The sequence below is a fragment of the Somniosus microcephalus genome, chromosome 26, assembly GCF_052327205.1.
Source record: "Somniosus microcephalus isolate GS21.2 chromosome 26, FLI_Smic_1.0, whole genome shotgun sequence".
In the NCBI taxonomy this organism is placed as follows: Eukaryota; Metazoa; Chordata; class Chondrichthyes; order Squaliformes; family Somniosidae; genus Somniosus; species Somniosus microcephalus.
In genome coordinates this window covers 22,199,523-22,266,465 of record NC_141012.1, presented here as the reverse complement: position 1 = coordinate 22,266,465, position 66,943 = coordinate 22,199,523, and the positions used below count along the sequence as shown (strand labels likewise).

Genomic DNA, 66,943 nt, shown 5'->3' with positions numbered 1-66,943 from the left:
AGAGATTAGATTGTTCCCCATGGGGGAAACACAAAGAAAGACTTTCCAGTATCTTGCGGAGCACTATTGGCAGAATTCTGGAACAGTTTTCCAGCTCATCCTATTGCCTGTGGAAGATTTATGGTGTGGGGAGACTGCAAAAAAATGTTTAAAGAAACAACAAATTGTGCAATCTTGACGCACAATGGTGTATTGGTTTGAAACATCAACTTGTTACACTGCAAGTTGTTGCACATTCTTCCTCATCATTTTCCAAAAGTGCAAACAAAGGTCAGATTTGTTCCCCACAGTTAAGGAGGAAAATCATCCTAGGTCACTCTCATGCATTGGTTTTAAAGAAAAAATGGTGGAAGTCTGGAAGCAGGACTGCCTTCTAGTCTGGAGATTGGTGTGTGAAGAGAGCAGGAAAAAGAAAGAGAACAACTGAAACAAAAATATAAAGCTTGCTTTTGCTTTAATAGCCATATTGCATCGCAATGCAAATAAAAAGCCATTCCACACATAATTATCTGAAATACTAGATAGGTAATAGCATTAGGACAGCCAGTCAGATAGTATGTTCCAAATGGGAACTTTAATGCACTTAGATTTGGCACATATACTGTGGGAAATCTTGACCATGAACTTATGATCTAGCACATACATGACAAAAATGATAAAATATAAGAATAGGCTTACGCACTAACCGACATGTTACAGAAAAAGCGACAGTTTCAAACTAGATGACTCATCACTATATTAAAGAACTTGCACTTCATCCTATGGGAGGAAACCTAAAGAAATCTTCGACAGAGTGAATTGAAGCTCCCCTTACCTTCCCCCATCTCGACTCCTGTACGGACAGAGTGAACAAACCATGGCATAGTTGGTGATGACACAGCATAAACAAAACAAGGTAAACAAATGGGTCAAACTTTCTTCCTCTTTTTCTATTCCTGATACTGGACTTGAGTCAAAGACCAGTTATGCTAAATGCAACTTTATCTCCTAGGATCATCACACAAGTTTCTAGCCAAAAAGATTCAGACATAGAAGATTAGATCATTCCATTTCATGAAGATACATCATCGCTTCACAGCCACAAACAGGTGGCCATCCAGACCTCAAGCCAAAAGGGAATACAACATTTCTGATAACAGCTCCAGAACACAGCACTTAACATTAATAGTGACCTCGCTCTGGAGTGCTGTTTGAAATCCCTCATCACTATATTTCAAAATGGATGAATCTTCGAACTGCTTTACATGAGATGAAATTAAGTGCTTTGCAATCCTCACCCTCATCAATGTAGCAAGTATTCCTTGGAGATTATCGGGCTTAACCTAATCAATATTCCATGTGGTCATTGCATTGAGCATGTTGCACATCAGTGTGCTAAGAAACAAATTCCTTTAAATTAATTAAGCAGTTTATCTTGCTCTGTGAGTAACATTAACGAAAAATGATTTGACACATTCGCATAATATATTCTGCCTACTATTTTAGTGGCAGTAATAGTGTATCAAAATGCTGCTTCAGTCCAGTCAGGGAGAGCATCAGCTAATCAATATTTGCTGATTTAGCAATGCCAAATCTGTAAAAGACGAAATGAGTCTACCTTAGGAAGTGTACATTTCTGTTGGACGTGTGTAAGAGAATAATTTCTGTACTACTAATAAATCACCATTCCTCCATCTCTCCACCTCGTTAGTATTATATTTAGACATCTTCTATTCCACATGTTATTCCACACCCATATTATTAAATTTAGTGTATTTTAATCATTATTTGCTGTTATCTAGGTAAAAGCAGGGGAAATATTTAAAGATTGCATGGATGAACTACAGAATTTGTTCATCCCTGTTTGGCATAAAAATAAAACAAAAAAGGTGACTCAACCATGACTAACAAGGGAAATGAGGGATAGCATAAGATCCAAGGAGAGGACATATAAATTGGCCAGAAAAAGCAGCAAACCTGAGGATTGGGAGCAGTTTAGGATTCAGCAAAGGAGGACAAAGGGATTAATTAAGAGGGGGAAAATAGAGTATGAGAGTAAGCTGGCAGGGAACATAAAAACTGATGTAAAAGCTTCTATAGATATGTGAAGAGCAAAAGATTGGTGAAGTCAAGCGTAGGTCCCTTGCAGTCAGAATCAGGGGAATTTATAATGGGGAACAAGGAAATGGCAGACCAATTAAATACAAACTTTGGTTCTGCCGATAAATCCCCAGGGCCTGATAATCTACATCCTAGGGTACTTAAGGAAGTGGCCCTAGAAATAGTAGATGTATTGCTGGTCATCTTCCAAAATTCTATAGACTCTGGAACAGTTCCCATGGATTGGAGGGTAGCTAATGGAACACCACTATTCAAAAAAGGTGGTAGAGAGAAAACGGGGAATTATAGACTGGTAAGCCTGACATCGGTAGTGGGGAAAATGCTAGAGTCCATTATAAAAGATGTAATAGCAGAGCACTTGGAAAACAGTGACAGGATCGGACAAAGTCAACATGGATTTACAAAATGTAAATCAAGCTTGACTAATCTACTGGAATTTTTTGAGGATGTAACTGGTAGAATAGATGAGGGAGAACCAGTGGATGTGGTGTATTTGGACTTTCAGAAGGCTTTCGATAAGGTCCCGCATAAGAGATTAGCATGTAAAATTAAGGCACATGGGATTGGGGGCAAGGTATTGATTTGGATAGAGAACTGGCTGGCAGACAGGAAGCAAAGAGTTGGAATAAACGGCTCTTTTTCTGAGTGGCAGGCAGTGACTAGTGGGGTACCGCAGGTATCGGTGCTAGGACCCCAGCTATTCACAATATATATTAATGATCTAGATGAGGGAACTAGACATAATATCTCCAAGTTTGCAGACGACACAAAGCTGGGTGGGCGTGTGTGCTGTGAGGCGGATGCCAAGAAACTCCAGTATGATTTGGACAGGTTGGGTGATTGGGCAGATGTATGGCAGATGCAGTATAATGTGGATAAATGCAAGGTTATCCACTTTGATGGTAAAAACAGGAAGGCAGATTATTATCTGAATGGCAATAGATTGGGAAAAGGGGAAGTGCAACGAGACCTGGATGTCCTTGTGCACCAGTCGCTGAAGGTAAGCATGCAGGTGCAGCAGGCGGTTAAGAAGGCAAATGGTATGTTGGCCTTCGTAGCGAGAGGATTCGAGTACAGGAACAAGGATGTCTTGCTGCAGTTTTACAGGGCCTTGGTGAGACCACACCTTGAGTATTGTGTGCAGTTTTGGTCACCTTATCTGAGGAAGGATGTTCTTGCCATGGAGGGAGTGCAGCGAAGATTCACCAGACTGATACCTGGGATGGCAGGAATGACATATGAGGAGAGATTGGGTCGATTGGGCTTATACTCGCTGGAGAAGAATGAGAGGGGATCTCATTGAAACTTATAAAATTCTAACAGGACTAGACAGACTAGATGCAGGAAGGATTATCCCGATGGCGGGGGAGTCCAGAACCAGGGTCACAGTCTAAAGATAAGGGGTTAGCCATTTAGGACAGAGATGAGGAGGAATTTCTTCACCCAGAGAGTTTGGATGATCAGCCATGATCTCATTGAATGGCGGAGCAGGCTCGGGGGGCCAAATGGCCTACTCCTGCTCCTATCTTCTGTGTTTCTGTTTCTATGTAAGGTATAAGCTAGGAGTACATAGCTGAAGATGCTAGTTCAATGAGCAACATGCACAATATACCTGTACTTGAATTATTTTAAACAGAAGCACCAATTGTTTTCTTTATTCACTACAGATCCGACCTTGGACTTTACCTTCTTACTAATTAAGCATGTAGTGTATACAACAGGTCCTGGTTGTATTTATGCTTTACAGTGTTTTCTTTTATTGGAGCAACCTTCTTTTTATCTTCTGATTGTATCATTGTATACTATTGGACATTTGTATATATGATTTTCTGTTTAATTTCCTAGTTGCTTTGCTGTCGGGGTAAAAATAGTCTCAGACTCCATGTGTTATCCTCTGATAGAGATGAAGATAGTGAAACAATCATTGTATGAATCATAAAACATATCTAAACACTAGTTGTATAACTAAAAATACTTTTATACTCTGACCCATATGTAATTGAAATAGGTCAGGCAGCATCTGTGAAGAGAGAAACAGAGTTAACGTTTCAGGTCAATGACCTTTTGTCAGAACTGGAAAAAAGCAGGAAATGGAACAGATTTTTAAGCAAGTGCAGGGGCTGGGAAAGGGGGGAGGGGATGATAGAACAAAAGGGAAGGTCTGTGATAGGATAGAAGGCAGGAGAGGTTAAGAGACATTAAGAAATTACTATCTTACGATCTTATTATCAGAGAATCTTACTTTTAAATCTTAACTTCACTACAATATTACAGTTCTTAAAGTTCTTATACAGGATATCCACCAATATCAAATACCTTTGATCCCCGAGGTACAAAGAGTTGGAGACTACAGAGCTGTCTCTGAAGCTGAGAATCACTTTGCCCGATTGAAGCGAGTCTGTTATCCCATTTGAGAGTTCAATATTTATATCTTTTTCCAGTGGTATTTCCTTTAAGGTTTTGTGCTGATGCAAGCTAATTATCTCTAGTCATTTTTCTGCCAACCTCTGCAACTCTTACTGCCACCTCAGCCAGACTCGTGTCTCATCTCTAGGTGTTCTAAGTTTACCATATAAAAACGGTGTGACGGCAGGTTTTCCTTACTTTATGTCATCTTTACAAGGGCAGATGTTCCTTATATTATGTGCTTCTTTACGAAGAGTAAATTAGAACACCTTATCCAGGGTGAACCATTGTTTCGTTCCCAAAAGTTTAGCATGTCGGAGCCCTTCACCTTCTGTTTCAATAAAGTTATTGATTCAGTGTCAACAACTTATCTTATCTCAATAGCCAGAATGCTTTCATAGCTATTTCATAGTTAGGTTTCTAAATTTCCAAACCCAGTTTGTCATGTTTCAATAAGACCAGAATACTTTCATAAGATTGTGTATTTTTCTGAATAGGTTATATGGCTTATTCCTTCACAAGCACTGATTGACATGGAAATTATGTTGGGGGTCCTTAGATTATCAAATGACCCCTGTTTGAATATTTGAATTAGGCTCCTGCCTGTTTCTGGTGGGAGTGCTGGGGGCCTAAAAACCAGAACTAGTGGACCTCCAGCAGTAAGTTGGCACTTTTTTTGTTGGAACTGTTGTGCTGGTCAGCATAAAATATAAAACTCTGGAGCTCTTTTTCAGCTGGAAAGCTTAAGACTCACTTTCTGGTAGCACAGGCTTCCCACAGAAATCTAATCCCAAATCCTTTGGCGTTAGACAGAAACAAAAGGCATGGATAACTACAAATTCTACTCCCTCCCCTCCACTGCCAACATGCCAGGAAACCACCCTTGAAGCCCTAGGAATTTCTGGGCCCCAATCATTCAAACATTGCTATTGTGTGATCGACTTGGCAGCGCCAATACAGGCTCACAATGCACAGGCTCAGGTACCTGTTCAATGGTGTGGGACACCTCTCTTCCCATGCACGTAACGGTTTCCCAATGCTTGCAAGACTTCAAAACTATCTGCATTTTCTGTCACTTAGGATTTACATTTGTTGTCTAGCAACCGCATGCGTAAATCCTCTGGAACAACTCCCAGAATTTGGTCAATTGACATAAGCTCATGTATCTCTTGTGGCGGTACTGCACTCTCCCCCTCTAACCCTGTTTTTTTACGCATTGTGCATCTCAAGAGCCAATCCTTTGTATTACAGTTAGGCTCTTTGCATGCCGCCTTAAACTTTCCCCTTAAAGCTTCTGAGATTGTAAAAATTAAGAATTATACGTTTCACAAAATTATAGTCTGTACAGAATTCAGGTTCCACACGCAAAAATGCAGTTAAATCTTTCCTACTGAGTGATGGCACCAGTCTGTCTGCCCATGTACTACAGTCGCATTTGTGCTGTCCTGCTAACAATTCAAATGCCTGTAAAAATCCATTTATGTTGTTCCATTCATTAATGTTGGAATCAGATTAGATTTACTAAGTCTACCATGTATCAGAATATGGGTGCGATTAACTCTACCTTCCCTCGCTTGGATTGGGTTTTTGCAAAATGTCCAGTCATTGCGACCTCATAATTTTGATGCTTCGCTTTTTCTTCTACCTGGTACATTAAACCTTCCCCTTATGGCTTCTAGTACTTGGATAAAGCCATTACGTGATATTGCTTCTCCTTTTCTCTGCCTTGCACTTGTGATGACACTCCTTTTCATCCACTTCCTTAAGTTAGTGGCATTCTATTTCCTCAAGCTTGTATTCAGCCTCCTTTTCATCCTTCCTGCCCTCCAGTCTCAGCACTCCTAATTGGTAAACCCAAACTGCACCTCTTGTACTCATTCTAACCACTGCTTTTTAAGAATAATTACCCTAAATTGAAGAGTTTTAATTGTTTTAGGTCTGTTGGTACAATTCTAATCATAACAGATGTAGAAAGGCATTCTTGGATAAAATTAGTATTGCACTTTTATTGCTACTGGTAAACCATTACTTACTTGTTTTTAATTTAGTTTTAATTTTAGAACCATAATCTTCCAACAACTTTAAAAATACCTATAATTCTTCCTTGCTATTTCTCTACTCCATCCTATCCCATTCTTTATCTCTGCAACACATAGGAGTTTCATTACATTTTGGATGATAAGGAAGTATTTATAATTATCTTTGAGGGCTGGGTGCTCATTGACATTTTTTCTATGCAAAAAGCCAGTCTGACTGCATACACAATAGCAGCAGGAGACTCAAAGACAAACTGCCTGTTATATGAGCCAGGAAGGCAAATGCCAATGCTTTAACTGCAACGTTTATTTGCTTGCTTTGTTTTGCATATTCCACTGAGCAGGGGGTTGACAAGTAAGTAACCAATGCAGTTGTTTCTAGCAGCTATTGGGTGAGCTACAGCCTGTTTTGGGTTTTTGAATAGGTGCTTTTGGAGATATTTCCTGTTAGTTGTATGCATTATTATTAGTCCATCTGGGAGATCACTGGTTTGTCATCTGGAAGACCTCTTCTGGGAAGAAGAGCCCTATTATTTTCCAAACTTTTGGTGCATATGATCTGGGTATGACACCTCATTGGTGTTCAGCATCCAAAGAATGAATTTGAAAGGGTCCCAGGGGAATATTCAGGGCGCATGCTCCCAATCCAGCAGATCTAAACCCATTGAGACAGGGGCTATAGACTCCATGGCCTCGATATTAACTCCCTAATTAACAATGGGCAGGAGAGGGTTGAGGGGTGTTAAAAAGTGAAATGTGCAGAATGTGACCCCAACCCGCCATGCATGTGTCCGCTGCCATTTTTACGCTGGCGGATATCGAGGCGTGAAAAGACGGGACACTTATTATCATATTTAAATTGGGCTCCTACAGAGCAATTTGGAGCCCAATTTGAAATTAACTGCTGCTGCACAGGTTTCCCAGGGGTCGGGAAACTCAGCAGTGTAACGGAAGCAGGAGTTGCCGGCTCCTCAAGGTAAGGGGCTGCTTCAGCACTCCTTGTGCACCAGGAGGAGCAGGAGTGCTACCCCCAGGCCTTTCAAGGAAGCCTTTGGCCTTCCCAAGCTCCGATTGCCAGCCTCGCCCCCTCCAGCCCCGATCTCCAGCCGCCTCCCAGTCACGCCAATCACAGGCCTTTCCTCCCGATCACAGGTCTCTCCCTCCATTCCCCTGATTGCTGGCCTCCCGATTACTGATCCTCCCCCTGCCCCGATTGCTGACCATCCCACCTACCGATTGTCAGGAGCGGTCCCCAAGGGTCCCCAGCTGTGACCTCCTGCTGCTGGTGTTTTCTCTCACCCGCTGGCCAGGCTATCCATTTGGCCGGCTGCCGGGATGGAGATGGATTTAGATGTTAATGAGGTCCTGCCACTAAAATCGGCAGGACCTTTGCATTCCCAGCCTTGGGGGGGTGGGGTTCTTCGGCTGTTTTCAGTCTCACCCGCATCCTCCCTGCCTCCCTGTAAATATCGGGGCCTATGAGTCCAACAAAATACTACATATGTTGCTCCTGCACGCTGGTGCATGTCTGATATTGCTGAGGAATTAGAAAGAGTCATGTCATTTGATATTATTCAGATCAAGAAGGTGCAAGTAAAGTTCTGTAAGCTATGTAATCTCCTCTATGATCTATTGCTTCTGCTTATCTTTTTTTAATAACCCTCTACTATAGTTTTCAGCCTAGGCTGTGGCCTGATAAAGTATTTATTTTACTGTTTACAAAGTCTAGGAGTTCATAAAGGGGGTTGTGATATATCCAAAAAGCTAAATATAATAATAGGGTATCTGTCTACTTCCCTATCACATTACATTGTATGTGTAAGGTCACACTTCAGTTCATATAGAGCAAGGGCTGGCTTAAGACATGGTCCTTGACAATGAACATGACATAAATATCTGAGTAAAACCCAAAAGCTGAACATCTGGAGGGTTGAGCTCACCCAACTATAATGTGTGTGTCTTCTGCGGCAAAGCATCTTCTGTAATCTGTTGGCCTTGAGTATGTAACAATTTGCCATTAATAAACAGCAAGTGTTTGACTCCGTGACCAAGAATTCATCCTTGGCATATATGCAGAGGACTGCAGCCATTATTATTACAAAATTCACATTCCTAACATTACCATATAGTTGTCAGCTTTGGCTAATTGGTAGCACTCTAACCTCCAATTCAGAAGATTGTGGATTCAAGGCCCATTCCAAAGACTTGAGCACGTAATTTAGGGTGACATTACAGGATGGCACTGAGGAAGTGCTGTATTGACAGAGGTGCTATCTTTCAGATAAAATATTAAACTGTGGTTCCATTTACCCCCTCCGGTGGACATAAAAGTAGAGGAGGGGAGTTTTCCTGGCCAACATTTATCCCACAACAACACCACTAAAACAGATTGCTTGGTCATTCATCTCATTGCTATTTGTGGGACCTTGTTATGTGCAAATTGGCTGTCGTATTTCCCTAGATTACAACAGTTGGCTATGAAGCACTTTGGGACATCGTCAGGATATAAAAGATGTTATATAAATACAAGTTTTGCTTTCTTTCAATGGTGCACATTACCTCTGCCATTATGCAAACAAAGAACATTCGGGAAAATGTTGCACAAAATGTCCTTCAACTCATTAGTCCAGCTTCTTCCACAGACAAATGTACATGTACAATCTACTCTATCATGGGCTCTACCTAATCAAAATATACATTTTCCAGAAAGCAAGACTCCAGAATATTCATTCATCCCCACTATTCAACCCTTGATTTCTCCTCTCCCCAACTCCAGGAATCAATGTGCCACGTGAAGTATTTGATCATCTCAGTGTACCTATCCCTATAACCTTTAATTCCATTCCCAATCTGAAATTCATCCAGAAACCGTTTGTCAGTACTACAGTAGCAAAAGGGCAATCAGAGAAGAGGTTAGAACTATAAAAGATGCAAAGTGGCTCAAAACACTTTTTGATGAGCACAAGACAGTGAATATTCTGAATAATTATTTCCTTCAAGTATTTAGTAGAGGAGACATGAGCAACATGCTCTCCCTGAACAGAGGTAACCTAAGTCAAATCAATCACTTCATAATGAATGAGATAGAAGTCCCACACAGACTAAAAGGGCTCAAAATAAATAAATCCCAGAGATATAAAGTATTTACCTCAGACTGTTGAGGAAGACTATAGAGGAGATTTGTGAAGTTTTGCAATCATTATGAGGGAATCACTGGATATCCCAATAGATTGGATGCAGGCTATTGTGGTACCCATATTCAAAAGGGTGACAAAACAGAGTCAGGCCACTACAAACCCATTGGACTTACTTCAATGCAATGAAAATAATGGAATTAGAAACATAGGGTGAAAAATTTGATTGCTTTGCGCCTCCCGTTAGTGCCCTAAGAGGGTGATAATGGGGCGCAACACAACTAGTGTCCGGGTGTGGTGATGTTTGCGCAGCTCGGGAAATTGACCAGAGTTTTTGCGGTGGCGCTAAACACTACAACCACGATCTCCTGCGCCGGCAGATCGTGACATCAGTCGAGCGTGCAACACCCCAGTAGTGCCCAGGACCGGATATTGAGTCGCGCCCCCTTCCTTTCCGCCTGCCGCTAGCATAGACAGGTTGAGGGGAACGGTTTGCAGTCGGTAAGGGGCTGGGGGACGCGCTATTTAAAGGCGCCCTCTTCCTGCTTTTTTTTTGTGGGAGACATTTTTGCACCACGCATTCTGAGAGAGAGAGAGAGAGATTCTGAGAGAATGAGAGAGACTTCTGGAGAGATTCAACGCTGTGTGAAGGGGTTTTGGCTACTGAGCAGCACTTTGCAGGTTCTTTTTGATTTGACCTTTCTTGCATCGATTGTCAAGAGACTGTGGGGGCTGCACTGATTCGGGGTGTCATCCTGCACCTTCAGACTCGGAGGTATCAGAGACGTAGAGGCAAACATGGCCAGAGGGAGGAGGGCCAACAGGCCTCTGCACAGGAAACCTTACCCTCCCAGGGTATTCCAGGAACAATTCTCCTACAATCATTTGTCTGAGGAGCAGTGTTTGCGCAGGCTGCGCTTCAGCAGGGAGGTGGTTACTGAGCTCTGCCACCTGCTGCAACCAGATCTGCAGCCTTAACTGAGGACCAGGACATCTCTGTCAGTGGCAGTGAAGGTGACAGTGGCTCTCAATTTTTATGCCACCGGCTCCTTTCAAGCAGCTACTGGGGACATCACCGACCATTGCTATATCCGGCAGGTGACAAATGCCCTCTATAAAAAGAGAGGCAAGTACATCTCTTTTCCCATGACCCGATCCAAACAGAATGAACACATGTGGATTCGCAAGGATAGCGGGCTTCCCCGTGGTGCAGGGCGCCATTGACTGTGCGCATGTGACATTGAGGGCACCGTAGGAAAATCCAGAGCTATTCCGAAACCGCAAGGGCTTCCACTCCTTAAAAGTCCAGTTGGTCTGTGACCACAGACAGCTGATACTCGCCGTCAATGCCCGCTATCCTGGCAGCAGCCACAATGCTTTCATCCTGCGCCAGACTGGTGTGCCAGACCTTTGCCAGGCACCGCATCAGCCAAGTGGTTGGCTCCTCAGGGACAAGGGTTATCCACTCTGCACCTGGCTGATGACACCGCTCCGTAACCCCAACACCCCTGCCGAGCTGCGGTATAATGAGAGCCATATCGCCACCTGGAACATAACTGGGCAGACGATCGGCGTGCTCAAGCAATGGTTCCGCTGTCTGGACCACTCAGGAGTAGCCCTGCAGTATTCTCCTGAGCGAGTCTGCCTCTTCATACAAAAAGAAAGTACTGCAGATGCTGGAAATCTGAAATAAAAACAGAGAATGCTGGAGATACTCAGCAGGTCAGGCAGCATCTGTGAAGAGAGAAACTGAGTTAACGTTTCAGGTCGATGATCTTTCATCAGAACTGGAAAAAAGCAGGAAATGGAACAGATTTTTAAGCAAGTGTAGGAGCTGGGAAATGGGGGAGGGGATGAAAGAACAAAAGGGAAGGTCTGTGATAGGATAGAAGGCGGGAGAGGTTAAGAGACATTAAGAGATATTCATGGCAAAAGGAGATGGTAATTGGGCAGGTTAAGAAACAAAATATGGCTCTAGATGAAGTGTAAATTGTGCTGGCAGAATGAAAGACAGCTGCCATGTGGGAGAGAAGAAAAGAAGACACAAACAAAAAGTGTGGAAAAATATATATATGATAGGGGCCGAGGTTTGATCTGAAATTGTTGAACTCTGTTGAGTCCAGAAGGCTCTTCATAGTTGTATGCTGGATGCTGCACAACTTGGCAATCCTCAGCACCCAGCCAATGCCAAAAGGGATTGGTGTACCACCGGAGGAGGAGGAGGAAGAGGAGGAGGAGGAAGAGGAGGAGGATGATCAACAGCAGGAGGGAGGCGGGAGGGAGGCCCACAATGTTGACACTGAAAGGGCTGTCCGTCAACGGCTGATAAACAGCCGTTTCTAGGCCCCTACTCACAAGATGGCTTCTGGCATGGAGAACAACATGATGGAAAGCAACCCGCAACCCCTATAGCCGGCCAAAGCTGCAATGATACAAAGGTCAAACATGTATTTTTGAATACAGCAACTTTTTTATTCAACAAACTGTGTGTGTGTCATTTATTAATGACAAACTAATAGAAACAAACACCACAAATCATTAATTAACATATCTGGTTCTCACAAGCTGGAGATAAAGGCCACAAAAATCTAAACAAAAGTTATCAGACGAACCTCGCCCTTTAATAAAAACATTCCCCCAATTTCTTTACACCTCCTACGTTTTGCCATTCGAGGGTGATCTCCATCCCTTGCGCACTTCCCCATTTCCCACCCTCCTGCTCCTCCGTAATGGGGCCCCAGTGGCTGCAGCAAGGCTGGTGGAAGGCTGCTGAATGTCAGATGCTGAGACTACAGATGCTCTTGAAGGACGCCCTCGACCAGCTCTGGGCCTGGAGGGCCCGGCTGCAGACTGCACCAACTCTGCATGGGCGGCAGCAGTCTGGGCTGGCTGTGTTGCAGGCGGTGTCAAGTGCAATGGGGAATTGCCAGTGGTGGGAGCAGGACTGCTGTCATCCTGAGAGAGGAGAGCACCTCCCTGCTCGACTGACACACTGGCACTTCCACGGGGCAGCACCTCATCCGGAGCAATCTGCTGGAGCACAGATTGCTGGCCTGCTGCGGCGCCGTGAGAGCCCCGGGGCAATGTGGCTGAACCAGCGACGATGGCAGCAGTCAGTGCTTGCATCACCTCCATCTGAGACTGCATGAGAGCAGTCTGAGATTGGATCGAAGCAGCCAGTGACTGAATTGCAGCACTAAGCTGTCGCGTAGCGTCGGCCTGTGCAGCAGTTGGGTGCTCCGCACTCCTTGCCAGTCCATCAAAGCTTTCAGGCACCCTTGCCGTTGCACGCATGAGCTCCTTGTGCATGTTCACTCCCTGGGTGTTCATTTCCGCGATGAGCCACTCCTAATCTGAGTCCAGTGCAGCAGGACTCGCTGGCCTATTCTCCCTCCGGGGAGATGGCCCCCGAGCTTCCCTACCCCCATGGCGTTGCTGCAGCCCGCTGGGACCTGGAGCTTCACCCTCATCAGACCCTTCCCCCCCTGCTCCCCTCCAGGGAAGACGTGGTCCCAGTGTGGGCATGGGCTCCCTCGGGAGACGCTGGCGCTGAGGCTCCGGCTTCCTCTTCCTCCTCGCCTGCGGCGTCGCTCCCACTGGTTGGTTGAGAGCCTGGCTCCTCAGCTGGTGGTTCACCATCTAAAAGTAGTAGGGTACAAGAGTGGCTTTAGCGTGAGGACAGGGGGCAGTAAGGGAGCAAGGACTGGAGACAGTAAGGTGAATTGAAAGTGTAAAAGGCTGGTGTTGTGAGGGACAAGTGGAATGAGAGAGGAGAGAAAGCTGATGAACTTACATAGAAACATAGAACATAGAAAAATAGGAGCAGGAGTAGGCCATTCGGCCCTTCGAGCCTGCTCCGCCATTCAATATGATCATGGCTGATCCTGTATCTCAATACCATATTCCCGCTCTCTCCCCCTACCCCTTGATGCCTTTTGTGTCTAGAAATCTATCTATCTCCTTCTTAAATATACTCAGTGACGTCCTCCACAGCCTTCTGTGGTAGAGAATTCCACAGGTTCACCACCCTCTGAGTGAAGACATTTCTCCTCATCTCAGTCCTAAATGTCCTACCCCGTATCCTGAGACTGTGACCCCTCGTTCTAGATCCCCCAGCCAGGGGAAACATCCTCCCTGCATCCAGTCTGTCTAGCCCTGTCAGAATTTTATACGTTTCAATGAGATCCCCTCTCATTCTTCTAACCTCTAGTGAATACAGGCCTAGTCGACCCAATCTCTCCTCATACAACAGTCCTGCCATTCCAGGAATCAGTCTGATGAACCTTCGCTGCACTTTGAATTGATTATCAGGAGTAAACTTGAGGATTATCTGTAGAAGAATAATCTAGTACACAACAATCAAAGTGGCTCCAGAAGAGGAAGATCCTTCAGAACCAACCTTCTTGATTTCTTTGAGAAAGTTACAATCTAGTGGACTTTAGCAAAGCCTGCAGTTTGGTAATACCCAGGCTTCCAAAAGGTATTTGTTAAAGTTCCACATGAAAGGCTATTAGTTAAGCTCAAAGCTGTGGGAATTCAGTGTAAATTTAGGGAAAGGATAAGGATTTGGCTGAAGGGTAGAAAAAAATGGGTACTTATTAGTGCAGTTAAGTAGTGAGTGGGGGTTCCCCAGTGCTCAGTGTTGGGACCACTAATCAGTCAAACTCAATGCAAGTTAGTTAAATTTGCAGATGATACCAAAGCAACAGGAGCAGTAGAATCAAAGGAAGCAGATCAGAAATTACAGAGTTATGAGTTTTCAATTGTTTTATGATTTGTTACTTTTTTGTGAATGTGCAATTTGAGCCAATTAGCATACTTCACATCTTGTGGACAGGTTGGACAATTTCCTAAGCCCGATAGATGCTTTGGATATGTTTCAGCTGAAAAAAATGCTAATTATATATGGTTATTAACAAGCCATTCTAAATATAGAACATATTGGGTACAGGTATGTATATGTTTCAGAAAAGCAGGGATCAAAAGTTAAAGCATTGTTTTCTTAATTTCACTTTTGGATGTGAATATCTATAATTAGATCTGCAGGTTAGAACCTCTCCTCCCTCTTAATACTAACATGAAGTTTAGAACTAAAACTGATGTGATGTAAATAAAAAAATGTATCATACATACCAGTCTGTTTTGTTACCATTCTGTTGATAACATAACCATTACAGTAATGGATTCAATTCCTGATATTGTGCATTTTCATGAGTTTGAAGAAGAAATTCTGCTGCCTATCCCTGTTTAATCACACTACAACATTACCTTCGTACCACTATTTAAGAGAGAAAACGGGGAACTATAGACCAGTTAGCCTGACATCAGTAGTAGGGAAAATGCTAGAATCTATTATTAAGGACATGGTAACAGGGCACTTAGAAAGTAATAATAGGATTGGGCAGAGTCAACGCGGATTTATGAAAGGGAAATCGTGTTTGACAAATCTGTTTTTTGAGGTTGTAGCTAGCAGGATAGATGAGTGGGAACCATTGGATGTAGTGTATTTGGATTTTCAGAAGGCATTCGATAAGGCGCCATACAAGAGGTTATTAAACAAAATTAGGGCTCATGGGATTGGGGTTATATACAAGCATGGATTAAGGATTGGTTAACGGACAGAAAACAGAGAGTAGGAATAAACGGGTCATTTTCTGGTTGTCAGGCTGTAACTAGTGAGGTAACATAGAAACATAGAAACATAGAAGATAGGAGCAGGAGTAGGCCATTCGGCCCTTCGAGCCTGCTCCGCCATTCAATGAGATCATGGCTGATCATCCAAATTCAGTACCCGGTCCCTGCCTTCTCCCCATACCCCTTGATCCCTTTAGCCTTAAGAAATATATCCAACTCTTTCTTGAATATATTTAATGAACTGGCCTCCACCGCCCTCTGCGGCAGAGAATTCCACAGGTTCACCACTCTCTGGGTGAAGAAATTCCTCCTCATTTCAGTCCTAAATGGCTTACCCCTTATCCTTAGACTATGACCCCTGGTTCTGGACTCCCCGGCCATCAGAAACATCCTTCCTGTATCTAGTCTGTCCAGGCCTGACAGAATTTTATAGGTTTTGATGAGATCCCCTCTCAATCTTCTAAACTCCAGTGAGTATACCACAAGGATCAGTGCTTGGGCCTCAGCTATTCACAATCTATATCAATTATTTGGATGAGGAGATCAAATGTAATACTGTATATCCAAGTTTGCTGACGATACAAAGCTAGTTGGGAATGTAAGTTGTGAGGAGGATGCAAAGAGGCTGCAAGGGAATATAAACAGGTTAAGCAAGTGGGCAAGAACATGCAAATGGAATATATTGTGGAGAAATGTGAAGTTATCCATTTTGGTAGGAAAAATAGAAAAGCAAAGTATTTTTTAAATGGTGAGAGATTGGGAAATGTTGGTGTTCAGAGGGACCTGGGTGTCTTTGTACATGAATCGCCGAAAGTTAATATGCAGGTACAGCAAGCAATTAGGAAAGCAATTGGTATATTGGCCTTATTACAAAAGGATTTGAGCATAAGAGTAAAGATGTCTTGCTGCAATTATACTGGGGCTTGGTGAGACCACACCTGGAGTATTGTGTACATATTGTGCAACGAAGGCTCACCAGACTGATTCCTGGGATGGGGGGATTGTCCTATGAGGAGAGATTGAGTAGACTAGGTCTATATTCTCTAGAGTTTAGAAGAAGAGAGGTGATCTCATTGAACCATACAAAATTCTTAGAGAGCTTGACAGGGTAGATGCAGGGAGGATGTTTCCCTGGCGGGGGAGTCTAGAACACGGGGTCACAGTCTCAGAATAAGGGGTCGGCCATTTAGGACTGAGATGAGGAGAAATTGCTTCACTCAGAGGGTAGTGAATCTTTGGAATTCTCTACCCCAGAGGGCTGTGGAGGCTCAGTCGTTGAGTGTATTCAGGGTAGCGATCGATAGATTTTTAAATATTAAGGGAATCAAGGGATATGGGGATAGTGCAGGAAAGTAGAGTTGAGGTAGAAGATCTCATTGAATGGCAGAGCAGGCTCAAAGGGCCGAATGGCCGACTCCTGCTCCCATTTCTTATGTTATTATCTAACTGCACTTACTCTGGAAATACATCTCATGCAACCTTTTCTAACTTCTTCAAACTTTTGAGTGATTCCCTTCATTGATTTATAATTATTGGCCCAGAAATTCGGGTCGGGAGCTTCCCGCGGGTGTAAGCCCCCGACCTGCACTTACCTTGCGCGCCGGCCGTTGAGCTGTAGGGCCCCGTGGAATTCCGATCCGGGACCTGGCCCAGCTGCCAGCACGCTGTGCTTGCGTATCCCTGGGATCACGTGGGCCATGGGCAGCCAATCGGAGGAGGGAAAAGCCCATTCATAGGATTGACGGGAAGACCTGTCAAAACTTATAAATACTATGGCTCCAAAATAGCAGTAAACCTTCAAATATTTTTTTTTTTAAATCACGCTTTTTAAATAAACTATAAATTACATTAAATAACTATTTTAAACAATAATTTAAATTTTTGAAAAAAATAATTTTATATTCTAACGGGGCTAAAAATAAACTCACCTTGCTTTAAAGTATTTAAAAATAATAAACCTGTGGAAAAAATGTTTTAATTTTAAGTAATTGACCACTTACCTTGTAAAAAGCAGGCCTTACGCCTGCTTTTTACATTTCTAAACCCTGCAGGCTTACGATCCAGGGAAAACCTGCAAAAAAAACCTAAATTCGATGCGCACGCGCAGCCTCTCCTGCGCGCACGTTCGACCTCTGAACTTCTTCGTTCAGAGGATCGGAAGCGCCGGTTTCCCACGCATGCGCAGTGCATGCAGAAAACCGGCACTTCCATTGGGCTTACGGGTGAGTACGCCGTGCGTACTCACCCGTGGAGACCCAAATTTCTGGGTCATTATCTCCATCCCACATTTTGGTGCTCTTAATTGTACAGCACAGTGCAGAATTCCCTAAAGAAAAGGATTGGTATGCATCCTGTTTCAAAGGTTCTGCCAATAGAGCTCTCTAACCAGCTGTGGGGAGCTGTGAAAGTGCGGCACGGGTTGACTCACTCTCAAATGTCACTGTTTTTGTATGACAGATGTCTTCCTTTCGGCATTGTCAGAGTATTGTGGCCTTTTCAAAGGCTTAATTAAATCTGAAAAGATTGAATCAGATGTACTTCCAAAATATCTAAAATTAAGCACAAGGTTATGGTTATTGATAGACTGCGAGCAGATTAGTCTGCTCTATTCTGGGACTATTGTGTTTAACTACACACCAATTATAGGGCAAAGTCTGACAGTGAGGAGGTGTAGGTGAATGCTGAAGTGGATGTACTGGGAACTTCAGGTTTTTAATCTCTGCATAGATAGTACAGGTCTAAGGTTGTTATAGTCTTCAGGAAAAGTCTCGTAGAGTTTGAAAAGACACAGGGTGGGGGGGGGGGGGGGTGGGGGAGTGGGGAGCAGGGTGGAATTTGACTACTGCCCAGAATGGGCGTGAAGTCAATGGAGCGGTCGTGCCAACTGCCCGAAGCCAGCGTCGGGAGGCCTGAACCATTTTTGGATTCGACCCTCATTTGACTGTAGCATGCGAGCTTCTACAGCTCCTCCTATTCCTGCATAAATTCCCTCCCCATAAAATTATTGGGTCTTTTCTGGAACGGCTACCGATGGTCCCTTTCAGGATTGCTGATTAGGCTGGTCAATGCCTTGTACTAAATGACAGAGGTGCGCACATAACTGCCGCTCGCCCATTTAAAGGCCTGCCTGAAAATTGCAACAAGTGGGCTTTAGGTGTCCATGGGCCTGCCAAGGTGGGCCACCCTCGATTTTCAACAACCGCATGTAAGAACGGGCCGGCAGCAGTTGAAAATCACCCTCACATTCTCTACTTGTGATTCGCTGTAGTTAAATGGACAGCAGGTTTTCATTTCAGGCATCAGCCTTGGCTCAATAGGTAGTGCTCTTGCCTCACCAGAAGGTTGTGGGTTCAAGTCCCAATCCAGAGGCCTGAGCACATAATCTAGGTTGACACTTCAGTGCAGTATTGAGGGAGTGCTGCACTGCCGGATGTGCTGTCTTTCAGATGAAACGTTAACCCAAGGTCCCGTCAACCCTCTCAGAGGGACATAAAAGTTCTAATGACACTATTTCGAAGAAGAGCAGGGGAGTTCTTTCTGCCCAGTGTCCTGGCCAATATTTATCCCTCAAACCAACATCAATAAAAAACAGATTATTTTATTGCTGTTTGTGGGACCTTGTTGTGTTCAAATTGACTGCTGCATTTTCTGCATTACAACAGTGACTACTATTGAAAAGTACTTCATGGGCTGTAAAGCGCTTTGTGATAGCGTGACTTTGTGAAAGGCGCTATGTAAATGCAAGTTCTTTCTTTCTTTACAAACTTTGTGCTTGAAATGTACAAAGCTAACCAGAGCCGACAGATGGTGGCAGTGGTGGTAGAAGAGGATTATTTACATGGCATTTGTTATGATAGAAGAAATGCAAATGTTATCTCTCCATAACATACTATGCAAATCTTTGCCTACTTCCTGATGGCCCAGCTGGTTGAGACAAACAATGAGTTGGTGAGTCATACAAACCAGAGAGTGTCCAAATTTGGGGAAAACAGGCCAGAGTTCCTGCTCCCGGATGCTTTTCAGAACATACGGGCGCATGTTGGGCAAGATCAAGATCACTCTCAACATGAGAGTAAGCTTGCAGGGAACATAAAAACTGACTGTAAGAGCTTCTATAGATATGTGAAGAGAAAAAGATTGGTGAAGTCAAGCATAGGTCCCTTGCAGTCAGAATCAGGGGAATTTATAATGGGGAACAAAGAAATGGCAGACCAATTAAATACATATTTTAGTTCTGTCTTCACAAAGGAGGACACAAATAACCTTCCAGAGATGTCGGGGAACATAGAGTCTAATGAGAGGGAGGAATTGAATCAAATCAGTATTTGTAGGGAAATGGTGTTAGGGAAATTGACGGCATTGAAGGCCGGTAAATCCCCAGGGCCTGATAATCTACATCCTAGGGTACTTAAGGAAGTGGCCCTAGAAATAGTAGATGCATTGCTGGTCATCTTCTAAAATTCTATAGACCCTGGAACAGTTCCCATGGATTGGAGGGTAGCTAATGTAACCCCACTATTTAAAAAAGGTGGTAGAGAAAAAACGGGGAATTATAGACTGGTAAGCCTGACATCGGTAGTGGAGAAAATGCCAGAGTCCATTATAAAAGATGTAATAGCAGAGCACTTGGAAAACAGTGACAGGATCGGACAAAGTCAACATGGATTTACAAAAGGTAAATCATGCTTGACTAATCTACTGGAATTTTTTGAGGATGTAACTGGTAGAATAGATAAGGGAGAACCAGTGGATGTGGTGTATTTGGACTTACAGAAGGCTTTCAATAAGGTCCCGCATAAGAGTTTGGTGTGCAAAGTTAAAGCACATGGGATTGGGGGTAAGGTACTGACTTGGATAGAGAACTGGTTGGCAGACAGGAAGCAAAGAGTTGGAATAAACGGGTCTTTTTCCGAGTGGCAGGCAGTGACTAGTGGGGTACCGCAGGGATCGGTGCTAGGACCCCAGCTATTCACAATATATATTAATGATCTAGACGAGGGAACTAGATGCAATATCTCCAAGTTTGCAGATGACACAAAGCTGGGTGGGCATGTGTGCTGTGAGGAGGATGCTGAGAAACTCCAGTATGATTTGGACAGGTTGGGTGATTGGGCAGATGCATGGCAGATGCAGTATAATGTGGATAAATGTGTGGTTATCCACTTTGGTGGCAAAAACAGGAAGACAGATTATTATCTGAATGGCAATAGATTGGGAAAAGGGGAAGTGCAACGAGAGCTGGGTGTCCTTGTGCACCAGTCGCTGAAAGTAAGCATGCAGGTGCAGCAGGTGGTTAAGAAGGCAAATGGTATGTTGGCCTTCGTAGCGAGAGGATTCGAGTACAATAACAAGGATGTCTTGCTGCAGTTGTACAGGGCCTTGGTGAGACCACACCTTGAGTATTTTGTGCAGTTTTGGTCACCTTATCTGAGGAAGGATGTTCTTGCCATGGAGGGAGTGCAGCGAAGATTCACCAGACTGGTACCTGGGATGGCAGGAATGACGTATGAAGAGAGATTGGGTCGATTAGGCTTATATTCACTAGAGTTTAGAAGAATGAGAGGGGATCTCAGTGAAACTTATAAAATTCTAACAGGACTAGACAGACTAGATGCAGGAAGGATGTTCCCAATGGCTGGGGAGTTCAGAACCAGGGGTCACAGTCTAAAGATAAGGGGTAAGCCATTTAGGACAGAGATGAGGAGGAATTTCTTCACCCAGAGAGTGGTGAACCTGTGGAATTCTCTACCACAGAAGGCAGTTGAGACCAACTTATTAAATATATTGAAGAAGGAATTAGATATATTTCTTAAGGCTAAAGGGTTCAAGGGATATGGGGAGAAAGCAGGGACAGGGTACTGAATTTGGATGATCAGCCATGATCTCATTAAACGGCGGAACAGGCTCGAGGGGCTGAATGGCCTACTCCTGCTCCTATCTTCTGTTTTTATGTTTCTATGTAACTGAGATACAATATGATTGAGTAGCCTTCCGGCATTCATTGTCTGGGCTCACACATGAATAATGTTCACTTGGACCAGGTTCTGCAGGGCAATTAATAACATAGAACCACACCCCAGCAAGGCATCAGCACCTCCAGTGGAGGGGGGGAAATTAATGGTAAAAAGGCGTCAAAACATCTTTGACCTTTTAGCGTCTTACCTTTTCTTATTAAAGTTTAGTTCACTAGGGCTATTATATGATTTCATAAACTGAAAGCATATCTAAATTTAAATAAAAAATGACAGGCTGCTCCCAGTGCAGTACAATGGGTAGTGAGAGAAGAGTTACCTGTATGGTTGTACTGCAGCATGTATCCAGGTGATTGATTTAAATTAATGGCAGCAAAGCGACTATATAAGGGGCTGTTGAACACAAGGTGGGAGGTCCAGCATATGGACAATTGCAACGATTATGTTTATACTGCAAGGTGGTTTGACTGTTAATTAAGAGAGTATAATTCCATTCATAGAGGTGGAAACCACAAAATGATCAAAGCTGCACAGAAACAAGCAGGTTTTACATTCTGTCAAATCTCCCTACCCAGTTTTATTATTTAGAATGTATTGTATTTGGTACTACATTTATAGAAATATGCATTATGCATGAATAAATAAAAACCTTCTGAATTTATGTGTGCCATTAGACTACAGGTATCAGCAAAACATCTAAACATTTTGATTGTAATGGTAATTATGGAAATTTACATATGGCAGTTCCATTACAAACGTGGACATAGGAATTTATAATGAAAGGTTGACAGAAAGTCTTTACAGGCATAAGATTTTTAATTATATTATAGATAGGTGTTTTTAAAATATATTGATTCCTGGTTATGTTATACATTTCACCTTAGCACTTTTCAAACATTCACATGTTCTGTGGGAAGGTTATATGATTTTATTCTATGGCAGTTTGAGTCTAGTCCATTAGGCAAATGGAGAGGAATGAATTATCATTAGCAGCAGTAATACAGATAACATTGAATCCGAGTAGGCACATTTACTCAGAAATGATGGAAGTTAAATTTGTGCTCATAAAGGGTCACAAATTCATTTGAACAAATGTAGTGATGTTTTTAAGATGACATATAATACAGGAAACTCTCTTTTAACCAGCAAAATTCAGGAGTAGGTTCAGGTAAGTTTTACTTCATATTAGTGGCAGTTCCTGGATCTGTGGCTGTGTAACTGGGGTTCGTGCACTTGTTGCTAAGCAACAGGGACTCTTGGTCTGTGGCCGGAGTACCTGCACATGTTGCTAAGCAACAGGGAAGCCTGGATTTGTTGCTGTGTACAGAGCTGTCGTACCTTTTAACTATATCTCTCTGTAATCCGGACTTTTTGATAAACCGGCACCACGCCGGTCCCGTTGGTGCCGGATAATAAAGAGTTTCCTGTAATTTGATAACCACTGTTCTGCTTGAGCCAGAACAGTGGTATGATTAGAATTCGTATTGTCAGATCAAAAGAGGCAATATGCAAATCCTTATACCACATCCACCTTAATGACTTAATTCAGTAATTCAATCTAATCAAAGGCACTTAACAAAACAGATACTTCACACAAAAATGAGCAGATGTCTAGAATTCACTGTTCCTTCAAGGTGATATTGGCAATGGACCAAGTTTATTTGAATTAAGCATTAAAAGCTCACCCAACTGGCAATATTTTCTGTTTGAATCAGAATTTTGCATCAAAGGGTTTGATTTGGAATGGTATAGAATGGAAGTTAAGGAGGCGTGTTTGATACATTGGCCCAGAACTTTGTGTCGGGGGCTTGCCGCGCGTGCAAGCCCCCGATGTGCACTTACCCGGCACGCCGACATCTGAAACCTGGCCCGCAGTGGATTTCCTTTCACAGGCCCGGTTCTGATGTCGGCGCGCTGTGCTAACCTGACCCAGCGGCATAGTTAGTGCGATGTGCCGGCTGGGATCAGGTGAGCACTGTGCAGCCAATCAGGGGAGGGGAAACTTCATTCATAAGTTTGAGAGTAAGAACTGTCAAACTCATGAAAAGTACTGCACCCCAAAACACTACTTAAACTTTAAATAAAATTTTAAAAAACATCCCAATCATTAAATTAAGTATAAATAAGTTTTAAAAAAAAATTTAAACAATAATTTTTTTTTTTGAAAAAAATAAATTTTTAATAAAAAGGGTCTAAAACTAAACTTACCTTATTGTAGATTCTTTAAAATAATAAACCTGTGGAAAAAAATTTCTAAATTGCACTAAAACACCACTTACCTGTAAAAATAAATACTTACGTGTGCTTTTTACAAGCGTAAAGACCGGAGGCCTTTACACATGCGCAAATCCCCCAAAACAGAGGAAATCCAAGACGCACGCGCTGCCCCCTACAGCGCACGCACTAGCCTCTTCACCTCTTGGGTTAGAGGAGAGGAAATGCCGGTTTTCAGCGCATGCGCTGTGCATGCTGAAAACCGGCATTTCCTCCGGCCTTCCGTACTCACACGTTTGGGGAGGAATTACTGCCCCAATGGAATGCTAAGCTGTGGCTAGTTACACATTTGCCTTACGATGTAGCTACGTAGATGTGATCTAATGCCACTCCAAAATAGGTTTCCTTTTTGGGCTGTCATCGTCCCAACATATTAGGGTGTGGATTTTTTCCCCTAAATTTCTCTTCTCCTCCTGAAGGAGCTCATTCATTCTGAAGTTTGGTTCCCAGCATGCTAGCCACCCTCTGGAAATCACACATTATCTATACATGAATGTCAAAGAGTGAAGATTGGTAGGCTAGTTATCATGGGGTTTATTACCGAAAAAGCCTGATCCTATTTTTACCCAATACATATGCTCTTTTCAGCACAGATCACAGAAATCAGGAGTGGGAACCTCCTAAACTAGGGTGCTCTGACCAGTTGCATCGCCCCTCCTGATGCCCCTGCTATTGCATTAGATAACACAACACAGACTGGGCATCAAATATAGAATCTATCTGATCTGTATGACTGCCAACGGTCAGTGCACGCACCCAATCAGCGAAACAATAGTGTTTCAATATTTTTTTAAATATCAGTACAGGAAACTTTGGTTTAACCGGAGGTGGTATGTCCGGAAACCTCGCTCTACCGGCAGAATTCACCCCCCGAAAACAGCGCCTGAGTAACCGGCAATGTTGCCGGTTCCGAGTCCGAGTCTCCAACGGTTGCCGAGTTCGTCAGTGGGGGTAGTTCTACAAACTGCCACTACTCGGCCTCTTGGCGCCAGCGGAACTCGGATCACCTCAGAAACCCTGCATCAGGAGTCTCACCCTCCCACACTGCCGGTAGCTTCTTCTGATCCGCCATTTTTCGGGGTTCCAGTACAGTACTGTGTGTCTCCAACGCTGCTGCAACTCATTGGACTGCATTATGGAAATCCTAAAAGTTGATCCAACCAAAAGGAAGAGAGTGGTGTTAACTTTAAAACAGAAAATTGATACATGCAAACGACTAGAAATGTGAGCGAAGCGTATGCACATTATGAAAGAATTCAAAATCGGTTCGTCAACAATGTACGACATCAAAGCGCAGAAGGATAAGCTGCTCAAGTTTTATGCAAGCTTGGAGACATCTAAGAGTGTAGAGAAACGACGCACGCTTCGTAAGCCTAAGCTTGAAGAGCTGGATACCGTGCTTTATGAGTGGTTTGCTCTGAAGCGTTCAGAGGGTGTTCCGATTTCCGGACCCATGCTAATTGAAAAAGCGAAGGATTTTTACGCAAAGATGGAGCTCACTGACAAGTGTGCTTTCTCTGATGGATGGCTATCATGCTTCAAGGCACGGCATGGGATACGACGACTCGATGTTTGCGGGGAGAAGAAATCAGCTGATCATGACACCGCAGAAGAATACTGCGATTATTTCAATCAGATTGTGCAGCAACATGATTTGTCGCCAGCACAGCTACACAATGCCGATGAAACTGGCTTATTTTGGAGGTTTTTGCCAGAATCAACACTTGCTGGGGCTAGTGAGGCTAATGCTTCAGGTTACAAGAAAAATAAAGATCGTGTAACCATGCTAACATGTGCGAACGCTGCTGGATCACACCGGGTTAAACTTCTCGTCATTGGGAAGTATAAAAATCCCCGTGCATTTAAAAATGTGAGGCACTTACCTGTTGAGTATAAAGCTCAAGCAAATGCTTGGATGGATAAGGAAATCTTTTCAAATTGGTTCCATCATACTTTTGCTCCATCTGTGAGGGAACATTTCCGTAGAATAAGGAAACCTGAAGATAGCAAATGCATTTTATTGCTGGATAATTGTAGAGCCCATCCGCATGAATCCGAGTTGGTTTCTGGAAATATTTTCACCATTTATTTGCCACCAAATGTAACTTCTCTCATGCAACCCATGGACCAGGGCGTTATCCAAAATCTCAAGTGTCATTACAAGAAAGACTTCCTACGTAGACTGATAAGCCAAGATGACAAGGCAGGTATTCAGGCATTTCAGAAGGAATACAATCTTAAAGATGCCATCTTTAATGTTGCATGTTCCTGGAAATTGGTGAAAGGTCACACTTTGAGACAAGCCTGGTGCAAATTGTGGCCTTCTGTAATGTTTGCTGAAGGTTCTTCTTCAGAGGAGGAATTTCGCGGGTTCAATGTTCGTCCGCGGAAGACTGCAGTAATGGAAATGGCTGACATGGTGAAAGATGTAGGCCCAGCAAACCCTCTACATCACCTCAGTGAAAGTGATATTGAGCAGTGGGTTGATGCAGATAGAGAAGTTGCTGTTGTGCATTTGCTAAGTGATGATGAAATAATGGAGACTGTTTTGAATCCAAAGAAAGAAAAGGAAAGTGTGATGGAAAATGAAGACGATGAGATTTCTGAAGTGAACAAGATTTCTTGGGCTAAAGCTGCAGCAGATCTTGCTTCATTCATGAAATTTGCTGAAAGCCGTTCTTGCTATTCTGCCCAAGAAGTTATGCAGCTCCATATTCTGCAGTCTACCTTTCTACAAAGAAGGCAAGAGTCCACTAAGCAAGCAGACATCCGGGACATGTTTAAGAAAGCTTCCAAAAGAGTTGGAGCAGTGGAAGTGCCTGAACAATCTGTTGAAGTGCATGATCCTGATGAACCAGTTGGCTTGGAATAAGTGTACAGTCAACCACAGTACAGTACTTTATACTGTACTGTACAGTTGTTTAAGTTTTGGTGCACTGCACAGTTGTTTATAAGTTTTGTTTTACTGTTAAGTTATTAAAGAGTTATGGATTACCATCAACTGGCAGTACTGTACTTAATCAAGCATCTTTCACCATCCATTTAACACAACATTCTGTAGGTGAGTACCCAATTACTGTATATTGCACATTTCTTGATTTTTAAATTTTTCTTAGTTAAAAACAGCCTGGGTAGATAATCCGCTCACCACTCCGGAACTTTTGATAGATCGGTATCATGCCGGTCCCGTCAGTGCCGGATATCAGAACTTTTCCTGTATACAATAAAGCCTCTAAAGGTTCCTGGTGAGCATTACATTTGTGTAATGCACTAGGAGAAGCAACAACAACACATTGCATTTATATAGCGCCTTTAATGCAGTTAAACGTCCCAAGTCACTTCATGGGAGCGTTATCAAACAGAATGTGACACCAAGCCTCATAAGGAGATATTGGGGAAGAAGAGGTAGGTTTTAAGGAGCACCTTAAAAGAGTATTATTCTATTTTTATTCGTTCATGGGATGTGGGCGTCGCTGGCAAGGCCGGCATTTTGCCCATCCCTAATTGCCCTTGAGAAGGTGGTGGTGAGCCGCCTTCTTGAATCGCTGCAGAAGGTACTCCCACAGTGCTGACTTTGTCATAGCGGGTTGGTACAACTGAATGGCTTGTCAGGCCCTTTCAGAGGGCAGTTTAAGAGCCAACCACATTGCTGTGGGTCTGGAGTCACATATAGGCCAGGCAGGGTAAGGATGGCAGGTTTTCTTCCCTAGGGGACATTAATGAACTAGTTGGGTTTTTATTACAACAGTCTGGCAGTTTCATGGACACCTATTACTGATACTAGCTTTTTAATTCCAAATTTATTTAATTAACTGAATTTAAATTCCCCCAGCTGCATGAGTGGGATTTGAACTCTCATCTACCATGAATTATTAGTCTAGGCATAACCACTACGCTACCATACCCCTGTAAAGAGAGGTAAAGAGGCAGAGAGGTTTTAAGAGGGAACTCCAGACCTTAGGACCTCGGCAGCTGAAGGCATGGCCGCCATTGGTGGAGTAATTAAAATTGGGGATGTGCAGGAGGCCAGAATTGGAGGAGCGCAGATATCTCAGAGGGTTGTAGGGCTGGAGGAGGTTGCAGAGGCCATAGAGGGATTTGAAAACAAGGATGAGAATTTTAAAATCGAGGCATAGCTCATCCAGGAGCCAATGTAGGTCAGTGAGCGCAGGGGTGATGAGTGAAGGGGACTTGGTGCGAGTTAGGACATGGGTTTTGGATGAGCTTAAGTTTATGGAGGGTGGAAGATGGGAGGTCGGCCAGAAGTGCGTTTGAATAGTCAAGTCTAGAGGTGACAAAGGCATGGATGAGGGTATCAGCAGCAAATGAGCTGAGGCAGAGGCAGAGTTGGCTGATGTTACGGAGGTGAAAGTAGGCGGTCTTAGTGATGACACAGATATGTGGTCGGAAGCTCATTTCGGGGTCAAATATGACACTAAGGTTGCAAACAGTCTGGCTCGGCTTCAGACAGTTGCCAGGGAGAGGGATGGAGTTTGTGGCGGGGACCGAAGACAATGGCCGCGATTTTCCTTACCTCGTGGATCCGTGGCGGGCACGTCGGTGGCGGGTCCTGACCCCACTGCTGGCTCCATCCCGCTCTGGAAAATTATTTTACATTGATGGGGCTTGTTAAGCCCACCCAGCACGTCTCCCGGTCAAATTAGAGGAGGCGGGTCTGGTGACGTTATTTATGACATGTCATCAGGCGGTTTCCTTAAAGGGATCATGGCCAAATTTATCTTGACATTTGAGCTGTCAGTGTTCTACAGCATTGAAGTGCTGCAAACACTGATAATCACTGCACAGAGATGCAGGGCTGCACCCAGGTTCTCCCATGACTCTCTACATATGCTTATGGAGTGAGTCGGAGCACGCAGGAAGGTCCTCTTCCCTTCTGATGGGTGGAAGAGACCTCTCCAGGAGACCAAGAAAGCCTGGTTGCACATTGCAGAGAAGGGTACAAGCAGGGATGTCATCAGGAAGACCTGGGTGCAGTGCCGCAAATCTTTCAATGATCTCAGTAGATCACGAAACGTGAGCACAAAGCCACACTCACCTTCAAGCCACAAACATCTCCATCACTCTGCCTTCCCTACCCTACTCCTGCACATCCTTACTCACACCAACCTACCTTGCACCTCCACCCATCCCTCTCTATCTACATTATCACATCCCCATCTCACTAGCCACCCCTCACACTCACTCTCATCCTAGTGCAATCATACCAACTAACACACAAGGGCAGGCACTTGGGTGTTTTACGCAATGTTCTGTTAATGTGGTGTCAGATATTGAAACCTTTATTTTCAACACTTTGCGTTATTGGACAGATTTGTGTGCACCTTTGGAAGTGGCTTAGTGAGTTGCAGTGAATGATGAGACAGAACAGTACCCCCCGCAATCGTCATGAGTGTGAAAGAAATGGCATTGTAGGGATGCTTTATGGTGCTGGTGTGGGGTGGTGCCAACCTGGTGCATCACGTGGCAACCAGGGTGCACAGCATCAAGTGAAGTAAATCTGGCCATGGTGAGGCCATCCCTGGACTCCTGGCCAGCAATGTGGTCGGCTGCTGATGCCCTCTGTCCTGTGCAGCATCAGTCGATTGGAGAAGGTTGGTGTTGTTGTTGGTGCTGCTGGTGTGCCTCGTGCTGCTGGTGTTGGGGTTGATCGTGGTCAGATTCTGAGGACAATGGTGATACAGTATAAATGGTACCCATGCTGATGGAATAGATGGCAGGTGAAGTTGAGATGACAGAAGCAATCTGTCAATGGTGAGAGAGGTTGTTCCAGTGAGGTGACACTGGATAGAGAGTTTTCTCCAAACACTTGCAACCTGCATAAAGCTCAATCTGTGTTCCAAATGCAGTAAGCAACAGCTTCTGAGTTTGGAAAGTGAACACCTGTGAGGTGGGAGCTTTTATAGCACATTTCAAGCTGTCAAGTAATCAGCTGATTCAATGGCCAATCATCTCCCGCATCAGCTTAACAGACATGATTCCCGAACAGCGAGCATGTAAAGTCAAAAGGTAAGCTAAAATGTATTCTTAATGATGTCTAAATAAGGTCATAATGTGCTTAATTGGGTTCCCCGCCACTGCCTGTTGGGTCTGCTCAGCGCCGACAGACCTGACATTGGGAAAGGCACATGGCGGCGGGTTCACAGCGGGGTCCCAACCCACTGTCGAAAAAAACCACTTGACCTGCCACCGATCCCGCCCGCTGACCCCCGGAAAATTCCGGCCAATGGCTTTGGTCTTCCTGATACTTAGTTTGAGGAAATTTCTCCTCATCCAGTGCTGGATGTCGGACAAGCAGGTTAACAATTTCTGCATTTCTCCCTGAACACTGCTCCAGTTAGATCCATAGTGGGGTGGATACTAGATTTTTCTATTATAATTATCATACATGTGTCCTAGTGCCATCCGAACTGGCAGAAAGCCAGTCTAACTCACTACAGACATATAAAATCTCCAATTATGGGAAAGTCTCATTGATTTTGTACTGCTTATAGATTTTCATTGAAAATATACCAGCTCTCATGGATTTATTAAAAATACCCACATTTTGGATTCTTTTGTGTTTGTGTATCCCAGTTATATACAATTTGGAATTTTTCCCAATTTTTTTATGTTCACTGCAAAAGGGCTGTTCCCATAAACAGACCAAACTTCTGATGAACTGAAACCTGTGCCCTTTTACATATTGTGTGTGGGTTAGCAAGTCCAGGTTTAACCATTAACTCCTCAGTGTAGTATCAAACAGACAAGACCACATGGGATGCCTATTACATTCTCCTGACTCTTCCAAAAGGTGGAAAATACCACATAATAAAACCAATGTGCACAGGCTAAAAGCTACTAAGTCAAATTTATTTACAGACCAAATAATACAGAGCCATTAAGACATAGCAGGATTCTGAACCAACACAGTACTTAAATAAAAAAGTGAGTCCATAAAGGGTTAAAATACCCTTTTTATATTGCATTTGCTGTAGTTTGATAAGCAACATAACTTCTGAATGAAATGATGTTTCACAATGCTTCATGCTGCAATAAGGTATGATGCTAATCCAATTTTCCAGTTCACCCATGGAGTTTGGAACTTTTACCCAAACTAAAGTTGAACAACCAGAGCTATGACTTATGTCATGTAATGTCTTTCATGTTATAAGCTATTTCCTTAATGTAAAAACAAGCCTGCAAGTTTACAATCTTAGACCTTGTCAGGTGACAGGGTAATGTCTTCCTGCATGCAGTTCTCTTAATGGTTCAGCGATCAAATAGATTAAATCCATTGCTTCCTTGTTCTGTCATTCTGCATACATTAAAATTTCAATTTTGTTTTGTTTTACTTTCGTTTTTGAACAAAGGCTTTGAGACAAACAGTGAAAATCCATTCAGGACAGGCATTTATCATTGATCATGCTAATTATGTCTGGCCAGTTCTGAATATTGGTTATTCCTGGAACTATAAAGTACAATCCAAGCCCGGGTAGATTGTGCATGATCTGTAAAAGGAGTTGGCTTGGGAGTTGAATGTCTTTTAGTCATTCCGAGCTTTATCGTATGCTAGCTGAACAACTCTGAGAAAGGCGGGAAATATTCTATATTAGTCATGGGAAGAATTTGAATTTACAGCCCTGCGTTAAAAGTTCTACTGATAGGTTATAAGAACATAAGAAATAGGAGCAGGAATAGGCCACGTGAACCTATTCCGCCATTCAATAAGATCATGGCTGATCTTGGGCTCAAAGCCATTTCCCAGCCTGCTCCCCATAACCCTTCACTCCCTTATCTTGCAAAAATCTGTCTATCTCCACCTTAAATGTATTTAATGACCCAGCCTCCACGGCTCTCTGGGGCAGAGATTTATGACCCTCTGAGAGAAGAAATTCCTCCGCATCTCAGTTCTAAAAGGGCGACCCTTTATTCTAAAACTATGCCCCCGAGTTCTAGATTTCCCCACGAGGGGAAACATCCTCCCTGCATCTACCTTGTCGAGCCCCCTCAGTATCTTATATGTTTCAATAAGATCACCTCGCATTCTTCTAAATTCCAAAGAGTATAGGCTCAACCTGCTCAACCTTTCTTCATAAGTCAACCCCTTCATCTCAGGAATCAACCAAGTGAATCATCTCTGAATTGCCTCCAATGCAAGTATATCCTTCCTTAAGTAAGGAGACCAAAACTATACGCAGTTGCTGCGTATAATTAATAAGCTCAATCTTTGATATAAATATTAATAGTTCAATTCTCACTATTCCTGAAATTGAAGTTCTCTTGAAATTCAAAACAGAAATGTGTCTCCTTTTGTTCCAATCCTTTATAATGTATTATTTTTTTCCTTTTTGCCCAGACCACATTAAATAATGGGCAAACAACTTATTAACAGATATATGGCAACACATTTCTATAACTGGTTGATGAAAGGTGAGAGTGGCTGAGCTTTTTCGTGCTTGAAGCAGCACAGTTCTTATTAGCGTTGTAGTTATAAATCTGTGATTGCCTCATGAAAGCTGGAGTAAAATGTGGAGACATTTTTGAAATGCAATCTCAGCCTTAAACTGCACGAAAATTCCATTGCATTCCTATCTAGTATTACAGTGTCAACTCTAGCACTTTGATGGTTCATCAATGAATTTCAACATGTAAGTTTGCTTTGACTGATTTTCTGCAACCAAACCCCCCCTCCCCTCAAGAAAGAAGATTTTGAATGAATGATTTGCAGCAGAATTTAGAGACTTGCATTCACACAGATAAAACTGATGATTTTGAGTTATCTCCTTCAGAAACAAATGGAATGAAGGGGGTGTAGAGAAAATAAAAAAGAAACAGAAGGAATAATGCATGAGATAGAGAGAAAAGAAAAGAATTACTGGTAAAATTTTAAAAAAGTAACGGGGGTAGAATAAAAGCTATAATCCATGATTTATTGTGCGAGATTAAACAGGGCTGTTGACAGAGCAAATTCTGCATTACTCACTAAAGTGGCAAAGTTCATACATAATCAAGATTTTATAAAGGTTTTATAAAATTAAGTTGATTTATTTTAATGTACTCTCAGTTTGACATATGAGCGAATAACCTGTTGTACATCAAAGTAAAGCATCTATATAGATAAAGGGGGGAAAAGTCTCTTGGTTTGTAACACAGCAGCATCTAAAAAAACAATTTGAAGTACAATGTCATTAAGATATAAACTGTACAAAAATAAATAGCTTTAACAGGAAGCTTAAAAATAACTACACTCCTTCATTGAAGGTATATGATACCTCAGGTACTCTATATACAGTAGTGGAATGCTACATCTGAATTAGTTTTAAAATCTTCCATAAAATATACACACTGTTGTATGGGACTGATATATAACAGACTATTATAGACACACCAAAGGCAGTACCTCTTAATTATTAAATTACAGTTACTATGATTACAAGTTTGTCGTCTTCGCAATGGCCGACTTGTCGAGAGTTAAGACTGAAACAGCAGCATATAAGAAACAATTACAGTATATTAGCCTAACTTCTGAAAGGCAACGTTCTGAGCATTATCATCTGAGGTAGATAACTATCTGGCAAAACAACAAAAAGAAGATATACAGTGGTATTTGCTGTCTTAATACATCAAACAGGTCTACTTTGTTGACCTATTTGGGTCAGTTAGTGCATTTTCTCCGTTTGCCTATGGCTACATGACCCTGAAGCTAAGCAAGGTTGAGCCTGGTTAGTAATGGGCTGTCAGATTCTATTTTTTTTCCACATAAAAAGTAGCCATGTTTAGCACTCCTGTAGGAAGCACTCCTCAGTCACGGGCTTGGGTTGCTTGGAAGGGTCACACTTATCCTCTTCTGCAGTTTTGCCAGTGTATTCGACACATAAAGCACTGCGTTTCCTTTCTCCCTTGCCACAAGTTCTTGAGCAGGAGGACCAAGAGCCTAGCTGCCAAAGTGGGCATGGCATATCGGCACAGGGTCTGATGTCCTCCGGCCTCAATGCCCTGTTACAATCCAAGGACACTTTGTCATCATTGTCCTTGCACTCTACATTCCTCCTCTGCCAACCAGAGCCACAGCTACGAGAACATTCTGACCATTCCCCAAGAGTATACTGCGAGGTGATGGATTTCTTGATGGCATTAAGGGACTTCTTGATTGATTTGGCTTTCTGCTTGCTAAATGAGACATCTTTGGGGATGAAGAAGCTATACTTCACCCTGGGAGGCAACGTATCTGTGGTAATAGACAGAAGCTGTATTGTCAGTGGCTCTTGCAGTTGTTTGAAACTCAGAATTCTTTCCAGAGTGGTAGAGGAGCCACTGTACTTGAGAATAGCCCCTCCAATCGGAATATCCTGTTCTACTGTTATCACGGAATAGTCTCCATTCAGAATGTACTTATCATCCAGCAACTTCACAGCCAGGTAATTGCCATCGTGTTTAATCCCTTTGTAGCTTCGCTGTTTGATATCTATATTGGTTGCTCCGGCAGGAATTGTAACAATGTCATTATAGCCATACCTAGGAAGACAAAACCTCATCGTTAAACACTGTAAAAACTAATATTTGGATATGAGAAATTAATTATTTGTTGCAGTGTGATATGAGGTTCTGACACAATTAAAGGTTTTCATAACATGAATAAAGAATGCATGAAATGCAGCCTCAGGCCCCTGAAATTATGGCACCATTATCTCCATCAGTCCCTGAAGTTTTAATGGAATCTCAACTAAGTAATGGTGTGGAGATTTAAAAAAAGTCTCCCTTTTGTTCACTAATGTGTCTGTACTGGGTTGAGGTCCAACTTGCCTGAAAACCTCCTTCTGGATGGAGTTAAAGTTAACAAATAGCTGGTCAAGTACTGTAGGAACCCTGCAAAGGAGCTACTAATGTTATAGAACCATTCAGCCCATTGTGCCTGTATTCATGCTAGCTCTTCAGCTACAGCAGTCTCCAATAGTCCCATTTCTCTGAATATTTTTGTACTCTTCCTTTTCAAATTCTTCCCCAATTTTCTTTTTAAATAGATATATTGTGTTATAGACTGTACCTCAATAGCCAATTGTGGTAAAGCATTCCATGTTCTAATAACCACCAGTGTGGAAAAAGAAATTTCAAACTTCTCTCCTTGTTCTTCTAATAATATTCCTGAGTCTATTCCTCTTTATTACCAATTCGCCAACCAGTGGAAATAATATTTGATTATTTACAGGAAACTTTCGATTAACCGGCCCCTAAATAACTGGAACGCTCTATCCACCAGCAAAATTCAGGAGTCGGTTCAGGTAACTTTTTTTACTTTTAGTTACTTTTTTTACTCCATTTGTTGCTGTGCAAGGGTGTAGCTGAAGCTGTTGTTAAGCTACAGAGACGCTTGCAACTTGTGCCGATTGTTTTGAAGCTGTAACAGGGTTTGTTGCTTTATACTATAGCGTTCGGTTATCCGGAATTGTTGATGAACCGGCACCAGGTCGGTCCCGTCCGTGCCGGATACCAGAAAGTTTCCTGTACCCGCTCAAAACCTTTCATAATTTTGAAAACCTCTATTAGGTCCCCCCTCATCCTTTTCTGTTCCAGTGAAAAAGATTCAATCTTTCAAGGCTTTCTTCATAAGTATAAACTTTGTTTCCTGGTATTGTTCCAATGACTCTCTATTGTATCCTTTCCATAACTTGAATTCCCTTCCAACAATGGGGCCCCTAGAACACTAGCTGTGGTTTAACTATTATTTCACACAAATTCAACATCACTGCTTTGTTTTTAAAATCAATGCCCTAATGTATAAAACCCAGAATCCCATTGCCTTTTTATGGCCTTTTCTATCTGCGTTCCCATCTTTTATACATCTATATCTGCACTGCTAGCTCTCTCTGTTCCACCACTCGTGTCTTACTGTTTAGGGTATACTTCCCCTCATTGTTTTTCCCCAGAACGTACTACTTCACATTTCTTAGTATTGAACTGCATCTGCCACTCATCTTTCCACTCTGCTAACCTGTCTATGTCCTCCTGCAATATCCTCCATTCTTCCTCACAAATTGCCTTGCCCCTTATTTGATATGATCAACAAACTTCAAACTTCTGGTGCCTATGCCCAACTCAATTGTAAAAACAAGAAACAAAAATGAAAAAGGTCCCAGCACAGATCCCTTGGAGTCATCATGACCCACATCCTGCCAATCTGAAAAACCATCTGTCTATACACCAACTCTTTGTACCAACCTTTTAAAAAACATTTAAGACCAACTCAACTCCACTAATTTTAATTACATTCCTGTATCTTTAAATAAAACTTGATTTAATTTATTTCTGTACCCCCCTCCCTCCAAATTTGTCAGATATCCACTTAGTCAGAAGGGCGAAATGTTGGAGTATATGTTGACTTCTTCACAGATGCTGTTTGACCCAGCAAGAGGGATGTTTGATTGATAATGTCACTCCCTGGATAGCTCCCCCCAAAGGAAATTCAGGTTTGAAAGTCATTTAGGACTAAAATTAGAACCCAAGTTTTGTAGATGAGGATCCAACATTACTAATGCTGTAATTATGGATCCAACCATTATATATGTTTTAAGAGATATGTGTTAACCTTTCTGTTATGTGTTTGCTATTGGTAATTCCTGTTTTCTCTTATTGTTAGGCCTCCTTATACTCACACCATCATCTTTGCTCAAGAGGGTGGACATCGCCTCACGCTCGTTTTCTTTCCTACCCAAAGCAACTAGCGTGAAAGTGACCAATTCACCGTTTAGAATAAATCTGAGTGCCGGGATTCAAACAAGGTTCCTAATTCAAAATCCAATGCTCGAGTGCTTTAACTACTGCCACTGCAGACAATTGTTAACCAGTACTATTTACGATATCAAAGTTTGTAAAATTCAGTTTATTTCATTTGCTAAATACTTCTTTCTATAAAAATAAAATAAATATTTCCAAAGTACTAAACGCCCATCTCCTGCTGTATTGTATGGGTTTGTTGACAGATTTTAACTTTGAAGATTACAGAACCTCGCGTAGAAATGGACATACTTGGACTTGTTCAGAGAGCCACTTATTTTCCTGCATGTTGAGCTATTCCCGCCACACACTGCGCACTTGTCGAATTTTTTGCTGGATCCAATGACATGATCACAGCCAGCTTTTACACATTGACCTTGAACACAAATCGATGTGGTATCAGGACCACATGGCGTCCCATCAATCACCTGTAACACCAAGAATTGATTTAAATTAGTTTGTATGTCATCATCATAAAAATATTTTGATGTCCAACATTTGAAAGAGTGCCAGCGTAATTCACACCCCATCTAGAGCCATCCTTTATTCCTTAACCTGTCCCATTTCCACCTCCCCTTGCCTTGAATATCTCTTAATGTCTCTCAATCTCTCCTGCTTTCTATCCTATCACTGACCTTCCCTTTTGTTCTTTCATCCCCTCCCCCTTTTCCCAGCCCCCAAACTTGCTTTTCATTTCCTGCTTTTTTTCCAGTTCTGACGAAAGGTCATCGACCTGAAACGTTAACTCTGTTTCTCTCTCCACTGATGCTGCCTGGCCTGCTGAGTTTTTCCAGCGTTTCCTGTTGTTATTTCGGATTTCCAGCATCCGCAGTATTTTGCTATCGTATTTGAAAGTGTTATGGAGCATTGATCTAAGCAGTGATAATGGGGTGGGGGGAGGGGGAAGGGGGGATGGTATTCCGCTATATTTTATATTATTTATTGTACCATTGCCCACTTATCCAAAACCCTGCATAATTTGAAAGTTATCTTATACAATCCGATTAGAATTTATATAACACTCAGCATGATTGAATGTGTAGGACAAGATCTGTAAGAATCTCATTAGGAACTTGGGGTAGGACATCCTTTTATTAAGAAAGAGCACTGTGGTGTATTCCAGTCTGACTGGAATGTGGTAATTCTTTGCTGAAGGATAAAAGGATGGGAATTGGATTTTCATAGGAACATAAGAAATAGGAGCAGGAGTAGGCCATTCCGCCCTTCGAGCCTACTCCGCTATTCAATATGATCATGGCTGATCTTCTTCTGCAAAAGAGACCTTTTCAATTATGAATTTGGGTATCTTGGTACATACTGCTGCCATTATATTTGTTAATTTATCTTAGCACGTTGTGACAGCAAGAATTTAATTGAACAAGACAACAAAAGTGAAACAAAAGCTAATGTGAACAAGAAATTAGTCAGCACTGGTATAAAAATAGCCATTCTGTCGATTTGATAGAATACATATCTGAATTGTTTCCTTGATAACGAGAAATTATGATTAGGGTATAACATTAGCTGCCAGTGTTTTCTTGTTCTGCCTGCATCTAGTTTATACTGCTAACTACTGTAGCCAAAATGGGGCTGTGATTCTATAGAATTTTTTTTTCCACAGAATCATAACATTTGCAGTCCAGAAGGTGGCCATTTGGTCTTAATGTACCTTTGTCAGTTTTCTGAAAGACCTTTCCAATTAGTCCCATTCCCCAGCCCTTTCCCTATACCCCTTTTCAATTTTTCCTTTAAAAATATTTTCCCTACTTTTAAAGGCTATTTTGGACTCTGCTTCCAACATGGTCTCTGTGAAAAAATAATAATTCCCCTATCCTCACCCTTTGTTATTTTGGTGTTCATCTTAAATGTATGCCCTCTAGTTGCCAGCTCACTGCCTCCTTACAGCAGATTACCTCTGTTATCAAATTCAAAATGTCCAAACCTTAGAAACTATACTGTGATATTCATGTACAAACATTTAATGCATTTAACCAGTTTTAATGCCTCAATTAAAATAGAAGACAAAGTAATCTCATAAAGATGTTAAATTTATATTAATATCAGAAAGCAAAATTTCTAGGCACTAGATTTTTTTTCTGACTATTTTGTGGGATGTAAGAATCTAATCCATTCGATCAAACCACTAGATTTTCAGAACTTGTCATTTTAAGTTGTTATAAGGCATCGGCGTTATTCTTCCAAAAACTGTAAAGGACCCAACATATTTTGTAGCTGGCCCATATGTAATTATTTGGCACTTTATTACAGAGCAGAAGGATCTTTGCATAACATGTTATTTATTTTTATGATGTGAAATTAGTGTCTCCGAAAGTAATTAAATGCAAATGCCACAATATAGTTAAAAGCCTTAAATTGATCAGATCAAATCTCCATGGTGCCAAAAGAATGATTCATAGATATAATTCAACCATTGCAATAAACAGAGCACAGTGGCGCTGACAGCATGACCATTATCCTTGACAATCTGGGCAGTATTTTTAAAATAATTAAACATAAAACATTTCAATATCCTTTAAAAACTCAGTGCATAGCTGAGTTACATTGAGGAGATCCAGCGGTTTCTTATTTCATTTTATTTTGCACAAAGGAGAAAAATGGGGATTGACAATCATCACTGGATGTTTGAATTCTCAGCAGTGAGTGATGCCAGAGCTGGAATGTCACTGATTGCTGGTATGTACATGTCTGTGCTTTGTAAATTTGTGATGGACTGTGAAAGTTAAAAGATGCTGTAAACACTGGCAAACACCAAATAAACAACTCATCCAGATAAAGAAAGTGATGGTATTAAAAGATTCTCATAGCTTCCTGTAAAGGTCCTCAGCAGAATTGCTGTTGTGTTTTGTGGATTATACTCTTAATTTTCTCTCATAATTAAACATAAAAATATGGCATGATGAAGATCCCTTCAGTAGAGCTGAATCCAGCTGGAGACAATGGCCCAGAAATTCGGGTCTCCACGGGTGAGTACGCACAGGGTACCCACCCGTAACCCCAATGGAAATGCCGGTTTCCTGCATGCACTGTGCATGCGCGGGAAACCGGCACTTCCGAGCCCCTGAACGAAGAGGTTCAGAGGTCGAACGCGTGCGCGGGAGAGGCTGCGCGTGTGCATCGAACTTCGTTTTTTTTTTGCAGGTTTTCCCGTGAAGGTAAGTCTCCAGAAGTTAGACATGTAAAAAGCAGGCGTAAGGCCTGCTTTTTACAAGGTAAGTGGTGAATTAATTAAAATTAAAACATTTTTTCCACAGGTTTATTATTTTTAAATACTTTAAAGCAAAGTAAGTTTATTTTTAGCCCCGTTAGAAAATAAAATTATTTTTTTCAAAAATTTAAATTACTGTATTGTTTAAAATAGTTATTTCATGTAATTTATAGTTTATTTAAAAAATGTGATTTAAAAAAAAAATTATTTGAAGATTTAGTGCTGTTTTGGGGCCCATAGTATTTATAAGTCTTGACAGCTCTTCCTGTCAATCTTATGAATGGAGCATTCCCTGCTCCGATTGGCTCCCCATGGCCCACGTGATCCCAGGGGACGCATTGAACTAACTGTGCCCCTGGGATACGCAAGCACTGCGCGCCGGCAGCTGGAGCAGACCCCGGATTGGAATTCCACAGGGGCCCATATCTCAATGGCCGGCGCGGTAGGTAAGTGCAGATCGGGGGCTTGCACCCGCGGGAAGCCCCAAACCTGAATTTCTGGGCCATTGTAATAAGGACATACATTGTGATATTTTGAGATTATAGAGAAGTACTAATGGGCCTTAAAGTCAGCTCTTAGGGAAAGGTAAAATGTGCAATTTTGTGCCAAATTGTTTAGTCCTGTGTTCTAACTTGAGCAAAAACAATTCTAGCTTTATATTCTGAAATGGGATCTTAAAAAAAGTAGAAAAACCTTAAGTTTCTTCATCTCCAGTTTGTTAGATGCTCAATTTCTTGCACGTGTATAATTCAAGTAAAACCATAATAAACAATGGAGTTACACACACCATCAGATGAAACGAGCTATTAAGATGCTGAGGGTTGCCCATTTTTGGGTGATTGGGTGGGTTGGGGGGGCGGTGGGGTGGGAAAGAGACGATACTATTTTGGACTCCACAGGAAGCACATGGTTGAGTTTAACATTTGATGCATCTTTTAATGTTTAATGCCTTTGTTACTACAGGGTTATAGCCTATAGCCAGAGAGGATCTGCCGGAAGGAGGGAGGAGGACAGTAGGAGTATGTTTGTGTGTGTGTGTGCTAGGCCGATGCAGCAGAGCCTGGTCTCCAATCGTCTTAGATCCTCTTGCCATTGGACCAAGACCTTGCTCTGTCAAGCCCGTGTGGTAGCTGGTGGGCAACGGCCACCCCACGTTAAAAGAATTCAAGTACAGGCATCTTCCACCCTTTAAAATGAAGTTCGGGACCTGGAACGTCAGGACCCTCATGGACAACCCCAACAGTGACAGAGACTGTAGGTCCCGCATTGGACTCATCAGTCACCTGAGAACTCATTTTTACTGTGGAAGCAAGTCATCCTCGGTTCCGAGGGACTGCCTAAGATGGGCAAGTCACTGGTTCCCCACTGCATGCTCCAGTAGTTCTGGTCATGATTTGCAGTGCTTGCTGCACTTACACATGACTTTATTTTCACCTTGCACTGTGTCTGCTTGATAGTAACTCCTTTTCTATCCAGATTCAAATGCGTTTGCTTTCTGGTCAATGCAACATTCAGCCCCTCGAGCCTGTTCCGCCATTCAATCAGATCATGGCTGATCTTGTACCTCTACTACATTTGTTCCCTATCCCTCAATACTCTTACCCAACAAAAATCTATCGATTTCAGTCTTGGTCATGCCAATAGGGATATAATTAAAACCTATTGCCCGGATGGATGCAGTTTTCAAGCCTCTATTAAACACTTTCAATTCTTTCTACTTTAATGGACTTTTTACTCTGTGCAAACAAAATATATTCCTTGTCTGCCCACGATGCTTAAAGCTAAGGTTAACTATTGTTAGGTGACATTGCACCTATTCAGTCAGCCTGAAACATTAGACAAAAGTCTTAGGTCACCCTTCAATAGATATGACCTATTCATGCAATGAGCAATGCATTTACTTTGGTTTCAAAAAATAATTAATTAACAGGCCAGCTTCGAACACAGAATGTAATAGATCACTGGGATGAAGTAATTTGGGATCCGACATTATAGTAAGATACTAGAAAATATCTCAAAGAAATACAAATGTAACTCAACTTACACTAACAGACTTGGTGAAACCATAGCCATACATTACTGAAACAGGAGCAACATACCGCGGTCACTCGAAATCTGAAATTTAAAAAAATGCTGGAAACACTCAGCAGGTCAGGCAGCATCTGCAGAGAGAGAAACAGATGCTGCCTGACCTGAGTGTTTCCAGCGTTTTCAGTTTTTATTTATTATTTCTGTAAATTACAGTCTATTCTAAGGAGGTACTTACTTTGGGTTCAAATACTTTAAACTCACTACTCCCTCTGGCACGGCAGAACAGTTTACACCGATCTCTCGGGGACACGCCAGAGTATTTGGGTATCCATTTATCAGCATTGCCAACCGAGTCTTTGCTGTTGTACTTTTCACACTGCTCCTCTCTGAAGCTTTTCCCTATTGTAAAATAAACAGAGTCTAAAAGTTATTTTCTTTGGGAGTGAGTCCTATCCTTATTTTTAAATATTTACTCTATTGTAATGTGACTTAGATCCAAACTGGCAAAACCATGGTTTCTTCTCCGAGCACAATCTGTGTGCCAGACAAAACTATAACAGGCTTATATTTCTGTAAGGAACAAGATTGAAGTGGCCTTGCTCCTTTCAAACCTCTAATGCAACATTTTGGAAAAGAGCAAAATGCAAATTAATTTGTGGTATTACTAGACAGCATTGGCATCCCTTATGCAAATAGCCCCATTTCAAGACTGTCAGAGCAATGTAGGGGAACTTTCCATTGCACCTGCCATACCTGACCTGAATACCTGACGCTGTAACTGGGTCTAACACGCGAACATTTCCCATTCCTCAGCACCATCATTCATCAGTTCAGGAGCACAATTAACCAAAAGTATTTCAACTCTCACGTTGGATTCGATACTACATATGTGGTTAATTTGCAGTTAAGTATTTGTTTGTAACAAAGACCTTGGGTCATGAGCATGACCACTTTTTATTGTGAAATTATATATCACACAAACCTGAAATTGAGTGGTGGAATATGGAAAAATAAATCAAATCCTGATGTCATGAAGCATGTCACCCGTTTACACTTCCGGGTTGTACATTTCATCTTCCTTGTGTCATTGTAACTAACATCCCATAGTCCACCATTCCATACTGACAATTCTACAAGTATTCTTAAATGACTAAAATAATCCATTTACCGTCGCTATTCGGACAATCTTGTGTATTGCAGGAACGGTACCGAGTTCGCTGTCCTTCACAATATTTTCCGCCATTTTGAGGCACTGGATCATTGCATTCTCTGAATGAAAACTGCACACCTCCACCACAAGTCCTGGAACATTCTCCCCAGGGACTCCAAGATCCCCAGCTTCCCTGGACAACAGTCTGCAAGAGATGCAAAAACTCATCACCCGCTTATCTGATTACATGTGGTTTCAGGAGGCCACACCTATAGACTTTTAGTAACAATATGTAATTACTTGCATTACGAGAATGATCTTGTAATTAAACCTCAATTAGTTGAGCAAAAGCTTAAAGAAGGCAGCTCCCATCAAAGCACTTCCAATTTTTTACCAAGCATGTTGTTTTCAATTTTTTTGAATGCATTACTAACTTTGCCTTGTATTCCAACAGTGCTTTTGCGAGTGATTCCCCATCATCATTTATGATGTTCCTTGCCTTGAACTCCCCCACCCCATTAAATATACATGGAGGAAAGGAAAGTCTGTAAGATTGCAGCTATGAAACAGAGAATAATGATTCGAGATGTAGCAGGAATTGGGTGAAGCAGTAGGTTTATACATTGTCCTGAGACGTGATTTAAATCCAGCCCAAACACCTTCCCACTTAAGGCACACTGTGTCAGTATCAAGAACTCCTTGGCGAAGAATATAATGGCCAGCAGCAACAAAGTGAAGGCGTTCACTGTGGCCTCGAAGTACGCTCCGCACAGGGAATTTCTCAATTCCTGAGTCGAGAACTTCTGACCTTGAATTCAATTTAATTGAACTTAATGGGGATCCCCTTGCGTGAAGTGCTGTGACATCAACAAGCTGTCTAAGCAGCCAATCAAAAGGTGGAATTCTCACAGACAGCGAGCAAGGAAGTGAGTAAGCTCTTAATATTCTAACTGTTTAAAATAGTCAGAGAGGGCAAAAGAGAGATTGGGGGTCTCACATGGGGAAAAGGCAAAACTAAAATAAAGATGCACAAACGTAAAAAAAAAATTTAAAAACATTTTTTTGAAAAGTTGCTTCAAAAATTTAAATTTTTATGAAAATGGACAAATTTCACACTGCACAAAATTAAAGTTAGTTTTCCAGGCCCATAACATTTGTTTAGCAGTAATAATGCTGTCAAAACCCCAGTTACACCTAATCCCTTTGGGTCTAACTTTCAGTGGGGAATTTAACAGAGTAATTACTGCAGAAGAGACAAAGGGCTGGATTTTCATTCAGGAGTCGGGTAGGAGGCGGGACTACAACATTCGGGGTTGTAGTCCTGCCTCCATTGAGATGTGGGCAATCCACGTGATTTTAACTTGATTGACCTTGTTGAGCCTGCCCAGCGGGCTCAGCAGGCCAATTAAGGGCCACCTGGCAACAGGGCAACAGGTGACATCACAGACTGAAATTTCATCTGTCAAGAGGTTTTGACAGATGAAATATCAGCGTTTCACAGCTGTTTGAAGCTGTCAAACACTGACAGTCTTACTTCTAACCTGAGTCCTTCTCCACAGACTCAGTTAGAAATCTCTCCTGCACAGAAAGCTGAAGGCTGTCACTTTTGACAGTTTGCAGCCATTCTGCTTTCTGTGCCGGTGAGATGAGGGACTCCCGAGACCTAAAGGAAGGAAGGCTGAAAAGGTAAGACACACTAAACACACTTACCTTTGCACTCATGCACACATCACTCATCTGAACACCGACATCTCGATCCCTCCAAGTCCTTCAACCTGACGGCCCGCCTCGCAAACTTGGCGTGGTTTGGAGCCGTCGGGAATCCCACACTTCAGCATTAAAAATAGGGATTTGGCTAAAAACTGCCTGTTAACTACCTGTTAACAGGCAGTTAATTGGCACTAATCCCTTTCCGCCTCGGGTAGGCGGGTCCCAGTGCGGGGTGGGTACCTGCCTCCTTTGAAACTGGCATGGAGGCGGGTTGGGTGCGGGATGGGGTCGGGACCCCTGATTTCGGGATTTTAACCCCCCACATGCCTCCAATCCCGACTCCATGGCCCAATGAAAATCCTGCCCAAAGTTTTCATCAGTTTGAATGATTTATGAGATGTCACTGATTGCCAGCTCTGTATGTGTGTGTGTGTGTGTGTGTGTGTGTGTGTGTGTGCGCACGTGTGTGCGGTGGGGGGCACAGTGCAGCCAGTTTCAGAGCTGTAATTGACAGACCGCAACTTGCGCCAAATCCCGAAGTTGCAGTCAGTTTCAAAGGTGGTATGACGGTGTATTCTGAGAGTACGCCGTCATACCGACCGCAAATTCAGGGCCATTGTCCAATGCAAATGAAAGTTCCCTGTACTCTGCCCCAACTATAGGTCATAACTTCAAATCAGCTGGTACTGTAGCAGTGTGAATTTTCCCCAGGAGCCAGAGAGATGTCTTTGAGGGATATGGCCAACTTGGGCTGAACTGTGGGCAGTTTTGTTCTGTGAACCTGTGACAGATTGATGCTAAATAGCTTTTGCATGGGACACTTACAGGAAGCAAAGAGAGAAGACTTCCACCCCATCAGTTTGGGCTGGATTTAAACTGAGTACCAGGACATTACATGAATCTACTGCTCCACCCAATGTCTACTGCTGCTCTGTCTATCTGACTGTCTTTCATTTTTATGCTCATTCTCTTTCATAGCTGCAACCTTATGTTATCTGATCAGTACATTAATATCAAATGACAACATATAATTTCAAAGTAATACAACAATATTGAAATTTACAAGTCTGCAATTACTTAAAAATAGTATTCACTCTATATAAGTGAAACACAAATAAGAGTTATTAACCTTACTATCACTTTACAAATGTCCCTGTGTGGATAACAGTATAGGGGGTAATCTTCAATTGCTGGTTGCCCATTGGGGGGGGGAGCACCTTGGCCGTCTCTTGGATGCCCCAGGCCCACCCGATATGATTTTCAGGCAGCCCTGCAAATGGGTGAACAGCATGCCCGCTTGTTTTAGGTGGGAGGCAGTTCAAATATGCGAATCGAGGCCCTATGCCGTTATAACACAGCACACCTTGTACTAGGAGAGCGTCCCTGGGACCAAAAGAACCACTGTGCTGAATAAATTGTGACTGTTTAATTGTTATTACTTTTTCAGCTCTCTATTCTAATCGTGATTTGTATATACTTAATATCGTATGCATTAAAAAATCAATTAAAACATTGAAATTTGAGGTTTTACATTGAGGATTCTTTTCATTAAAACAATGATGATTTTTCCCCAATATAGCAAAATAATAGAGGATCTTTCACAGCACTGGAACAGTCAAAAATAACCTCTAGAAAGAAAAAAACCACACTTTACCTTTATGCTAGTTACCTCGTCGGTGCCTATACACACGCCATCGACACAGATTCTGTTCTGCCCACACGGAGTCCCATCTCCCCACAGGAGGCTTCCGTTTTTAGTGTGGCACATGGGTTGATCCTCAATCCTGCACCACAGCTGAGAACACACATCGGAGTCTGATGTGTTCGGACAGTGTTGGTACTCCTCTCCGAAAATCTGCTGGCACTGCACGTCCAAGTTGTATGCCTGCCCTGGCAGCTCAGTGGGCAATGGAACGGATTTAACAGGAGCGTCGAGCAGACAGTCACCTGTGAACAACACCAGTTTCAATCAAGCACTTTGTTTATACTTTGCATATTTAAAGGAATTATATATTTTTTCAAACATGTATATTCTAGCTTGACAATAATACTTATTTTTATATAGATATATATGGGTCAGATTTTTTCAGGCATCTCTGGGGTGCATGACATTATGCCCCGAACTTGGTCCTTTATGCGCCCGTTTTACACCTGTTTCGATGCCGACATTTACAGGGAACATCAAAACTGCATCATCCCACTCATCTGCAAGTACTTCTCTTCTTAGGCAGTCCCTCGGAGCCGAGGATGACTTGCTTCCACATTAAAAATGAGTTCTCAGGTGACTGATGAGTCCAATGCGGGACCTACAGTCTCTGTCACAGGTGGGGCAGACGGTGGTTGAAGGGGCGGGTGGGTGGGGTGCTTGGGTTGACGTGCACTCCTTGCGCTGCCTGCGCTTGGCTTCCGCTTGCACCCGGCGAAGAGACTCGAGGTGTTCGGCGCCTTCCCGGATGCTTCTCCTCCACTTTGTGCGGTCTTGGGCCAGGGATTCCCAGGTGTCGGTGGGGATGTTGCACTTTTTCCAAGGAGGCTTTGAGGGTGTCCTTGAAGCGTTTCCTCTGCCCACCTGGGGCTCTCTTGCCGTGTCGGAGCTCCGAGTAGAGCGCTTGTTTTGGGAGTCTCGTATCGGGCATGCGGACAATGTGACCCGTCCATCGGAGTTGGTCGAGCGTGGCCTGAGCGAGAACACTGATGTTGGTGCGCCTATCCTGCCAATGGATTTGCAGGATCTTGTGGAGGCTGCAAGTACATTTCCTCATTGAATAACTGACTGTAGTACATCATTGATAGCGGCCTTTGGACTGGGAAAGAGGAAAATACTGGGGAGAAGGAAATCAGCTGGCGTTCCAATAATAATTGAACATTCAATTGTCAAAACCATTTTTTTTTGTTACATCTTTTGTGATTAGGTAGGGCTGGGAGCACCAACAACGGCTCGTCCCGATAGCATGTGTCCATTTTTAGATCCACTATTGTCAAGCTAGTAATCCAGTCAGATGCTTTTTTCAAATATTAAAGATGAGTAAATTGGTCTAGGCCAGTAGTACAAAGTGGGCTCATAGCGAATTGGTTGCCAGTTTTACACCGCGTACGATTTTCTTTGCATTGAAGCCAATGAGCTGTCAATTCATTACAAGCCCGTTTCGTGCTACTGCCGTTGACCAATTTCACCTTGCAAGATTCCAATATTGGACTCATGAAATTCCAGTAGGGGCAAAAAGGTTACAGTAATGGTATTGTGGTCTCATATATTGGCATACTTAATAAATATGGTATCAGTATTTACTAAAATAATAGAAAATGTGGAATCCCCCATAACTGAAACAGTTATCTATCTTTCTATTTTGGACCCCGTTTGTCTTGCTCTGTATTTCCAGAATTTCCTTTTTGTTTCACTATTATGTAAGTATACTAATACAGGAAACTCTCATTTAAACGGCACCTAAATATCCGGAATTCTCTAATAACCGGCAAAATTCATACGCCGAAAACAACACCTCAACAACCGGAAATGTTGCCAAGTCCGAGTCCGAGTCTCCCGCAGTGGCCGAGTTAGTCAGTGGGGGTAGTTCTCCAAATTGCCACTACTCGGCTTCTTGGCGCTGTCGGAAGTCCAAACACCTCAATAACAGGAGTCTGACTCTCCCGCGCTGCCGGTAGTCTCTTCTGATCCGCCATTTTTCTGTGTGTCTCTCCATCTTTATCGTGAATTATCTCCCCCATCTTGCATTATGGGATTCTGTAGGTGAGTTCCCAATTACTGTATACTGCACATTTCTTGATTTTTTTATTTTTGTTTGTTAAAAATAGCATTGGTAGATAACCCTCTCTGTCATCCGGAATTTTTAATCAACCGGCGCCATCCCGGTCCCGTCGGTGCCGGATACCAAAGAGTTTCCTGTACTGAATCACACTTCATTTTGATTCTATTAGCAGACTGTACAATCTGAACAGCTTTTCTATAATGCCCAATCGATTAGAAGATACTGGGGTCAGTTAGAACTATTATTGTATGAGCAGCTCTCATTTTAGCAGATTCTAAATATCCATGTTCTGCCTTGAGTTGCAATGTTAAGCATTAGATTTGCTACAGTATCCAGTGTATGTCGGCACCAGTCCAGTGCCATTAAAAATGACTGCGAAATTAAGAAATAACATGGTGTAGGTGGGAAGTTCAAACTCCAGCTGGTGAAGTTGAACTGTGGACACAATCCCACGGCACAGCACGAATTTGGAGACTGCAGCCTTGAAATGGCGTTATAGGATACAACCTGCTTGTCTAAAATTCCCCTCTCTGCTTTTTTAGCAGAGCTGTTAACCAGTTTAAAATAAATGAGTTAATACTTCCACTAAAATAGCAGAGGAAGGAATTTCAGATGAACATATTAAGCATTCGAACACCATCACTTCATAGTGTAACTTTAGGGCCCAGAAATGGGGAGGAGTCTCTTCAGAGGGACTTGCAAACAAATACTGGGCTGTATTTTGCGACCCCCACGGGTGTGTCCGCGTCCGCAAGGGCCGTGCAAGTTCCAGGTTTAGGTGTGCGAAGCGCATGCGTTAAACCCGGAACTTGCGATCTGTCAAGATTCCTCTTGACAGATCCTCCGCATCCCTGGGAAAGGGGCCTCTGCGGGTGAAGAGTTGCGCTATTTGCCCAACTTCCGCTCGTTAAATGCCTATGAAATTCTTACGCCTGGTAAAAACAGGCATAAGGCCCGCTTTTAACAGTATAAGAGTTTTAAAAAATAGAAAAATAAAATGTTATCACTCATTTATACATTAAAAACTATGTCCAGTAAGGTAAGTTTATTTTTAGCCCTGTTAAAACTTATTTTTTTTCAAAAAATTAAATTTGTTTAAAATATTTACATTTACATTAATTTGAAATATGTAATTTTTTAAATATTTCATTTTTTAAGTGATCCCCATTCATACTTATGGGGATTCTATAAGTACGGAACTGTCAAAAGTATGAATGGGGATTCTCTTCTTTTATTGGTTGGGCCGGCCCACGTGATTCCAGGGGTGCCTGCGACCCGCCTGCGCCCCTGGGATAAGCGAGCCTCTGCCCGCGTGTACCCAGAGAGGCCTAGGATCGCAAGCCTCCATACCTCCCGGGCCACCAGGTACATTCGTAGATTTTTTACAGGTCGGAGACATCCGCCCGCGGGAAGCCTCTGATCGCAAATTTTGGGCCATGATTTATTATAACCAGTGTCTAAGGTTCTGAAGGAGGGTATCAGGCTTGCTAGAAGTTCATTCTCTTCATCAGCTTTGCCCCTGGCCACAGTGCACTAAATGGCTATCACTAGGTATTTTCATCTTAGAGAGCCTGTTTATCATATGCAGCTATCAAAGGATAAAATGTATTTATAGGATTGCAGCGCACTTTTTGTGATGCTACAAATTGTGGATAAAGATGTATACAGTAAACTCTTGTTTAAACGGCACTTAATCAGCCGGAATACTTTAATAACCGGCAAAATAGATAGCCGGTAATCTTGCCGAATCCATCCAGCACTCGTTTTGCCGAGTCCGAGTCTCCTGCGGTGGCCAAGTTAGTCAGTGGTTTTTATCTTTGTTTGTGTTAAAAATTACCTTGGTAGGTATACCTCTCTTTTATCCAGAATTATTCATCAACCGGCACCATCCTGGTCCCATAGGTGCCGGATAAGAAAGAGTTTACTGTATAAAGATGCATATTCACAACCCAGTTTATGAACTAGACATTCTGTAGAATGATCAACCTATTTGCACCTACTGACTGCCAAAGAAAATAAATCTCAGTCGTAAGTGGATTCAATTGACTTGTGCGCCAAGTTCTTTTTTCTCTGTCCATGTACGTTCCTGTGCCAACTTTATTGGCAGTCAGGAAAACAAACTTCATTCAACTAGGGGTCTGGGAACATGGCATCTGAAATGTTTACTGACACATATTGCATGGTTAACCATGCATGCACAATTTGTGTTAAAATGGTTTAAACAGGTGGGTTTTGGCTATATATAGCTCTAAATTTGTATGTTCAGTATCTTTTTTTACTTAATTGTTTTTTGTGCATATACTCAGTTTGGGAATGAAAAATTACTTCCCATTTACACACAAATATATCGAAAGTCACAAGTTAGGTACAGCATGGCTAAGATACAATTCCGTTAATCTTGCTCCCCCAGGTACACAGACCCACATTATCCTAGCACTAGGTCTAAATCCCACTTCCCACAGTATCAGCGTGACTTTTTTGTTTCCCAAACTACTATCGATATAGTCTGTCTGAGCGAGCTTATGGATTTGAGCCAATCAATGCAAATTTGAGGATGGCTTTAGGCTGAAAATCCATGGCATTTGGAAACTGAATCAAGATAGTCCCCGTTATATGTAGTTCCGTTAACCATGTAATGGCACTACTAGCAAACAACCATAACAACATATACATTTTTCTTTGGTTGCAAAATATGGGGGATTTTAACCAATATTGAGATATAAAGAAGTCCCAATGAACTTTGCAATAGATTCCAAAGATATATCTCATATAAACTGGAAATAAGCTGTTCTTCAACACGAGATATACGGCAGTTACACATGTTTCACCAAAGCCTAGGAGACAACCACTCCACCATATTGCAGATGACTCACTTACCGTGACCATTGTCAAAGAACTCTGTGATATAAAATGCACTACAAGGAGACCAAGGCAGAGTTCTGTTGAGGCGGACGAACAATGGAGCCATCATATGGTTTTTCCCGATCTGACCAAAAAGCTTATCACATGTCTTTGAGTCATCATGTGGCATGCTCAATTCGTGACCTGTCAAAATGAGAAAATATTAATTTATTCAAATCCAGACTGAAGACAGTCAAAACAGTACAATAACCTGCTAAATATACTGATAACATGAAGCCATTCTAAAATAATTATGGATCAATTTTGGGAACTTTAGTGGATATGGTATCATTTCTAACAATCAAACAGTACTTTTAATAAAAGACTTAGGGGGAAAAATTCAGTATCGCCCCGTTTGGGGCGCCATTATCGGCCGCGCGCAAAGTTTAGCGCCTGGCGCTAATTATCGCCTCCGACGGCAAACTTGGCTTTTATCACCCCTGGAGGTGATTGGAGCGCTAAATCAGGCACTTCACACCTGTCTTAAGGTGCAAAGTCCGAGGAGCGAGGCGCTACCTCAGAGCGCTGGCAAAGCAAGGAAGGGCAAATCAAAATGAACCTGCAATGTGCTGCTCAGTACCCAAAGCTCCTTCACAAAGCGTTAAATCTCTCCAGAAGTCTCTCTCTCTCTCTCTCAAAAGGCGTGGTGCAAAAATGTCACCAACAAAAAAAGGCAGGAAGCAGTCGCCTTTAAATAGCGCTCCCCTAGTCCCTTTCTGACTGCAAAACGCTCCCCTCAACCTGTCATTGCTAGCGGCAGGCGGTAAGGCAGGGGGCGCCACTCAATATCCAGTCCGGGGCATTGCGCACTCGACTGACGTCACAATCTGTCAGCGCAGGAGATCGTGGCGGTAGTGTTTAGCGCCCCCGCAAAATGTCTAGTTAATTTCGCGAGCAGCGCAAACATCGCCGCGCCCCGGGCGCTAGTTGCTTTGCGCCCCATTAGCGCCCTCTTAAGGCGCTAACAGGAGGTGCAAACAACTGAATTTTTTCCCCCTTACATTCATAGAGCGCCTTTCACGACCACCAGATGTACCAAAGCACTTTACAGCCAATGAGGTACTTTTTTTGAAGTGTAGTCACTGTTGTAATGTAGGAAACGTGGCAGCGAATTTGCGTACAGCAAGCTCCCACAAACAGCAATGTGATAGTGACCAGATATTCTGTTTTAGTGATGCTGATTGAGGGATAAATATTGGCCAGGACACCGGGGATAACTCCCCTGCTCTTTGAAATCGTGCCACGGGATCTTTTATTTCCACCTGAGAGGGTAAAACTGATCATTTGGGAATAGGCAAGAATAAACCTCTTATATATTTTTAAATATATATATATTTTTAAATCTTTTTAGAAATCTAAAGTCATGCTACATTCCATTATATAGTTACTAATAACAAGACATACTGGAACTTAAACAGCATGCTAGCTGCTGATAGACTTCCTGTCTGAAGAACTAAAGAGCCATCAGAATTGTTGATCAATGACTTCAGATAAAAAGATGCTGTCATTGATCCAAGTGTAGAATTCCATTATATCAAGTCATTTCCCATTCACCCTGTTGTATAGTATTCCAGATCCAGGAATAATACTGAAATGTATCATTCAAGTCCAAGTGTAAACATGCTTCCCAACTATTTGTGATTAATGACTCACTGTGTTGAATATGGCCAGCCCAGCATACTTTCTGCACACGAAACATCTCTTGACAAATTTCACATTAAGTACAATAATAGTGTTTGAACTTAGATTAAATTCAAGGTGGGGTGATTTAGTGGTGCGCATATAACAAATGGCTTCATATTCCAATTAGAAGTTCACAGAAATCTTAAGTCTAGCATAGTGAAACTCAAATGTAAACTGCCTAAAAATATCAGAATCCGTTGCACTTTTAATATTTGGTAGTTTTAACAAACTTTTCCTTTTTCACATCACTAAAAACAGATTATCTGGTCGTTATCACATTGTTGTTTGTGGGAGCTTGGTGTGCGCAAATTGGCTACCGCGTTTCCTACATTACAACAGTGACTACACTTCAAAAAAGTACTTCATTGGTTGTAAAGCGCTTTGGGATGTCCTGAGATCGTGAAAGGCGCTATATAAATGCAAGTCTTTCATTCACTCACTCAATATAATGACTTCATTCAATATAATGATAATAAGATTAAGATATTCCAGGTTTTTGTTGTTGGTGCTATTTGTGAATTGGAGAACTAGAGGATACCAATGATTTTGTTGAGGAACACCAAGAGGGATGTGCAAAGCAAGTGTGTAACTTGAAGGCTGTTATACTATATACTAACAGTTCGAGACCAGTACCTATTTCCACTGATGCAAGGTAGTGGGCCATAATTTGCGGCTCCTATGGGTGCGTACGAGTTGCGCACGTACCTGTAAGGGTCACGCAAGTTCCAGGTTTAGGCATGCGCTGTGCATGTGCTAAATCCCGGAACTTGCGATCGGCATCCCCGGGAAAAGGGCATCCATGGGCGGAGAGTTCTTCTGCCCAGTGAATGCTCGTGAAATTCTTACACCTGGTTCCAACCTAGCCCAATGAACCATTTGCAAATTTGTTAAATTTTACTTTGCATGAATTGCAGTTATACTGCAGGTGATGTGAAACTGAAGTATTGTGAGACTGCCTTCCTTGAGCTGGTCTCAAACTGCCAGTCTAAATTCAATTTGCATCACTTCACACCCAAATTACATTATACACCATTGTTTCCTGCAAAGTCAAAATTGCTTCACGTTGGTGCAAAATGTGTAATATAATGGGCTAATTGGAGAGCAGGACTGTGCAGAACCATTTACTGGTAAAACAAAAAAAATGATATCTCGTAAAATGTTTACGGTGTTCCAGATGTCTCCAGCGCCTTATGATCATGGAAGGTGGAATTGTGCCAAATTCTCTCGAGTACAAAACTGGCTCTTTGCCAAACCTTCTCTGAGCAAAGCAACAAAGAATTTTTAGCGTGTATAACTTTCAGTGGTGAAGTGTAACTAATCTTTTTTTAAATACATCATTTTTTAATTTGATTTAAAAAAAAATCACCTTTCTACTATTCAAAACAAAAGAGAAAGCTGAGAAAAAACAGGACTATTCCGAAGAGGTGAAGATAAAATGTTTGCAAGTATCTGACCCTCTAACAGTTAACAGATGACTAGCCATGCCATTTTCTAAGAGTGGGAGTATTGTGTCTCTATGGCAGTAATCAGGTTAGTGCTACTGTATGCCATACATTATTTATATTCTAAAGGTAAAATCAGAACAGTACTATGCCTATTTACAAGGATTCAAGCATCTACATGCAGAAACGCAAGTTAATCATCGCAGTGTCTCAATTTCTTAATTTCTATTGTATTCTGTTATGCTGCTGTCTTTCCCCCTTCCCTAGCCCACCATCGAATCTTTGCTCTACAAATTTGAGTGAAATCAAATAATATAATCTATGATCCTCTGTCCTGGGAACAAGCTGTCTGGTAATTCCTTGCATATGGGTAGAGGCAGGTGAAAGGACTAACAATTTCAACTTAAAAGATGTACAGAATTTGTTTTTTTAAACTTGCTGATCCTAACCAGACCAGACTGTACTATCTGCCAACACATTCCCTCATATCCTATCCTATCCCCATCTCGCTATTGCCCTTTGCACAGGCTCTTGTTGCCTGCTGCTGTACAAATACAACCGATATTAAAAATCAGACTCCTCTGTGCAGCCGCTGTTGCTTTAGAAGATTTCTTGATGTCCAAAACTTTAAGATATGAGAAATATTTGTTTTCCTATCCAAATGCTTTAAGCGTGAAGATCCTTCCCAGAAAATGTCTTTCTCCCCTTCTCCCGTCTACTCTCCAGATAAGCTGCATGTCGGAAGATAAACAATTCAAAAACAGTTTAGGATGCCAGAGAATCAGTCTTTCTGTTTTCTAACTGAACAAGTTGCAAGTTAGTTACACATGAGATAGATATGGATGGGGACGGCAATTCAGCTCAGGAAGAACCGACCGTTTCACCAAATGCAGCATTCTAATGGTGTCTTAAAATGATCCCAGGAGCTTTGCCTGCCTGACTCTACCTGAAAGCTCATCGACCTGTTGATCATTCCATGTATTGATCACTCTGTGCAAAGAACTTCCTGATAATCAGTTTGAAAATGGGTTTTATTTGTTAGTTTGAACCTTGTCCAACTGTCACAATTTAGCTATATTTTCTATAACATTTACTACCTTATATAATTTTTTAAGAGGTCCCCTCTCAGTCTCATGCTTTCAGGGGTGAAGAGCCCAATCTTTTGCAGTCTTTCCTCAGAACACAGATCTCTGATGCTAGGATTCAGTCTAAAGGTCTCTGGATCATCTCAAGTGCTTGAATCTCTGTCCAAAAACTGGACTCAAAAGGTCAAGATCCTGAGATCTACTCTATGCCATTTTTAAAGCAGATACTACTATTTTTAATCATTACATTTATACTGTCTTTTAAAGAGAGGTACTTGGCACTTTATGTTATCAGCTTCACCCTGCTGTAATCTAGTATATAGTCCCATGTATGACAGCTGAGTTGTGTCCAGTTCTGATACTAAACCTATCTCATGCATTGCTTTACGAGATAGTCAGTAATATTCTGGTTCCTCATATCTTGAGGTATAAGTCTTTGTACTTTAGCCTGTTTTGCTCAGTGCTGAATAAATTAAAAGCAGTACAAGAAGAAAGTAGAAAATTGTTACAAAGTACAAAGAAAATGAAACTGATTTTTCAACTCTGTACCTAGTTACATTCAGCCCTCTCAAGTCAGGTATAGTATAGCTTAGAAGTAACAAATCAAGTTCCCTGCTAGCTTAATTAATATACGGACCAGGAGCTCCCATGTTTCATTTCTAGTCTGTGCAAAGTAAGCTGATATTAGGCAGTGTTATGGCACTACAATTGGCCTGTATGCCTCTTGTACTGTTATGTAGGAAGACTCCAGGAGGTGAAGAGTAGGTCACCGAAAAAGCATAAAGATTGGGAGGGAGCGGATCATGGTAGAAACACAGAGAAATCTGGTGGGAGTGGGCTATTGAAAGAAGCATATGCTTTTGGACACATAGTGGAGCCTTGGACACATGGCAGCTCCTGGAAATTGGGGTTTCATTGGATGGTGCATTGGCACAGTTCAAATATAGGTAGTCAGCTGGCTGGATGGAGATTGGGAAGTACTTGGGGAGGGGGGCGTGGTGTATCTGGAGCCTTAAATGTCCAGAGGCCCAGATGAGTGCACCATGCTGTTTGACAGGAAACTTATTGAGCAACGTTTATAGGTAAAAAAAATATTTACTAATGTATGCATTATGCTGAATTTTACCTTTAACAGTATAAAATGGGGTAGATTAGAAACCGTCATGTGGTTTCTATATTACTTCTCTTTTTCTGGAAATGATTGGGCAAAAAAAATTGATAGACTGTGAGACTGGCTAAAATGTAAATATGGTGAAACATTTTGTGCAATATGATTGGTCATTTTTCTACTTTCATTATTCATCAATTAGAAAAAAAGCGCACAAATACTTAAACACTTAACCAATGAGGAAGAAAACGGACATACTCGATGGTCAAGAGGTATACAGTGGTTAAGACTTAGATGGCTGACAGAAGATTGCATTTGCGCACCTACATGGAATATACACATTCCAGATATACATTTAAGGGCATTGACTATAGCTGTCACTGTACCCAGTTCATGTGCTGTGGTGTAGGCTGCCTGAAGTCCATCATCCTCTATCACGGCACAGCTCCTACTTGAGTCACACATGGTCCCGGTGTCCGCCACCCCAAGGGTGTCACAGCTCTGATGGCCACAGATATCCTGTGAGGAAGGAAATGAGACAACTTCTCAAATATTCTCACTCCAAACTGAAAATGGTTAAAAAAAAAAGGCTATAGCTGCTTGAATCAAATTGTACGACTACATGAAATATATTTATAATGTTCACACCTGCCTCATTTCTTTCACAAAAGCATTAAACCAATTTTTGAATTAAAAAAAATGTTACAACAGACTTGTGAAAAAAATACCACATGACCAAAATTCTAAATCTCTCACTGGACTAGGAGGTCCATCCGTGGATCAAATCTAATGTTTGCATATATACAACCAGTAAATGACAGGAACAAATCTTTAATTCAAAGAAATTAACCTGTGGTACCAGCTGGGCGTACATGTAACTCATTGAATGATAATTCAATTCAGCCCATATGGAATAAACTCCATCTCTGCTGTCACACTCAGTTGTCCTCTCTTCCAAATCTGGATTTTTCATGGGTTGGCTCCCAGTCACAAATTCCTATAAAATGCGTTTGTATACAGAATAACGTCTACGTCCTTAAAAAGGACAACATTAAAATAAATCCCTCAGTGGATAAATTTAACATCCCTGAACTTTCAAAATAGAGAACACAAAGTAATGAATTAAATGTAATATTCTATCTGGTTTGCTGAAAAAAGTGCTCATCTAAAATACCTAGGGGGAAAAATTCAGTTGTTTGCACCTCCCGTTAGCGCCTTAAGAGGGCGCCAATTGGGGCGCAAAGCAACTAGCGCCCGGGCGCAGCGATGTTTGCGCCGCTCGCGAAATTAACTAGACATTTTGCGGCGGCGCTAAACACTACCGCCACGATCTCCTGTGCCGGCAGACTGTGACGTCAGTCGAGTGCGCAATGCCCCGGTAGCGACCCGGACCGGATATTGAGTGGCGCCCCCTGCCTTAGTGCCTGCCGCTAGCAACGACAGGTTGAGGGGAGCGTTATGCTGTCAGAAAGGGACTGGGGGAGCGCTATTTAAAGGCGACCGCTTCCTGCCTTTTTTTGTCGGTGACATTTTTGCACCACGCATTCTGAGAGAGAGAGAGAGAGAGACTTCTGGAGAGATTCAACGCTGTGTGAAGGAGTTTTGAGTACTGAGCAGCACTTTGCAGGTTTATTTTGATTTGCCCTTCCTTGCTTCGCCAGCGCTCTGAGGTAATACTTCGCTCCTCGGTGTTTGCACCTTAAGACAGGTCTGAAGTGCCTGATTTAGCGCTCCAATCACCTCCAGGGGCGATAAAAGCCAAGTTTGCTGTCGGAGGTGATAATTAGCGCCAGGCGCTAAACTTTGCGCACGGCCGATAACGGCGCCCCAAATGGGGCGATACCAAATTTTTCCCCCCTAATTTCTAATGAACGGAACTGAAACTCTTCAAATGTTTTATTGAAATGATGAGGACATTCAAGCTATTAAACACTTTCCTCTGGCCTCATATTTTAGTTTTCTGTCCCCCCCCCCACCCCCAATCAGCATTAAACTTTTTGCATCAGTCACTGTAGTTTAAATGAAATAAATCTCCTAACATTTGGAAAATAGCTGCAGAAATGACTTTACTGGTTTGCGTCATGTGGTAAGAGTTTGTAATGAAGAGCCACTGTAATGGGATCACCTATTGGGGAAAAAAATAACTGGCATTTGAAGGTTTTTAATGTTTGTTTTACAGTAGCACAATTAACTTTCTATTAGTTAAGAAAAGACTATTTGAAGAAGAGAAGATTTGGGTGTTTATATTAATCCATTAACATGAACACAAATGTATGCCCAAGTCAGCTTAGAAAAGAAGTTTGCAGATTTTCTGATTGAATTACTGGCTCAGTCCCATCATTTAGTGCCAGGTGTTAGGTTTACTATTTTTATAGAACCCTTCTGGTACAGAAAACAGAAGCACGTCCGCCTGCTCAGTAACTCCCATTTCAACTCTTCCCAAAGGACATACTCCTGCACTGCAGCGCCTAAGGAGAAATGTTTACACAACTTTACGAGCAGCAGTTTACAGCAGCTGCCAACACTCGAGTGATCTGATTGCCGAAACCTTGCCTAAACAGTTTAAAGACCAGGTAGAGTTTCTGCACAGAAAGCTTTACCCGTCCAGTACCGCAACCTAGACTTAAGACTTCACACTGGCGTAAAGCGAAAGGGCTTGTCATTTCTAATATTTTCACAAGGACAGAAATAGTCCCTCTCTCGTGCCTAAGCAGTGAGATAAGATAATTATATCCAGAAACCATGTGCTGGGTTATTAGAGCTATCCTTGCCACTGCAGTTATTAACATCTCATTGGCTGTAAGTTGTATTAATAAACTTGTCAAATCATAGCTTAGAAATGGACTGGACTGGTTGGGCCGAATGGCCTGTTTCTGTGCTGTATATCCGATGCAAAATAAATGTCATAGTTTTCTATAATATCACAGGCGTGAAAAATAGCTCCATAGTTTCCAGACTAGGTCTGTGATGGTACAGTCTGACTGTACATTCCGTTGCCCCTTCCCTAAACCCGACTGTTAAACCAAACCCTGCTTCACTTGCCCATTTCTTGGGGCGGTTAATACTGACCTGTAATTCACCTTCTGTGGGTTTCCCATTTAACCATAGTGAATGGGGGGGGGGGGGGGGGAGAGAGTAAGAGGCAGGACTCCACCAGTCCACCAGTTAGTTCGCTGTCTCCGAGATTGTTCTATGTCCCACCCCTCATTTGCGATTAGCACAGAGCCGAGAGCAACAGGAGCCGGCAGCTGAGTGCGGAAGGAAACATCTCGGTTACAAGTATTGTACCGGAGCTGGTCAGACACATCACTCACTGGTCAGTAACAGGGCTATAAATATTAACGTCCTCCTTGCTTCATTAGCACACTGCATGCCATGTGTTATTACCTGCCGAACAGGATACCCGGTGCTCAAAGATTAATCATTTATTTGAGCACAACACACACAAAGACAGACACACAGACTGGTGGTGCTGAGGACATGGGGATGGGGAGGTAACTGCCTGGGACATGTAACATTATTACAGCTGCAATTTCTTCTCCAAATGACCCTTTTGTGTCAATTCCACGCGAACAACTCTTGTCTGTCGGTCGGTGAATTTCCCCTCCCTCTGCCGGAGCCGCTGTGAACTCCCTGTACAGATCCGGGTGGCGGAAACTTGGTGAGCTGACCCCCCTCCCCCCGCTTTAGGAGAGCGATCCCACCGCCGGAGCAAGGGGGCGGGGATTTGCAGCCTCCCTGTAAAGGAGCAGGTAAAGCCCCAGCCAGCAGCAGGGGGCGGGGGCGGAAACATATTGCAGTCAGTGTGGGGACCGACTCCAGCACCATTGACATGAACCCAGCACTCGCCCATCACCGCGGTTACTTGCAATCCCACAGATTATGGATAATCTTTGAGGATTTCTTTGGTAGCGACACAAAGATTTCAATTTCGCTGCACACAGCGACAATTCTCAAAAAGAGAAGCCAGTTCAAATGTGTTTGCCTATGGTTTACAATTGCCACTCTCTCTCTCTCTCTCCCTTCCTCATCACGAAATCGCATCTGAAGATTCCTTACCCCCATCCCAAACATTCCCCCCCCCCCCGCCTGGTTGTTTCTCTGGCCCAGAGCGGTCCCACCCACCCACGTGTCCTTCCAAACAGGCGCCCTGTGCAGTCCCACCACCAGAAACAACTGATCCAGTCAATGACATCCCGGGAACACCGAACGGCCGGGGAGTGTCAGTTTCACCTTCCCACCTGATAAACGGCACTTGACTAGCATTGACCGGTGAACATTTAGCTGTCTGCCCGGGAGTGTTCGGAATAGATCACTTGTCTGAATCACTGACAAGTCCACCCCGGCGCAATGGGAGTTACACTGACCGATATTCACTGGATTGGTTCAAATTCAAGATGATTGCGCTCTGAACATTTCCCCAAATCCGTTCGTTAGCCGGGTCGATGCTATCAGCCAGCGGGTAAAAGCTTGCCTTGGAGTCAGGTCCCATCCCGCATCTCCCTCTTGAACCAGGGTTCGTGGGATTAGCTGGAACAGGGTTCGTGGGATTAGCTGGAACTGGCCGCGTTTACACTGTCGGTGTGAAGTGGTTTGGGGACACGGTGTCAGTGTAGCTCAGAATATGAAGTGTACTGAAGATCCTGAGGCTGTGTGACCAACTCCCCGCCCTGCAAGAGTCGGTGTCACACCGGTTTGACTCCCCAGTATAAATCTGGTGGCGATTTAATAGGGGGTGGTTCAAAATTATGAAGGGTTTTGACGGAGTAGATCGGGAGAGATGTTCCCACTGGCGGGAAGGTCGGCAACCAGAGGACACAGATTGGCAAAAAAGCCCAGGAGGGAAATGTTAAGCAGCGAGTTGTTATAATCTGGAATTAATTGAAAGGGTGGTGGAAACTGATTCAATGGTAACTTTCAAAATGGGATTGAAAAGGGAAACAGATTTGCTGGGCTCTGGGAGTGTGGGGATTCTTGGATCGCTCTTACAAAGAGCCAGCTCAGGCACGGTGGGCCGAAGGGCCGCCCCCCTCCTGCGCCGCATGGGTTCTCCTTCCTTCAGCCATACCTTACCTGGCGGGTGAACAAGACGGCGGTGTCGAAGTGCTCGGGGTGCCGGTCGCTCGGGTGGTTGTAATCCAGCTGCCAGTTACAGAAGTTGCGCAGAGTCAGGCCGGCGTTGCTGGAGACGGCCGGCCCCTCGCCCTCCTCCTCCACCAGCAAGACCTTCACCACCACCACGTTGACCAGGTTCCTGATGCTGGGGTCCTTGTAGAGCCGCGCTACCACCGCCAACAGGGTGAGCAGGTAGTGCTGCAAGCCGGCTCCGTGGAACCTCGCCATGGACTCGTCGGCCACCAGCATAGTCTCGATGTAACGCGCCTCGGACACGAATCTCTTGCTTCTGGGCTGGTGGACCTGCCCTTGGCTGCTGCTGTTGTCCATCTCCTCCTGCTGCCCGCTCAGGATCTCGCTGCTGGGTTTGAAGAAGTTGGGGTGGTCGGGCGCACGTTGGCATCTCTCTGCTTCTCCATGCGCCGCTCTCTGGTCGATCCTCCTCCGGATCAGGTGAGGCCGGATCGGGCTCTCCCCGGGACTCACCGGCTCGATCAGGTACTCCTCGCCGTCCGTGTAGAAAGCGCCCTGGATCCCCCGGCACAGACTGACGGCCACCATCGAGCCGGGGCTGGAGTTGACCTCTCCCGAATAGAAACACCTCCTTAGGTCGGTGTCCCCCTGGGCTTGACCAGCCCGGGCTCGGCCAACGCGTTGGACGGTGAAAGCCGGCGCCAGGAAACTGGAATCGGGGACCAGCCTGAGGATAAAATCTCTGCCGAAAGCCCCGAGCTGGAAGATCAGCAGCTCCGCTTGGAGCTCAGGTGCGCCTGGCGTCTCCAGGCGCCCCGCTCTGCTCTGCAATCTGATGGGAGTCACCTCGGCCACACAGGCATCGAGAGCCCCCAGAGCCCCCGAACCACCCGCGAGCAGGGCTGAAACTGTGCTGAGCAGCAAGGGGATCCTGCACAACATCTCGCTCCGCTTTTTTCAAATTAAAATCGAATAAAACAATTTAATAAGAAATACAAATATGTATTTTTTTGTTGTGGCTAGGATAGAGTCTCTCGCTGCTCCAGAAGATCCTATCAGTCTCCAAGCAGCTCCTGATAATTCACCCAGTTGGTGTAACGAGTCTCCCTTATTTGCAGCAGGTCTTTGCTTGGGGGTCAATGCCCTGCAGTGACTGGGATCTCCCGCGGCTGCAGCACCAGTGAGCGGCTGGAAAGCGACCGTCTTTTATACACTTCTCAGCCGCCTCCATTGACATAAGCGCTTTTATTTTTACTCGACCCCCCTCGCTTTGATCACTTTCGCGATCCGGCTTTTACCCTCCCCACACTTGGAAAGTTGCACTGAAACTTTGCTGCGAACTTTCCGCCAATCAGCGGCCGGCTCGCCACGCCCCCCCCCCACCCTCCCTCCCTCTCTCTCTTTAACCCTTCCACCGCTCCAGGGAATCAGAAGAGAAAGGACCGAGTTCCCCATTTCCCTCAGCGCCCAGCACACCAAGTTTAAAACACACAGCCCAATAAATATGGAAACGGTCAATGCCGGAAACGCTCAGCGGGTTGACCGCAATCTCACAGCGCACAAGGAGGCCATTCGGCCCACCCTGCCTGTGCCAGCTCTTTGAGAAAGCGCCCCCATCAGTCCCACCCGCCCCGCATCTTTCTCCATAGTCATCTGTGGAGATAGGGGGGGGACTCGATCAGATCGAACCCTCTTCTTCAGAACTGGAACTGCTTGGAGCATTGGGCCTGATCTGTCAGAGTGCTGGCAATTCAATACATCCATTGAAAGAAAGACTTGCATTTATATAGCGCCTTTCACGACCCAAAACGCTTTACAGCCACAGAAGTACTTTTGAAGTGTAGTCACTGTTGTAACGTGGGAAACAGTCAACACATTTCAATTCTACCGCTTTAATATGGCAATCAGAATATAAAACAGTCGAGAATTCTGCTGTGTGTGTCACTGAGAGGGGAAAGGGGGCTCCCGGTTCTGAGCTACACTGACCTGTCAACTCAGAGTGTCTTTATTAAGATCAGGTGTAGATTGAGACATTTCCTCTTCGTTTAGTTTGATGCTGATATCATTTCCTGACACTAACCAGTGAAAGACACACAGGCTCGCATGGCATACAGCGCCTGCTCAGCGCGCTTCCCTCTCTTTCAAATTACTTCAAGATGGGAGGGACAACCTTGTTATTTTGAGAGCCCCGACCAGAACGGCTCCACTGCCGGCAGACTGGTTCAATTTGTGGAAGCCAAGCTCCGTGTCGGTCAGTCTACTGAAACCTAATCGGCTGCAGGCGAACTTTCTTCTGGGCCGGCGATGCGCTGTAAATCTCTCCAGCGGCTGCATTGATCAAAGCGAGCACCGAGTCAGGAGCTTCACAGAGACGGGACTTGGGTATTTGGTGCCTCTCACCTGCCAACTTTCACTTTAAAAGAAAGAAATCAAGTTGCTTTATGAATGAAATCTCCTCGACGCCGACTCCCAGTTTGCTCTATATTTCTGTTTTTACTTTGTGCCTCCAGTGTTTACTATTATATATACCTGCCCATTGCTCGCCACCTCTTTCACACAAATTCCCACTAGAACTTGACTTTCGCGAAAGAAGAGTTCTGCAATTTGCCACAGGGTGGCACTATTGTCTAAGAATTCTGCAATATCTATAATTTATTATGATTTCGTTATAATAATTGCAAAGTGTTTTAAATAAATAATTGCATAGAGCCTCATAGCACAGTATATATATTTTAATATAATTTTTTGACAGACAGTTGCAAATAGATTAAAAATGCTGCTTTTGTAGATTCTGAAGGTAAACCCAGGCTGCTGTCAATAACTATAAGAGGAAATGAGTTGTTTCACGCGCAGAAATAAATATGAGCAATATGCTTACTGCATAATAATTTGCAGTCTATTATTATAGTATGAATTTTCTGTTTCGTTGAAAGATGTTGATCATTTAAGATACAAAACTTATACAGATAGACTATGTTACACCTCCAGCTCATACCGCCAGATGGCAGTGTTGGTCTAATCTTGCAAAAAAATAACACAACATAGGAGCAGGTATAGGACGTTCAGCCCCTGGAGACTATTCAATTAGATCATGGCCGATCTGTACCTCAGCTTTACCCATCTTTGCTCCATATCACTCGATGCCCTTACCTAACAAAAACTCTATCGATCTCAGTCTTGAAAATTTCGATTGACCCAGCACCACCGCCTTTTGGGGGAGTGAGTTCCCAATTTCCACTACCCTTTTTGTGTGGAAAAAGTGCTTCGTGATTGCATTCCTAAATGGCCTGGCTCTCGTTTTAAGATTATGCCCTCTTGATCTGGGTTCTCCCCCCCAGAGGCAATAGTTTATCCATATCTACCCAATCCAATCCCGTTACCATTTTAAATACCCCAATTAGATCACCTCTCAACCGTCTAAACTCAATGGAATTTTAAAAAAAGTTTATGCAACCTGTTCTCATAATTTAACCCTTTAAACTCTGGTATTATTCTGACGAATCTGCGCTATATCCCTTTCAGGGCCAATATATCTTTCCTAAAGCTGGGTGCCTAAAACTAAATGCAGTACTCCAGATGGGAGTCTGACCCAGGCTCTGTACAAATTAAGGATCACATCCTCCCTTTTAAATTCCTGCCCCCTTGAGCTAATGGCCAACATTTCATTAGCATTTTTAATTACTTATTTGCACAGGTGCACATATCTAATTTAAAGCTTCAAATGTGCCATTGCTGTATTTATAATTTATTAAATCTATGTAATGTCATATTTGTTTTTTTTAATATCGTCAAAGAGGTTGCTCAAATAAATTATTTATTTCCAACATCGTGTTCTTGCTTTTGACTAATTTACTTAAACTATCCACCAGGTGGCAGCATATTTGTTTTTTGTCGGGGAATTACTTTTTCCAGCCAATTGGCCTGTAGGTTCACCAGTTTAAATAAATAGAAAGAGCACCAAGTGTATAAAAAAATCATGATATATAATTTGTACTTAAGCTTCAGTAAATTAAGAAAACATAAAGCCTGGAAGGATGTATAATTGAATAGATTCCGAGAAGGATAGATATTTTCTCAGCCAGTCACACCTTTAAGAGTAAGCATTCTCCAAGAAGAGATTGATTCTGTGGGGAATCCTGTGTTTTGCACCATTCTGTTACATTTTTCCAAGATAATCTCCGTATGAATTGCACTGCAGATAAATTATGAGGTCGCAAAGTTTAAATTGCAAATAAACACATATATCTGAGATTTGTACATAAGATAATCATTCCTGGTAGCTGACTATCGCTGATAAAAGAACAGCATTTGGGTGCAAATGGACTGATTCACTCATGAAGAATTTCAATTCATTTAGTTAATGTCCATCAGCTGTGAAGACAGTTCATTGTAATGGTGCGTTCTGACCTCCAAGGTTGCCTTGAAACAAGAACAGCGGCTCCTGACTGTAAAGAAAAGGGGCAAATGTTAGTATTCTCAGTACCGAGGGACAGTGTCTGTTACACTGATTACCCCAGTATTTAATCCACGCTACCTAATGGTGCCCATCATCAGAAACACTGTTCATACTATTACAGGTCGTGTCAGCCCAGTGGTAGCAGCCTCGCTTATGAGGCAGGAAGTTGTGGGTTCAAGTCCCACTCCAGAGACTTGAGCACACAACCCAGGCTGACACTCCAGCGCAGTACTGAGGGAGTGCTGCACTGTCGGAGGTGCCGTCATTCGGATGAAATGTTAGACCGAGGCCCCGTCTGCTCTCTCAGGTGGATGTAAAAGATCCCGTGGCAATATTCGAACAAAAGCAGCAGAGTTCCCTGCCCCTGTGTTTCCTTTAAGCCGTGCAGCTCTCAGGACCTTACTCACAGCTGGCACTTCTCCTCGTATTTTGGCTGCACTTCAGTCCCACGCTCCTGATCTTTGGTCACCCGGTGTGGAGGGGAGCGAGCAGATCGGAGGAACCCTCATAGGACTGCTCCTGGGCCTGGCCAAAATGGCCATTAACTGGTCCAGGCAGCGGGCGGTCGAGGGGGTCATTCGGCCCGACTGCCTGCCTCTCTTCCGCGGCCATGTTCGCGCCCGGGTGGCCCAGGAGTTGGAGCACGCAGTGTCGGCCGGCACGCTTGAGGCCTTCCGTGACCGGTGGGCGCGGCAGAGACTGGAGTGCATCATTACCCCGGCCAATCAAATTTTAATTTAAGTTGTTAAGTTTTATTTAAAGTTTTATTAAGTTATAGATTATTTGGTTAACCACACAAAATCAGAAGAGTACACACAGCTGGCTCGCTGGCTTTTCAATGCGAGAAACCGTGCATGCAAGGCATTTTGAATGGACCGCGCATCCCTTTAAAGGGGCTGTGCACCTACAAAATAAATAAGAGGGGACAATGTTCAGATAAATATTGTCCCCAGGACATCGGGGTGGGGA

General features: G+C 43.0%; 1 protein-coding gene across 1 annotated transcript; it reads right to left on the bottom strand.

The window, feature by feature from the left end:
- Positions 1 to 30,405: 30,405 nt before the first annotated feature.
- On the bottom strand, positions 30,406 to 62,807 carry LOC147100340 (A disintegrin and metalloproteinase with thrombospondin motifs 8-like). The gene is made up of 8 exons (XM_085967949.1): positions 61,504 to 62,807; positions 56,817 to 56,949; positions 51,089 to 51,256; positions 46,099 to 46,391; positions 42,753 to 42,939; positions 41,820 to 41,983; positions 36,580 to 36,755; positions 30,406 to 34,071 (listed from the first exon to the last, which is right to left on the bottom strand). The coding sequence occupies exons 1-8, from the start codon at positions 62,458 to 62,460 to the stop codon at positions 33,333 to 33,335; spliced, it is 2,817 nt and encodes a 938-aa protein (XP_085824075.1). The 5' UTR covers positions 62,461 to 62,807; the 3' UTR covers positions 30,406 to 33,332.
- Between the last annotated feature and the right edge of the window lie 4,136 nt (positions 62,808 to 66,943).

Excerpts from the sequence above, each read along its gene's own strand:
- LOC147100340 (XM_085967949.1), bottom strand. The coding sequence starts at position 62,460 with ATGTTGTGCAGGATCCCCTTGCTGCTCAGCACAGTTTCAGCCCTGCTC. Across the intron at positions 41,984-42,752 it reads AGATTGTCCGAATAGCGACG|GGAAAAGCTTCAGAGAGGAG; the intron begins GTAAATGGATTA and ends ATTTTACAATAG. Across the intron at positions 36,756-41,819 it reads TTAAAGTATTTGAACCCAAA|GTGATTGATGGGACGCCATG; the intron begins GTAAGTACCTCC and ends TTGGTGTTACAG.